The 63,054-nt window shown below is 42.8% G+C and overlaps 1 pseudogene; it reads right to left on the bottom strand.

Moving 5' to 3' along the window:
- Positions 1-12,594: 12,594 nt before the first annotated feature.
- On the bottom strand, positions 12,595-18,428 carry LOC112853403 (F-box only protein 46-like; annotated as a pseudogene).
- Between the last annotated feature and the right edge of the window lie 44,626 nt (positions 18,429-63,054).

Here is a 63,054-nt window from a genome sequence, read left to right as displayed (position 1 = left end):
AGAAGAGAGCTAAATAAAATAAATAAGTAATAATAAGAATATATAAATACATAAAGAAATAAAATAAAAATACTGTGTTTATTGAACTCTGGATTTTAGTTTTAATTATTTGAATTGTCACGTTTCAAATGTGAAAAGTGCAGAGATATAAAATGCTCTCAGGATATAGTACACAGCGACTAAAATTAAGGTAATTAGGCTTCTCAAGCCTTGTTATGACTACAATAATCAGATAATAAAGCACAAGCTTTCTTTGGCTTTGATTTTATATTACCAATTTTCCTTTCTACCAAGAATTCAGACACAATCCCAAGTAAAGCTTATGATTAAAGTGTCTGGCAGCCATGCTGTGCATCTAAAAAGAACACTCATTTTTCCAATCCCTATGAATGATACAATTATTCACAAACCAGATACAGGTATAAAAATGACACAGAACCTCATAGTTCTCAGAAATGTTTGGCATCTAGTAAGCATGCTACCTGTGTTAGCTGTGATCATCACCATCACCACCACCATCATCTTCATCATTGTCAGCATCCTATTTCCAAAATCTTGATGCCCTAAACGGGCATTGCAGCCTAGATTGAAAAATCAAGCCACCCACAGTCAGTTAAATATGGGACTCTTGATTTTGGCTCAGGTCATGATCTCACTATTATGAGATCAAGCCCCGCATTGGGGTCCTCACTGGGTGTGGAGCCTATTTAAGAGTCTCTTTCTCTCTCTCTCTCTCTCTGCCCCTCCCCTGCTTGTGCTCTCTCTCTCTCTCTCTCTCAAAAAGAAAAAAAGAGCAAAGCCACCATGTTGAGAGTAATTTTATTAATGTCTTCCGTCTCTGTTAACTGAGAAAAGAAAATGTCTCTCAGTAAGAATTAAAGTGTATTCACAGTGAAATAGTGTAATCTAGGAACTTAAATGTTTCTCTCTTTTATAAATGAAGTGTTTGGATTGATAGGAATGGAAATGCTATATACAGAGGAATCAGACTTTTGCAAATCCTTTGGAAATTTTCCTGGTATTATCCTTATAGACAGGGAAGAAAGTGTAGATCAGCTGATAAGATTCACCTGGAGAGTTTGTCTCCAGTGTCATGCTTTAGGGTTTTGTCCTATTCCATTTTTTCCCCCTTCAAGCTCTGGGTGAAGAAAGCTTTAATAAACATGGTTACAAAAGGTACAGAAAAAATGGAGTCAAGAAGAACAGTTAATATGTTGGATGAGAGAAAGCAGATATGAAAAATCTTAAGACTTGGAATATTGGCATGAAATTACCAAAATAACATTTAAGGAAAATAAATGCACATTGCATTCAGGTCCAAGAACAAAAATGCACAAGCACACCAAAACACAAAATGCTTTACGGCTTTGAATTGGGGTACACCAGCTTAACTACAGATCTGGATCAAAAAATAGGTATAAATCATTCTGGAAAACAGTTCAGAAGTTTCTTTGAATATTAAACATACAACTATCATAAAACTCAGCAATTGCGCTCTTGGGCATTTATCCTAGAAAAATGTAGACTTACGTTCACACAGGAACCTCTAGTGTTTACAGCAGTTTTCTTACTAATAGCCAAAAACTGGAAGCACCCCAGGTGTCCTTCAATAAATGAATGGCTAAACCAACTTTGGTACATCCATGGAATGTAGTATGTCATGGAATACTACTCAGCAATGGAAAGAAATAACTGTTGATGCACACAGCAACCTGGATGAATCTCCAGAGAATTATGGTGAGTAAAAATTCTAATCCCAAAGGTTACCTACCCTACAATTCCACTTACTCTTTTTTTTTAATTAAAAAAATATTTTAATTTATTTTTGTGAGAGAGAAAGAGAGTGCATGAGTGGGGGAGAAGCAGAAAGAGAGGGAGACAGAGAGTCTGAAGCAGGCTCCAGGCTGTCAGTACAGAGCCCGACATGGGACTTGAACTCACCAACTGTGAGATAATGACCTGAGCCAAAGTTGGAGGCTTAACTGACTGAGCCACCCAAGTGCCCCTCCACTTATTCTTAAAATAACAAAATTGTAGAAATGGAAAACAGATTAGTGGTTACCAGGGATTAAGAGAGAGTAGGGAAAGGAAGAAACAGATGTGACTATAAAAGGGCAAATGAGGGTTCCTTATAGTGATGGAAATGTTCTATATCTTCACTGCATATGTGTGTCAATCAATACCCTGGTTATATTACATTACAGTATTGTAAGATGTTGCTCCTAGAGGAAACTAGGTAAAGGTTGCACGGTTCTCTGTATTATTTCTTACAACTATATGGAAATCTATAATTATCTTAAAACTTAAAAATTGAATTACAATAACACACACACACACACACACACACACAACAGAGTTCTTGCTTAGCTGACTTGCTGACAGTCCTGAATCATACAGACTTGAGGTACTTAATTGGACCAATCAAGAGAAGAGTGGTTGTCTTGTTTTCTTTAATGGTCAGACCACACCTGAACATCATGTTTAGCTCTGAGAATCACATTTTCCAACAGGCATTGAGAAATGAAGTGAATCTAGAAGAGGCTTACTAGTAAACAAAAGATATGAAAATTCTCTCCAGTGAGAAAGCTGTGCTGACTTCTCAGAGCCTGGAGCCTGCTTCAGATTCTGTGTCTCCCTCTCTCTCTTCCCCTCCCCTGTTCCCACGCTGTCTCTCTCTCTCTCTGAAATAAATAAACGTTTAAAAAATTTTTTAAAAAATTAAATGAAACTATCATCTTTCATCCTCTTAATATTTTAGGAGAATTTCAGATTCTGGTTATGACTGTTGGTGAGGAATTCCATCAACTAGACCCTGTTGCTGAACTATCAGTAGATTTAGAGACTCAGAGAATTTCTGTGTAGATGCGGTGTCACTCAAAGTTGTTTGGATAAATTGAGAATCAGAACAATGGAAAGTGGGTTGTTGAGGAGGATTTGGTGGGGGTTATGGGATTTCACTCAAGCCTTGCCAAAATCAGAGGGGCTTTCCTTGACTCTTAACAAAGAAAACCACCTTTTCCAATCTGAAAGATTTGGCCTTGATGGAGGAGCACTGTCACATGCAAGGTTGTTCAGTTCTCTTTTAGATTCTGTGCAGACCATCTTGTTTGGCTAACACTGTCTTCAGATACATTAACTGAATTGATTAGGCTACAGCCTTCCTCTTCATCAGTTCCATTGCACACTAAAGCTATCCCTTGGTCCTCCAGTTAGGTATAAGTGCTTCCCAGGCCTCCTCAATACACATTTTATAATCATAGTCTAGGTTGTATCTCCTCCAGATGGGTGGCTCTCCTCCATTACATGTCAGTGTTCACTAGTTTCACTGCAAACCTGGGAGTTCTCCAATCTAATTCCCTACCTAATGACGTCAGCAGCCTCAGAGTCAATTGCTACAAAATCACTTTTGCTCGTGGGTGGAGCAGGAGAATATTTAGAGTGAGTAAAAATGAGCTTTCTAAAAATAGATATTGCTGAATTTTTAAAAATCTGGGTATTTAATGAGCCTACTGTTTATTATCTGCTCTTCTCATTTTCAGAGAACAGACTTTTCTTAAACACAGGGCTCCTAAAGTCCTGTTAGGTAACAATATTCTTCTTAGACAAAGTCTGGCACACTCTGTGTAACTCAGGCAGGAAGAACATGGCTGCCTTCCTCCTTATCACCCAGATACGGGAGCTTCTGGGAGTCCTGGGAAAGTTCTGTTTCCATTCTGTAGCTAATTAGCGTTGAATTGGGCTGAGTTTGCCTGGCTGGCTCGGTGGGTTGAGCGTCAAACTCTTGATTTTGGCTCAGGTCATGATCTCAGGGTTTCATGAGTTGAGCCCTACATTGGGCTCCGAGCTGACCATGTGGAGCCTGCTTGGGATTCTCTGCCTCCCTCTCTCTCTGCCCTTCCCCCACTTGCACTGTCTCTGTCTCTCTCAAATTAAATAAATAAATAAACTTAAAAAAATTGGGCTGAGTTCAGCACAGGTAGCCTGATGGTCTGCCTGGATGGCCCCAGTTTTTGTCTGTTGTCCTAGAATAATTATTATTCATGCTCCCTTTCACTCTCTGAAGTGTCCACTTTAGGTGATAAATTATATGATCACCCTAATTCTAATTGTGTGGTTTCTTAACTCTAAGAGGGTCCATGTTTCCAGATGAGAGAATGAAGACAGTTAATTGTGAGGAATAATATGCTAGGGAAAGAGGACCTATTAAGCCTTATCTTTGGGTGGCTTGGGCTTGATTTTCCAAAACTCATCAAAGAAGAAATCTAAGTTGTTAGAAACCATTTTGAGGGTAAATTACCTTCAACAAAAGGAAGGAAGGTACTATATTCCTAACCAGGGCTTTGAGGGGGGAGGGACAAAGAGAGAGGGAGAAAAAATCTCAAGCAGGCTCCACACCCAGCATGGAACCCATCCCAGAGCTTTATCTCACAACCATGAGATCACCACCATGAGATCATGATCTGAGCCAAAACCAAGAGTTGGACACTTAATTGACTGAGTCATCCAGGTGCCCCCTAAGTAGGACTTCTTATGAGCTGTATAAGCTAAGTCTGTCTATCTAGCCTCTTCCCATCTATCTATATGTGAGTTAAACTAGCCCAAAGCCATCCCCTTCCACATAAGACACAGTGACGTAGGTGACTCCAGGCGAACTGCAAAGCAGAAGCCTCAGGCTTCCTCTTTGGCTGCCCTTTCCATCCTACATGGCATTCTTTTCTCCCACTGACCCATGAAGTAAAGACACAGTGTCCACTCAGAATCTCCTCCTGCTGGGAAGCCTCCTTTGCGCAGGGTGAAGTGCTCCCCCTGCCCGGCAGCCCCTTCCTGTTCTCTCCCAGAGCACAGACCCCCAGTGTCACATGGCCTCTCCTTGTCTGGCCCCCAAAGTAGACTCTATGCCACATGAGGGCAAAGACTGCTTCCTTTTCTATAAAATGAAGATGAGTGGGTGTTGCATGGACCTTAAAGTATTAACTGACAATCACATATGTAAAGAATTAGGCAGTTAGTTCCCTTCCTACTTGAAACAGTTTTCTCCATTTTCATCTGTCAATCAGCCACATAGCTTCAGTGGCTGGAATTGTCTCCACACCAAAATGCCAGGGCCCATAACTCTTGTTGGTAGTTTGGGGTTCCTGCAGGACCTGTCTTGGATCTTCAGATCATTTTTTATTATTCCCTCTACTCGGCTTCTATTTTAAAAATAAAAGTTTAGGGGCGCCTGGGTGGCGCAGTCGGTTAAGCGTCCGACTTCAGCCAGGTCACGATCTCGCGGTCGGTGAGTTCCAGCCCCGCGTCAGGCTCTGGGCTGATGGCTCGGAGCCTGGAGCCTGTTTCCGATTCTGTGTCTCCCTCTCTCTCTGCCCCTCCCCCGTTCATGCTCTGTCTCTCCCTGTCCCCAAAATAAATAAAAATGTTGAAAAAAAATAAAAAAAAATAAAAGTTTATAAATACAACCTACATACAAAAAAAATTTTTTTTTAATATATGAAATTTATTGTCAAATTGGTTTCCATACAACACCCAGTGCTCATCCCAAAAGGTGCCCTCCTCAATACCCATCACCCACCCTCTCCTCCCTCCCACCCCCCATCAACCCTTAGTTTGTTCTCAGTTCTCAACAGTCTCTTATGCTTTGGCTCTCTCCCACTCTAACCTCTTTTTTTTTTTTTTTCCTTCCCCTCCCCCATGGGTTCCTGTTAAATTTCTCAGGATCCACACAACAGTGAAACCATATGGTATCTGTCTTTCTCTGTATGGCTTATTTCACTTAGCATCACACTCTCCAGTTCCATCCACGTTGCTACAAAAGGCCATATTTCATTTTTTCTCATTGCCACGTAGTATTCCATTGTGTATATAAACCACAATTTCTTTATCCATTCATCAGTTGATGGACATTTAGGCTCTTTCCATAATTTGGCTATTGTTGAGAGTGCTGCTATGAACATTGGGGTACAAGTGCCCCTATGCATCAGTACTCCTGTGTCCCTTGGATAAATTCCTAGCAGTGCTATTGCTGGGTCATAGGGTAGGTCTATTTTTAATTTTCTGAGGAACCTCCACACTGCTTTCCAGAGCGGCTGCACCAATTTGCATTCCCACCAACAGTGCAAGAGGGTTCCCATTTCTCCACATCCTCTCCAGCATCTATAGTCTCCTGATTTGTTCATTTTGGCCACTCTGACTGGCGTGAGGTGATACCTGAGTGTGGTTTTGATTTGTATTTCCCTGATAAGGAGCGACGCTGAACATCTTTTCATGTGCCTGTTGGCCATCCAGATGTCTTCTTTAGAGAAGTGTCTATTCATGTTTTCTGCCCATTTCTTCACTGGGTTATTTGTTTTTCGGGTGTGGAGTTTGGTGAGCTCTTTATAGATTTGGATACTAGCCCTTTGTCCAATACGTCATTTGCAAATATCTTTTCCCATTCCGTTGGTTGCCTTTTAGTTTTTTTGGTTGTTTCCTTTGCTGTGCAGAAGCTTTTTATCTTCATAAGGTCCCAGTAATTCACTTTTGCTTTTAATTCCCTTGCCTTTGGGGATGTGTCGAGTAAGAGATTGCTACGGCTGAGGTCAGAGAGGTCTTTTCCTGCTTTCTCCTCTAAGGTTTTGATGGTTTCCTGTCTCACATTCAGGTCCTTTATCCATTTTGAGTTTATTTTTGTGAATGGTGTGAGAAAGTGGTCTAGTTTCAACCTTCTGCATGTTGCTGTCCAGTTCTCCCGGCACCATTTGTTAAAGAGACTGTCTTTTTTCCATTGGATGTTCTTTCCTGCTTTGTCAAAGATGAGTTGGCCATACGTTTGTGGGTCTAGTTCTGGGGTTTCTATTCTATTCCATTGGTCTATGTGTCTGTTTTTGTGTCAATACCATGCTGTCTTGATGATGACAGCTTTGTAGTAGAGGCTAAAGTCTGGGATTGTGATGCCTCCGGCTTTGGTCTTCTTCTTCAAAATTACTTTGGCTATTCGGGGCCTTTTGTGGTTCCATATGAATTTTAGGATTGCTTGTTCTAGTTTTGAGAAGAATGCTGGTGCGATTTTGATTGGGATTGCATTGAATGTGTAGATAGCTTTGGGTAGTATTGACATTTTGACAATATTTATTCTTCCAATCCATGAGCAGGGAATGTCTTTCCATTTCTTTAAATCTTCTTCAATTACCTTCATAAGCTTTCTATAGTTTTCAGCATACAGATCCTTTACATCTTTGGTTAGATTTATTCCTAGGTATTTTATGCTTCTTGGTGCAATTGTGAATGGGATCAGTTTCTTTATTTGTCTTTCTGTTGCTTCATTGTTAGTGTATAAGAATGCAACTGATTTCTGTACATTGATTTTGTATCCTGCAACTTTGCTGAATTCATGTATCAGTTCTAGCAGACTTTTGGTGGAGTCTATCGGATTTTCCATGTATAATATCATGTCATCTGCAAAAAGCGAAAGCTTGACTTCATCTTTGCCAATTTTGATGCCTTTGATTTCCTTTTGTTGTCTGATTGCTGATGCTAGAACTTCCAGCACTATGTTAAACAACAGCGGTGAGAGTGGGCATCCCTGTCGTGTTCCTGATCTCAGGGAAAAAGCTCTCAGTTTTTCCCCGTTGAGGATGATGTTAGCTGTGGGCTTTTCATAAATGGCTTTTATGATCTTTAAGTATGTTCCTTCTATCCCGACTTTCTCAAGGGTTTTTATTAAGAAAGGGTGCTGGATTTTGTCAAAGGCCTTTTCTGCATCGATTGACAGGATCATATGGTTCTTCTCTTTTTTTTTGTTAATGTGATGTATCACGTTGATTGATTTGCGAATGTTGAACCAGCCCTGCATCCCAGGAATGAATCCCACTTGATCATGGTGAATAATTCTTTTTATATGCCGTTGAATTCGATTTGCTAGTATCTTATTGAGAATTTTTGCATCCATATTCATCAGGGATATTGGTCTGTAGTTCTCTCTTTTTACTGGGTCTCTGTCTGGTTTAGGAATCAAAGTAATACAGGCTTCATATTTTTTGTTTCAATTTTCAATTTTTTCATATTTTCAATTTTTTTAAATAAAGGTGAATTTCTATAGTTTAGGAAATACTTTTTTTTTCCCCTTGGTATTTTCACTTGGCAAAAGAAGCACTTTTCTATGGACTTTTACAGGCAGTCAAACTTAGCCATTATTTTCCCTGACAGTCTGGCCACTTATGAATGGTTAGACATTCAGCAGAAGATTCAGACTGAGGAGACTCACAACTCCCTTGCAGCATAAAACGCTGCTCTCTATCCCACTGAATTTCATTCAACAGTCATTTATGAAATCTCACTATGTGCAAAGGGCTGTGCTAACATCCACCCCTTTGAAACTTGCCCATTGAGAGCTACATATTTAGGTTTTAGGTGGTATTGTCCCCTGCCACCATGAAGACCTTGACACTATCTCTGTTGGCTGTTAAAATCCCCCCAAATTTAAAGCTGCCTGCAAAATGGGTCAGCCTAAAATCACTTGGCACTTGAAGAATCTTGTTTACCAGATTTTATGTTTATTATAGTGGATCTATAGCATACAACTCAGATTTCCCCTTCAGGACAATGGCAGACAGATCCCAAGATGGCCTCCACGATTCTTACCCCCTGATGTTCATGCCTTATGTAATCTCTCCTCCCCTCCCCAGCTCTCCTGGGTGGGACCTGTAGTGTGCTTCTAGTCCATAGAATATAGCAGTAGTAAAGGGATTGTGAGATATAATTAAGGTCCCAAGTCAGTTGATTCTGAGTCAATCAAAAGAGTGAGCCTGAGTTAATCAGTTGAATGCACTTGAAATAGACACTGACAGTGTCTGCAAGTGAAAGACTCTTCCTGAAGGCTTCATGAAGTAATTGGCTATGTTAGAAAAGCCCATGTGGCAAAGAATATGGATAACTTCTAGGGTGTGAAAGTGGCTGGCAGGCAATAGCCAGCAAAAAGCCAGGCCTGCAGTCATACAGCCACAAGGAAATGAGTTCTGCCAATAATTTGAATAATCTTGGAAATGGATTCTTCCTTAGTGGAGCTTCAGATGAAAACACAACCCAATCAACACGTTGACTACAGCCTGTAAGACCCTGACCAAGGACCCAGTTAAGCCATGTCCAGACTCCTACTCCATGGAAATGATGAGATAATAAATATGTGCTATTTTAAAAATCTAAGTGGTGATTTGTTTCTGTGCAACAGATAACTAACACAAAGACTGAGGCTCTCATTCTCCCAGTTCCTGTGGTGTGGGTGCTGCGTCCCTCCCTGGAAGTACCCTCAACCAAAGGTAGCCACCTCCCCCATGGCTGCTTCCCTTTCTCCTCATGGGCAGTCAGCTCCAAAGACTGGTCAATGATTGGCCAAAGGGGCAGGAAGGCAGGGAAATGTGAGTGCATAGCCTGCTTGCTTCGAGCTGGGACAGCTCTGAAGGACCATGTCAGAACTCATCATGGGACTGACTGAAGCCTCTGTTGTGACTGCAAGGCATTCAACCCCCATCCCTCTCTCTCTAACCCTGCTTTCTTTTTTTTTAATTTTTAAAAAATATTTATATATATATTTTTTTAATTTTTTTTTCAACGTTTATTTATTTTTGGGACAGAGAGAGACAGAGCATGAACGGGGGAGGGGCAGAGAGAGAGGGAGACACAGAATCGGAAACAGGCTCCAGGCTCTGAGCCATCAGCCCAGAGCCTGACGCGGGGCTCGAACTCACAGACCGCGAGATCGTGACCTGGCTGAAGTCGGACGCTTAACCGACTGCGCCACCCAGGCGCCCCAAAAAATATTTATATATTTTTGAAACAGAGAGAGAGCGAGCGAGCACAAGCAGAAGAGAGGCAGAGAGTGGAGACACAGAATCTGAAACAGTCTCCAGTCTCTGAACTATCAGCACAGAGCCCGACGTAGGGCTCAAAATCACAAACCGTGAGATCATGGCCTGAGCCGAAGTCAGATGCTTAACCAACTGAGACACCTAGGTGCCACTGTCACCCTGCTTTCTTTATCCCCTTGGGATTGACACTAAGGTCAACCCTCAAGTTGACCCTGAGACCACTCCACAAAATACTCCCTACATGCCAATCTCTACCTCATATCTGTTTCCAGAGAACCCAACCTAAAATAGTTATAACATTTTTAAAAATTTTAATTAATTGATTTATTGATTGATCAAGTAAGTATGTGGGGCTTGAATTCATTCACGACTCAGAGATCAAGAGTCACATGCTCTACCGACTAAGCCAGCCAGTTATAACTGCAGTTATAACCGTTTTTTTTAATACATCACTATTGTCATGTGATCTCCCCCAAAGTCTGAGAGCTAAAGGAAAAGGCAATTGAGAAAGGAACAGGTGCTGGTAAACTTGTTTAAATTTGCTTTTGTTTTATAAGTGCAGATTCCCTTATTATTTTTCAGTATCTTTCTTTTTTAAGATTATTGATTCTTTTAAAAATTTTATTAAGAAGGCAATGGGGTGGTCTTTAAAAATTATCGAAATGCATTCTTTTTATTTTATAGAATGGGCTATGGAGGCTCAGTGTGTGTGTGTGTGTGTGTGTGTGTGTGTGTGTGTGTGTGGCCTGTCCAGCTCATTCACTCAATCAACAGATATTTATCAGGACTGGAGCTTGTGCAGAATGTACATACAGATGCATGGAGAGTCACACTGAAGCCATGCGGCTTCCTGTTGTGACATCACTAGTGCTGGAGCTCAGTGAGATTGGCCCAATGGTCACATGCTCCCTCTCCCCCTGGTGTGGTCTTACCTGTATGAGGAACTCAGCTTACTTAGCTTCTTTTATTTCTCTTGGACTGGGAAACCACACAAATCTGGTGGTTGGATCCACCACCAAATCATGACTTAAATTCTGTATGTGATTGCATAGATTGAAAGGGTCACATTCTATTTTTGATTCATTATTCTAAATAAGGTGGTTTACTTTGATTTAACAATAATGGTCAGCAACACCTCCACATTTCTTACCATGTTCCTGGCACTGTTTAAACAGTTAAAAAATATGAATTCAGTTAATCCTTCCAGCAAACCCAGGTGGTAGCTAACATTCACGTTATTAACAGATAAGTGCCCAGAAGTGTGTTTGAGTTGTCTATAGCTTTCATTTCAGAAAAACGGCCTGGGTTTATGAACTAATGCTTGGAAAGACCAGTGAAACTTTTTCATGTTTTCATGAAACCCTGGGTTTGCTAATAATTCTTTCTCCCTTTGGAAAATAATCTCTTTTAGGTCTGGGTATTATATAAAATGCATGCCTACTCTTAACCATTCTGGCACCAATTACTAAAGTTTAAAATAGTCCAGGCTCATCACCTCTTTTCCCTCTCCCTTCCCTGCCCGCCTTCTGATATTCCTCTGTTCCTAGACATGTCCCTTGCAAATGGGAGAGAGGATGAGCAGAAACTCACATCTGTCAGACACAGTTACCTATTATCATCTCTGCTAAAGACCAGGTTGTTGAAGAGCTGGATATTAATGGGATGCCCTGTCAAGGGCATTTTCCACCCAAGCCCTGTCCTTCCTGCCATGGAGATCTGCCTGTTTCTTCCAAGATCTAGTGTCTTCAAACCTCCCGACAATAGGAGAGCATCCGTATGTTATAATTTTATTTCGAGTTGTGAGCTTTCCCTTTATCACCAAAAAGTTCCTGGAAAAACACCAAATTAGTTCCACTTTACTGAATAACAGAATGTGTTTGCCATCCACTGTATATTTTTAACCAATAGTTGTTTCTGGCCACCTTCTATTGGTGTTGTATTGCCCTGTGTTGAATAATGAAAGAGCATATGTCTTAGTCTCTGCCAGTGGTGAATGTTTGGAGAGAAAAAATAAGCTCAAATGGACAAAATGAGAAAAATAAATGCTTTTGTTGTATCTTTTTTTGCTAAGTTGTAAAATGCATCTGTACCCCTTCTCCTCTGTTTTGTTTAGAACCTCAGTATATTAGTCTCCTATTGCTGCTATAACAAAGTACCACAAACTCAGTGGCTTATTTTATTGTGCTTTGTTTTCCAGTGCTTCACAGATACAGCATTTTATTTTTTTACAAACTGAAGGTTTGTGGCAACCCTCCATCAAGTAGGCCTATCAGTGCCATTTTTCCAACAGCATTTGCTCAATTTCTATCTCTTTGTCACATTTTGGTAATTCTCACAAAATTTCAAACTTTTTCATATTATTATATTTGTTATGGTGATCTGTGATGAGCAGTTAGGACTCACTGAAAGCTCAAATGATGGTTAGCAATTTGTTAGCAATGAAGTATTTTTAAATTCAGGTATGTATATTTCTTTTTAGACAATGCTATTGCACACTTAATGTACTACAGTATAGGGTAAACATAACTTTTATATACACTGGGAAGCCAAAAAATTCATTTTACTTGCTTTATTGCAATATTTGCTTTTTTGCAGTGGTGTGGAACTGAACCAATATCTCGAAGGTATGCCTGTACTGTCTCATAGTTCTGGAGATCAGAGTTCCAAAATGGGTCCCAGTGCACTAAAATCCATTCCTTCTGAAGACTCTAGGAGGGAATCTATTTTCTTTCCTTTACTGACTTATAGAAACTGCTCACATTCCACAGTCCCCTCTGTCTTCAAAGCCAGCAATGGCAGTCAATTCTTTCCCACCCTGCATCACTAGGGCAATAACTTTTATGCTTCCTTCTTCTACATTTAAAGGACCCTTGTGATTACATTGGGCTGCCTGAATAATAAAGGATAATCTCCTATATTTTACGGTCAGCTGATTAACATCCTTAATTCCATCAGCAACCTGCATTCTTCCTTATCATGGAACATAACAAATTCACAGGTTCTGGAGATTAAGACATAGACATTTTTGGGGGAGAGGAGCAATATTTTATCACACCCAGCATTGTATATTCTTCAAAGAATGCCATGTAGGTCAATGGATATTTCTATTAAAAAAATAAAACATGAGAAATAAAATGAAAAGTTTATCATATCTCAATGTTTTTTAATGCAAGAACACAATGATCTATTTTATGGTTTGGGTTGGAGGTTGTCATGGACACTGTCATTTGTGATTATTATTCCCCCCCAGATAAGTTAGCAATGTTGTCAAAGTGCATAAAGCAAATGCTGCTGGTTCTGTGTACTGTCAAAATGAGCATTAAATGCACTTACTTGCTAAATGATGTCGTGTAGATAATGTGTGTTTGGAGAAGAATGAGTGACTCTTCCTTTCCACTCTTCCTGGTAATTCAGTTACTTGAGATGGGCAGAGGACCTAAAATTCATCCATTTATTCCAAGTCGTCAATGCATTCAGCATATATTTTAAAAACATGTGGCAAATGGCAGTCAGAGCAGTATATGCTGGGGAAATTATGAACAAAACCAAACGTGTTCTTTGTGCTCTTCAAAAGTTTAACCTAGGGGCGCCTGGGTGGCTCAGTGGTTAAGCGGCCGACTTCGGCTCAGGTCATGATCTCGCGGTCCGTGAGTTCAAGCCCCGCGTCGGGCTCTGTGCGGACAGCTCAGAGCCTGGAGCCTGTTTCGGATTCTGTGTCTCCCTCTCTCTGACCCTCCCCGTTCATGCTCTGTCTCTCTCTGTCTCAAAAATAAATAAACGTTAAAAAAAAAATTGAAAATGTTTAAAAAAAAAAAAAAGTTTACCCTAGTGAGGGTCCATGTGGGAAGTCTGATAAACCTTACACTGAGCCAGACCTTGAAGCATTAGCAGGATTTAGAGAGACAGGGAGAAGAATGAAGAAGTTTTCAAGACTGGAGGAAAGCTGAGTCAAGCCACTGTGGCAGGAACTCACCAGATACAGGTCTCTGTACTTTCATCTTTTCTGATTTCTAACTGCTTTGATGGTTCCCATGATACTACCTTCAGGCCCACAACTCAAAATCAAGGTAAGAGCAGTGAGGAAAATCCATTTTCAGGATTCAGAGAAGAGAATCAGAAATCCCACTTTGGGGAAAAGACAACAATTGTGTTACAGTGAACAAAGGCAAAACCTCTTGGTGCCAAGTTTGGGAAATGCTGAATGTCAAAGGCCAGCTCATGACATTTCATCAGAAAAGGACACATGAGGCACACATTCCGAAGAGCTGGTACAGAGTGTTGGACAGATCAAGAGCCAAAAACAGGCTCAGAACAGAAAACAAGGCATGCTTCCCCCCCCAAAATGTTAGCTGGATTTTTGGAACAAATATTCATAATTTTATTTGAATAGCACATCAGGCCTTGAACTCCAATGCTTCATTTTGAATGATTAATTACCAAGTTGCTACATTGGTTTGAGGTCTTTTTATTGAGTTTCCATTAAAAATTGTTTCAAAAAATGCTTTGTCCCTGAACAAATGCAGTAAGAACTAAAAAGCAAAGGACAAAAACACAACCCTGATTTTTGCAAAGCCGTTAAAGACTTCAGGAGGTAAGGAAGAAGGAGGCTTACTGCAAAGATCCATAATCCTGGGCTGTGCAGCTGTATCCGTTAATGGTGACTGCTGTAACAGACGATCCTCAAAATCTCAGTGATTTGGTATAATAAAAGTTTATTGCTTGTTTTTGTCATAGTTTGATGTGGTCAGTGAGCTCTGCTCCACATAGCCATTCAGGGAACCAATTTTCTTCTGTGCTGAGGCACAGCCATCTTTAACATGTGGCCTTGAGTTTCCTCATATCCACTCACCAGTCGACAAAGGCCAATGCAGAGAAAGATTGAGAAGGCACATCACCTCTTCACTGCCTGCCAGGGCACATCCCTTCTGCTCAGTTTCCATTGGCAAGAGTATGTCACATGGCTCCCTCCAACTCTAAGGTCTCTGGGAAATGTGGTATAATTGTGAACCCAGGAAGAAAAAACCAGCTTAGTAACCATTTAGTGCTGTACTTTAGTACTCTCATCAGATTTTCAAGTTATTTGGCAAAAAGGAAGTCCAGTTGACACTGTTTGGCTGTCGTTCTAGTGGGTCACCAGCTTCTCCTGTTCATCTACTTTCTTGATGTTCACATCTGGATTTGTTGGAGAGACAGGGGTGAGGAAGGGAAAGGAGAGGAATCACCTGAAGTGTGTCTTCCTCAGGCAGACATAGGATACTTTTCAGGTGATTCCTGCTTCTGTTTTATTCTATACCCTCACGCTCACCTAAGAAGTTTCCCATCCAAAAGAGCCTCTATTGAACATGGACACAAGAATCTCTATAGTTTCGGCCTCCTTAATTATGTGGTGCTGGGGTACCACAAACAAATGTGCATTTCTGATACTGACAGCAACCTTGCCCACCATGATTGTACAGAACTAAGCTTCTTTGTCACAGATGCTGTCTTTGAGAATCAAGATGAAACTGCCAGTAATGATTATCTGTATGTCCAAGAAACAGGGTGAAGCAACCACCACCTTGCTACTTCCCTCTGCCCTGCACATGTGACCAAAGCAGCTACCTGCCCTGCTGTGGAAACAGCCTCATGGATCACAACCACTATCTGCTCTCACACTTTGCCATGTTGTCTGGGCTAGAGAGACCAGGGTTGGTCCCCTTAGGTTAAATTTTTTTTTTTTTTTTGCCTTATAAATATTGACTTTATAGAAAGGACCAATTCAAAACTGGTCAGATGACACACACCAGAAGCTTCCAGAACCACAAGGATAAAAAACCAAAACCAAAACCAAAAACCAAAAACAAAACAAAAAAAAACCCTGAACAAAAATACCCCAGAGCAAAATGCCTGAAAAATCAAGGTTTCAGGTGTCCAAAGGATTCTAAAGAAACTCATGTGGCTGGGGCTGGAGAGACCCCAATGCCTGAACAAATACCCAGAATGTAAGGAAAAACAATCCAGAAATCCAAACCCACAGTCCCTGCCCACCGGCCCCCACACTGTCAAGAGCTAGGCAAAGGGCTTCACAGCTTTTTTGGGGGGGTGGGGTGGGGCGTAGAGAAGCAATGGAAATAGTTTAAATAATGGGAGATAGGGAATTTTTATATTTCAGCTTTATTTTCTGAAGAGACTGGTAGCTTTAGGTTAAGGAGAAAACAGGAATTTTTCTTTTTTTATTGTTTTAATGGGGAAAAGGTCTAGAAATGGTAGGTTGCCGTGAAAAGTGCCACATCTGATCTGTGATCTGATGGCCCCCAATTCCTAAAGAGGAGGTAAGCCCTGGTGTGGCAAGTCAGGAGAGATACTGACTTTGCATGCTACATCCTCTTGGGAGAACATAGCTCCAGAGACAAAGAACTGGCTGGCATGGGTTGTGTGTGTGTGTGGGAAGGGGGGCAGCAGAAGGGGGCCAGAATGGGGGAACCTTTAAGTAGTACCAAAATTAGCTCCCGTCTGCTCCCTGCTGGTGGGTCCCTGGGGTGTAGAGTGGCAAGGAGGGTGTTAGGACTGAATGGAGAAGAAATTGAAATGCTGATAAAAACCACCCTACTTGAGGGGTCCACAGGCCCAGTGTCTGAAGACTAGAAAACCAATAGGGGTTGGTCGATCAGAGTGCCTTCTCAATCATCCCCCTGAACCCCATCTCAGTTCTGGAAGGGGATCAATACCGCCTGGAGGGTGACCCAGTCTTGGCCCTGGGCTCCCAGGGGCGGCGGGGGGGAGGGGTGGACACAGTGGGCTCCCCCCCACAAACCTCCCCCAGCTTCACCTCCCTTCCTCCCTGCCCGTTGCAGGGCAGCACCCAGTTGTTATCCTGCAGACCTAGGCGGCAGCCAAGCGTCTCGCGGTCCGCTCCGTGGCAGCACATCCAGTAGGAACGTCCGTAAGGCAGGTCGTGGTGGTAGGGCTTCAGGTGCTAGCTGCACAGCAACAGGTCACCCTTCTCGTATCTCTTGCGGCACTGCTTCCAAGGGTCATAGCGATACAGGGGGTCGCGGCTCCAGCGCGAGTCTGTGGCCCGCACACCAAACGCCTCAATGATGCCCTTGAGGTGGTGGCAGGTGCACTTGAGGGCCGCCAGGGCCCGCGTGGGCAGGAAGCTGAAGACCTTCACCAGCACCTGCTCGGGCAGCAGCAGCATGTACTGCGGCGGCTCCAGCAGCCGCTGGATCTTGAAGCGGATCTCCAGGAACTCGTGTGACACGTGCCGATACAGGCGGCACAAGGAGGTGTCCGCTGTCCCCTCAGCGTCGTCCAGCGGTGGCGGGGGAGTCGGCTGGGGGCGGCTCGGGAGGCCCATCCCGACGCCGGGACTGGAGGAAGAAGAGCTGGAGGAAGAAGAGTCGGGTGGGGGCGGCTCCTCGGGGCTGACTGTCAGGCACACCGTCTCCTCTTTCACATTCTTGGTGCCATCCTTGCCAAAGAAGATGCACTCGTCCACACCCGTCACTACCACGTCCACGTGGAAGCCTGACGCGCCGCAGTCCTGGGCAGGGGCTGGAGGGGGCGCCGGGGGAATGTCCTCAGGACTGGCAGGGACCGTGGTCTCCCCCTCGCTGGCTTCATCCGCCCGAGCCAAGAAGGAACTCCACATTGCTGGGCAGGACATCCCGAGAGGGGCTGATGAGCTGGTACAGGTCACTAGTGATCTTGTCCTTGGCTCGGGCCCCGGAGCCTGGGCTGCCAGGGTAGGCACAACTGGCCAGCTGCTGCTCCCGTTGGGCAAGCTGTCATCGGGAGCCTGAGGCTCTCGGCCGTTGGAGATAGGAAAGGCGATGCACACCTTCCCTGGGCCAGGCCCAGGCTGCTCCTCTTTGCGGAGGCCTTTGGCTGGAGGGCTGTCCCGCTGGGCCTCAAAGTGGGCCACTGCCTCAGCTATGCGGCTGCAGTCCCCGCCACCAGACCTCCGTTTGGACCCCAGACCTTTGGCAGGCCCACCCTGCTCAACCGATACGGAGACCATAGGTGCTGGGGTGCCAGGGCATGGGTAGTTCTGTAGGGCCAGGGCGGCCCGCTGTTCCACCAGGGCCACCATCTCGGCCACAGAGAGCAGGTCTACATCCTCACCAGCTGAGTCTGGGCCCCTTCAGTGGCAGGGGGCCCTCTAGGCCCCCTGGGTCTGGTGGAGCCTTAGTAGGCTGAAGACAGCGCCTCCTCCGCTTGGCCTTGGAGCTGTCACTGCCCCAGTGCCCCTTGACCTTCATGGAGCTGGCCCGGCTGTCCCCACCACACTGGTGGGCCACAAAGAAGGCCACCTTCTCCTTTGTATTCCCGGGCTTGATAATGTACCACGTGTCCAGCAGGACTCGCCCCTCATCGCCAGCAGCTGCTGCGGAGAGGAGCGGGGCAGGCTGGGAGGCAGGGGCGTCAGTGGCCAAGGTGGGTGGGGTGTTCTCTGAGTGGGCAAGCCTGTGGTCTGGCTCAACCCCCCGGCTCTGGGCAGGCTGATGGCTTGAGGGCTGCGGCAGGTGGGAGTGGCTGGTTCTGGGAGTAGGTGCCAAAGGGCCAGGGGCACCAGAGCTGGAAGGGCAGGAGGCCGCTGGGGTCCATCCTGGTAGCAGACAAGCCGGGGTTCACCACATTTCAGGACCTGCTGGATAGTCAGGGGAGGCTCCACAGGCCACCATGTCTCTGCACTGCAGCTCTTCTTGGCTACCTGGGTTTCCCCCACTCCCCCTTAGGTTAATTTTAGGAACATTAGTTATTTGTTAATTTCTTTAAAATTTTTTAAATGTTTATTTATTTTTGAGAGAGAGAGAAAGAGAGAGAATGAGGGGGGATGGGCAGAGAGAGAGGGCGACATAGAATCTGAAGCAGGCTTCAGGCTCTGAGCTGTCACCACAGAGCCTGCTGCGGGGCTTGAACCCACAAACTGGGGGATCATCACCTGAGCTGGAGTCGGACAGTCAACAGACTGAGCCACCCAGGCGCCCCTATTTGTTAATTTCTTGAGTATTTAGCACAGAGCAGCGCCTCCTCCAGGCAAAACAGATGGTTACAGCTCATAGGTGCTCTCATACATGCCTTCTTCCTTACTCAGATTCTACCCAGAGACACCTTAATGAGAATTACGAAGACCCTGGCTATTCTGAAGGGAATCTGGGCCACATTAGATTGTAGTTTCCTACTGTGCTGAAAGGAGCTAACAAGTGAAGCAGAGAAATAAATAGGTTTGTCACCGCTAACTCCTTCAAATGGTGTTCCCATTAAAATAGACCCCATGAAGGAGACTTCTCACTGGTAATTGCCACCAATATATCCATCACAGTACAGATATCTCTACTAAACTCTAACCCACCAATATCACTAAAAAAAGAAAAAAGAACAAAATTATTCATAGAGGTCATTCATCAGGGTTACGTTTAGACTTCTGTTGTCAACTATTACCACTTCTTTTTCACACTGGAATCTTCCCCTTTACTATGGTGGTTTTGCCTCAGAGTTGATGTGCTTGCATTTCACAAACACACATGAGCTTCCTACAAAAGACTGCCCCTCAAAAAATATTTTTCGAGAAGATAGATGTAAGTTGGAGATTTGGCTCTATATACACAGTATATTACCTGTGTGACTTAACTCAAATTATTTAACCTCTCTGAGCCTTTAAGTTGCTGATAGTGATACTCATTTGCACCATTTTGCTGGTATTAGACAAGCATAATGACAGTACGGAGTTGGTGCTCAATAAACATTGGCTTTCTTCTTCTCCTTTGCTTCTTCCCTTTGCCCTCTCTCTCCTTTCTCTCTTCTCAGAAGCACTCAACAACTTCATCGACAGGACTCTGATGAGCTTGCTGGAGAGTTGGGCTTAAGTTGGGCAAGTTGGGTGCACTTGAGGGCCGCCAGGAGAGGTTATAATGAATAGGTGTATATTTTATGTGAAGGCAAATTAAGTCGAGCTTGTTCAAAGTAAAATACTTTATAAAGGAGGCAAATGTTGAAGACAGAGGCAATATGGAAGAAGCCATACTCTGCAGGAAGCTATGCAGATGCCCAAGTTCTAAAGAACCACTGGAGGCGACATCCCAGACAGTGCTCATCTCTTGGCCACTGTGATACACTGTCCTGGTTTCTCTTCTTCCTCCTTGGGCTCCTTTGACAGCTTACCCTCCACCACCCAAGTCCAAAGTTTGAAGTTCCTCAAGACTCAGCTCTTGGCCATTTCCAAGTCTCACTTTGCACCCTCTCCCTAATCACATGCATGCACATCACTGCAGCTGCCAGGCATGTTCTGATGATTTTCAAATTCACCTCTCCTGCCTAAATGCCCAGCCTATGAGCTCTAGATCCATATATCCTACTGTCTATGGACTGTCTCTCGTTGGCTGTCTTGGAGCTTCTGCAGATGCAACTTGGCCAAAACCAATTAGTTATTTCCATCCCCAGACTTGGCCCGGATGCAGTGTTTGTTGACTCACAAGAGGTATCTGGGAGTCATCTTGGATTTCTCCCTCCCTCCCCTTCACCACCTCCTATCCAATCAGGATCCAGCCACAAATTCCAATTACAAAGCCACCATGCTCTCTCATGGGGCTACTCCTAGGGCTTATGCTTGACCTTTCACATATAGTTTCCAGACTTCAGATGGAAATATCTTGTACAGATTCTCTCTAATGCATCTGCCTTTCACCTTTCTGTGCCCACTTCTTGCCCCAAACATTTCAAAGGCTTCCTATTGCTCTTAGGATGAAAGTCCATGTCCCTGGCATGGCTTGCAAGGACTTGCACAGGTAAGGACAAGCCCTACCTATCACTTAACTTTATTCCTTGTCATCTCCTCCCTACTCTGTGGGTCAGTCACATGCACCACACTTTTCTCATCTCCAAGCCTTTACATGTGGTCTCCCTCCCTTCAGAATACTCTCTTGTCCATCCCTTTTTTGCATAGCTAGTTCTTGCTCATCCATAAGATCTCATCTTAGAAACTACCATGTTTCATTGGTTTGAAAGCACATATTCCTTCACATTTTAATGTCTCCAAAATTGGGGTGCATTGGCTATGCGTGGAATCAAGTGGCTATGTCATGGGAGGGAGGAAATGGTGGATTGGACATGCTTAGCAACATTTCCCAAGCAGGACTCAAAATATATCAGCTCTACATTGTTGCAAATTTGACTTAAAAGCACAGAAACAATAGCTGTTAGTTCTTTTATAGATTCTTTTAAGAAATATCACATCACAGGGGGTGCCTGGGTGGCTCAGTAAGTTAAGCATCCGACTTTGGCTCAAGTCATGATCTCACCATTTGTGAGTTGGAGCCCCGTTTCCAGCTCTGTGCTGACAGCTCAGAGCCTGGAGCCTGCTTCAGATTCTGGGTCTCCCTCTCTCTCTGCCCCTCTCCCACTCATGTTCTCTCTCTCTCTCTCTCTCTCTCTCTCTGTCTCTCTCTGTCTCTCTCTCTCAAATAAATAAACATTTAAAAAACTTTAAAAGAAGAAATATCGCATCACCAGTGCTCTTAATGGCATAGAGGATGAGAATGTGCGGAAACCAGGAGACATCAACTCTGAGTTGAAGGTGATTAGGAAGAAATGGACTCAGTATAAAGACATTTTAAGAATTCATTAAGGACCTATTTTGCCTACATTTCCTCTCTTAGCTATGCACAAAATGATAGGTAACAAAGTTTTATGTCAAATTAAAAATAAAATAAATATTATAAGTTATAAGAAAGTCTTCTGTCATATTTAATTGGAAACATCTTTTTCTTTCTTAGTGTACACAGAATAATGGAGTGTGTTACAACTGGTGACACTTTCGATTCAATGAAATACTGTAGCTCCGAAGAGCTGCCTTCACTGACAACCCCAAAATTAGGTCATCTTTTTATATGCTCTCTCATATTCTGGTACCTCTTTATACCACTAATCATGACTGCTGTAAATAGTAAATTGTCTAATTAGTCATTTAAGGCCTGCAGGAGTATAAGCTCAATATGGGAAAGAACTGCCTCCCTCATGTTAACTGCTTTTCCCCGGAAGCTAGCAGGTAAAGGTTGCTCAAGGGGTATGTTGTTTGAATGAATGAGTCTGATTATGACTCCTCTGGCTTCCTTTAGGTGGCCTAGAAATAGACAGTTGTCCTAAAATGCTCTATGACATGGCCTAGCCCACAGAGCGTGGATATAGCCCTGAGTGGGAGAGGAACAGGGCCATGCCATGTGAGGCCTTCAACCCCAGTGAGAGGCACTGATAAGTCCTGTGGGAGCAAATGCCTCAGCAGCAGCAGAGCCTGACACACCCCATCCTCATGTCCCCTGGGGCACATTCACATTTTATCTGGAAATGACACAAGTCTTGCCCCTGGGAACTAGGCCTTGAGAGTGGCAGGAGATAGTGTGAAAATAGGGCACACGCACTCCATAACGGGTCTCTTCCCTTCGAACGGTCTTTCCAAAAAGAAATGCTCACAAAGGACTGACAGACAGGGCTTCTGTGGGTTCTGAAAAGGCAGGGAAAGATGTGGATAAGACTCCCGCATGATGGCCGGTGGACAAATGCCCTGCAGTGTGCCCCTCGGCAGCTGTGTGCAGGCTCCCAGGCAGGACCTGCGGACGCTTCCAGCCTCATGTCAGCTCAGAGACACACCTGGGAAGGAAGGTTTCCAGGGAGCCCACAGCTCTGGCCTCTGGGAGTCTTTCCTTCGAGATACCCCCAAGCAAAGGAAGCAGTGAGTCTGACTCTTTTCCATTTCTGCATGTGAGAAGAGAAGTGACTTTGAGGTGTGCCCTGCCAGCCCTTTGTCGGAAATGGGAGTCCATGGAAGGACACATGCAGAATGCCATGCATATACGTGGTATCCCAGATTGCAGGGAAGGAACCCTATCCCTGCGATTCAAATGAGTAGGCCCCAGTCCCACTCCACACGGCTGTAGAGGGAGCCCCGTGTCCTCCCAAGCCCTCCTGGGCAGAGGAGAAGGTGGGGTAGAGGTGGGGCTCCCATTTTCCTTGCCACCTTGCCCATCGTACCTGCTCCCCTGAATCCGTTCCGATTATGGATTGCCACTGCCCTCCACCTGTGACAGCCCCTACTACACTGCACTATGAGGACCCAGGGAGCCAGAGGATCTCAGCTCCTTTCTTGATTTCCCACAAAACGCCCCACTCACATAAAGCCTTTCCTGAATGTGGGAGCTGAAGGGAAGTTACTCCGAACACACTAAACAGCTGAGAAGTGAGTATTGGGCACATGCTGTTCTAGACCTCAGCCATTTCTGCAAACTCAGTTTCTCCCAGCTTCTTTTTGAGAAAAACTTGGCTCTCTCTGGCCTGCACCCCTGAGCTGGGTTCCAGGCATCCCCTCTACAAACCCAGTGGGCCAAACCCTTTCTTGCTCCCCTCCCCCCGACCCCAGTCTCTGCAAGGAGGGGTACAGGGTCACCGACATTCACTACCCTCTGGTACACCCTTCCCTCACCTTCAAAGGTAAATTCAACCTCAGTCAGTTTGGGTTCTAAATAATTCCCCCCTTCCTGGTTGTTTACAGGTATGCAGATCATAACTGTCGGAGCTGGGAAGGACCTGGGTTTTTCTGTAGGACCTCCCCATTGCGTAGATGACAAAATAGAGGCTCAGGTTTGTTGAGGTGATTAGGCCACCATTACAGGGGACTAGGTGACTCAGCCAGGATTAGATTCAGGGTGACGTCTGGTGTTTTTTTTTTGTTTTTTTGTTTTTTTTTTTTTTTCCAGATTTCACTGTTAGAAAGCAGAGTCTCAACCCACATGCTTGCCTGGAGCAGGTAGGCCATGAGGATGACTGAAGGGAGCCAGGCAGGGTCACTGTGTGCATGGGGGCTGAGTGAGTCAGAGAGCATACTCTCTACAAGGGCTTAGCCTTCACTTAGTACAGTGGCTTTTTGTCCTGCCGGAATGCCTACCTGCAACATCTTGCCTGGGACTATTTTTTTCCACAAAAAAACCTAAAAGTCTGTATTTTAAAATTTACACAATATATTTTTTCAATGAATAGTGGTTTTATTTTTTCAAGTTTATTTATTTTGAGAGAGAGGGAGAGGGGGGAGGGAGAGAGGAAGAGACAGAGATAGAATCCCAAGCAGCTTCCATGCTATCAACGCAGAGCCCAACATAGGGCTCTAACTCACAAAACATGAGATCATGACTTGAGTCAAATCCAAGAGTTGGATGCTTAACTGACTGAGCCACCAAAGTACCCCTACACAATAATCTTGATAGCTCAAGTGTAAAACAAACACTGTGCAGGCCATCTAAAGCACATGTGTAGGCCAAGTTTAGTTCGGGGATAACCAGTGTGCAACTTTTGCTATAAAGAAATATTGCTGCAAAAAGACTCCCCCAAAGTTCCCTCCCCTGACTGCTTCTCTCTGCTTTTCTCCTTGAGGTCTCCCACTGCTTCTTGCTCCCTCCCTCACCTTCCCATGGGAAAGGGTATCCCATGGCTTTGGCCTAAAAGTCTTGATGGTCTTGACTGGCTTTGGCTCCCCACCTCCGACCCCCACCAATTCTCATTCATTGCCAGTGAGTTTGAAAATGAGTCATTAAGGGCGCCTGGGTGGCGCAGTCGGTTAAGCGTCCGACTTCAGCCAGGTCACGATCTCGCGGTCCGTGAGTTCGAGCCCCGCGTCGGGCTCTGGGCTGATGGCTCAGAGCCTGGAGCCTGTTTCCGATTCTGTGTCTCCCTCTCTCTCTGCCCCTCCCCCGTTCATGCTCTGTCTCTCTCTGTCCCAAAAATAAATAAACGTTGAAAAAAAAATTAAAAAAAAAAAAAGAAAATGAGTCATTAAATCATGTTCCTAAATTCACTGGGGACCACACTAGAGCCAACCACATGTCAGTCAGCCAAATGCCTTGGCACATAAGTACAGTCTCAAATACAATTACACACAAAAGATGCTTGCCTTGCCTAGACATTACCTGGGTGGTAATCAGAAGTACACACAATTTGTAGCTAAGAAATAGCTTTCTTTGGATTAGGAAGGCCATGAGTGTGTCTGACATGCTTTGCTGAAATTCTAGGAGAGCAGTTCCCAGAAATTAGCCGGCTCCTCACAGAATTTCTTTATGAGGTGGATTTCAGGAACATAGCCCACATCTCCCATCAGATGACAATGCCCAGAGTAGGCCCTTGTGTGAACCAAGGCTCACATCTGCTGATGCTTACAGCCACAAGGCAGGCAAGTTGCATGGGTTCAGTGGGATGGGAGAGGCTGTGGAAGACTGAAGACCAGATGGCTACCAGGAACAGCCATTCATAGAGCCAGCTGACAACAGACTGCAGGACCTGAGTAGCCATAGCTTCTGATTTTTCAGGAGAAGTTGGAAATCTGGAGTTTCATTTTTTTTAAGTTTATTTATTTATTTTGAGAGAGAGAGAGTAACAGAGCACACAAACAGGGGAGAGGCAGAGAGAGAGGAGAGAGAGACAGACAGAGAGAGAGAGACAGAGAGAGAGAGAGAATCCCAAGCAGGCTCAATGCTGTCAGAGCAGAGCCTGACACAGGGCTCAAACTCACAAACTGTGAGATCATGACCTGAGCCTAAACCAAGAGTCAGATGCTTAACCAACTAAGCCACCCAGGAGCCCCAGTTAGAAATCTGGAGTTTTGTGTGAATGCTTCAGGTAACTAATGTTTGACAACTAATTTATTTATTTATTTATTTTTAAAAATTTTAAAAATATTTTATTTATTTTTGAGAGAGAGAGAGAGACAGAGACAGAGCACAAGTTGGGGAGGGGCAGAGAGAAAGGGAGACACAGAATCCAAAGCAGGCTCCAGGCTCTGAGCTGTCAGCACAGAGAACTAATTTAAATAAAAACAAAACACCTTTCCCACCACTGAAGAATTCTTTGAAGGTTTGATTCAGCTGTCAGATGCTGGACAGCAACATCTAAGCTGAAATGTGGGGTCAGGAAACACTCAGAAGAAGCCAGATAACTTAGGATATTGTTCCTAACTGTTTGTATGGAGTTGCTCATCTAAGATTTTAGATTCACACATGGCCACAGAAGGATCACTGATTGATGCCTGAGTTTCTTAAACCTCATTCTAAACAGAGATACCACATGCCACCTGCATCCTTCCGTAGGGTATGCCAAACTTGATTGGACATGGCCATGGAGAAGGAAACTATCCCTGGACCTCATCACACTTTGTCCAACATACACCCTAGAGAATGTTAGCAGCACACAAATCACCCCTCCCTCCCCTCTATCTCCTCACCCTGTACTTACGGACAGATTCTCTTCAAGGTTGAAGCCATTCCCTGTAGTAGGCAGACATGGCAGGCAGTAGAACTACCCTCTGCCTACACGTGATCATTCTACCTGAAAGCAGAGGCGCTTTGTATTTTGCAATCTGTGCTGTGTTTTGTGTCCTAATGGGGTTATCATGCTGTTGGCCACATGAAGACAAAGCTGGTCTTTTGTCCAGGAAACCAGACAAGAAGACAAACCTCTGCTTTTCTCTAAACACAATGTGGTTTAATTCAACAGTATTTATCAAACACCTTCTATGTGTCAGGGACTGTTGGACATAGAATTGTCTTTCAGATTGCTCCTGAGTGAGGGAGTTAGTGATGGCCTTCATAAGAGAAGGACAGAGCGAAAACTGAGTAGGTCCTAAATGGAAGGTGAGGAAGCAATAGTTTGTAGGCCCGATTACCAGTTTCTTATGACTACCTATATTTCTTTCATTTTGTTAAGCCAAAGCCTTTAGTAACATTCCAGCTTGATCTCAGTCATACTGTTGGGTGTTAGTGGGGAATATCATGTTTCCTAATTTGGGTGAGGGCTTTATTTACAGGGGGAGCAAGGTCCTTCCCAAGGTCATGATGGTGGTGGTTGTAATAATATGGAGAGATCCAAGGGAAGGAAATTTTAGGAAACTAATACCAAGTCTCTGGAATCCAGCTTTCCACTTAGTGGATAGATTTTTGCTCTAGTTAATGGCCTTAGAGGATGTAAGGTTTATTTTTTATTAAATCAGTTGGAAATTTCCAATGCAGAGATGAATCACTCTTACAGGAAATATCAAAGAACCATTCTTCTTTTCAGCATATGTGTTTTCATTCCCCAAAGTGAATTTCTCATTTTTTCCCTCCAAGTCAGCTACCTCTCTCATGTTCCTATCTCAGTTTTGACCTCAACATCCGGTTAATTACTCAGGCTAAACCTCAGAGTTGTGGTCAACATCTTCCTCCCTCTCCTTTACCCCTGTCCCTAACTCCTTAATACTGAATTCAAATGTTTATGGTTTTGTTGAGATGTACTTCCAGAACTGATGTTCCATGAAGCACTGAAGATATTGGAAGCATTATGAGAACGGCATACTTTGGTCAGCATATTTGGGAAACACTACATACCATACCCTCACCCCTCCCAAGAGATGGTCTGAGTGCATTCCCATATTAAAGTCTCTGAGAATGTCTGCAATTTAGAAACCTGTTTAACTTCATCTGACACAGAATTTTCCACATTTTTCAACCACAGAACATTTGTTAGAACTCCTGTTAGTGTTCTACATAACAACGGTTCATTACTAATTTGGAAAATTCTGTTATGGATACATCCTTGGAATGTTCCTCCCAGAAGTTCCCATTGCTTACTTCCTCCATGATTTTCCTTTTGTCTTTCTTTTTTAAAAAATGTTTATTTATTTTTGACAGAGAGACACAGAGTGAAAACGAGGGCGGGGGAAGAAAGAGAGGGTGAAACACGGAATCTGAAGCAGACTCGAGGCTCTGAGCTGTCAGCACAGAGCCTGACATGGGGCTTGAACCCACAAAACATGAGATCATGACCTGAGCCAAGGTCAGATGCTTAACCTACTGAGCCACCGAGGCACCCCAGATTTTCCTCTTAAGAAGATCTTTGCATCAGCCTTTTACTTATTATCCCCACTATCAGTCTCCACCACTTATAGCTTATTATTTTTTCTGCACTCAGAGTTATAGCCTCCCAAACTACTGTTGTGATCAAGTTTCTCTCCTACTCAAAAATTATACATGGCTCCCATACTGCCAGCAAAGTAAAGTCCTAGCTGCTTAGCATGTGTCTGCTTCCGTTTTGAGGTGTCTGGTCAATACAGACTGAAAATTGGCCATATCTGCCAGGTGCTAAAAAGTGGGTTAGGTAACAAATTAGCTAAGGCCATTGGAGCCAGAGATAGTCCAATAGAATAGACAAGGAGAAGCACCAAGGCTATCTTTGAGGTCCAACATGAAACATGTCTGGACTCATGACCAAGATTTTTCCAATATGAATGACAGCCCCCATTTCAGAAACCCATGAAGCTCAGAAACCACCCACACATCCAGGAATATCACATTCAAGCTATTGGAAACAAAATCATAAAGGAGAAATCTTGAGATCAGACAAAGAATAAAAGACACAGTACCAAAAGAGAAACAAAAGTAAGTATTCCAGCACATTTCTCGATAGAAACCAAGAAGCCAGAGGCAATGGGATTACACCATAATTCTATATCTTGTGAAAATACCTTTCAAAGATGCAGGAAAAATAAAGACCTCCTCGACCAAACCAAAACTGAGAGACATCATTGTCAGAAGACCGTCACTACAAGAAATGTTAAAAGAAGTCTTATGGCATAAAAAAATGTGATGCCTGACAGAGATTTGGATCTATAGAAACAAAGTGCTGCAAACGGAATAAGTTAAGGTAAAATAAATCCATTTGTCCATTGTTCTTAAACATAACTGCCTTAAGTGTTGGGGAGAAAGCAGGGAAAGAGCATATGGCTCTTAACTCTCCAATAAGGCAGGAGAGGAAGTGGCAGGGCAGTGGGGGATCTTCAGTCATGAGAACATGTCATGAGGATCAGGTGGCTGGTTTATAGCCAGAGGGCCCTGTCTCTGAACACAGCTCTCCATTTTTCTACTCCAGCCCTTCTTTCCTACCTTGTTTCTCACTAATCCCTTCCTTTCACATCCCAGGAACTCAAACACAAGGATCCCTTGCTGAAGTCTACATGACTTTCCCATATTCAGCCCTACATGTTACATTATTCTCTCCACTTCTATATCTACCTATTCTCTTCAGCTTTTAACATTCAATGAAAATGACATCTTGTCAAGCAGCTTTCTGTAGTCCTCTGAATTGGGGTGGATTTCACCTACCCCTGTGACCCATGACAATTTTATTATAATATCTATATTAATGGGATTTATATTGTACTCAGCTATTGATACGATTTTCTCAAGCTCATTTTAAGTTCATGAACACAGCCACCATTATGTAGTCATTCTCGAATCCCCCTTTGTCCCATCCATTCCCTGTCCAACCTATGTCTAATGCTGAATGATGGATGGATTCTGACAGATACAGGCTCAGCAAGTTTGTTGAATAAAATTAAGACAAAGGATCTTAGGCTTCTTTGATGCCCATGTTCTTTGAAATAAGGTAAAGAATGAAGCCAACATGAATGCAGACACAAGGGCTTTTGGATTTGACTTAAGCAGGGTCTGTTTTCCAAGATCCTTTCAGGACTGTTCAACAATCACAGCCATTCTATCAAGGGGACAAGAGAACGCTAGGAACCAAGGTGGACTCCTGTAAAGAGGCCCAAGCCTGTTCCACAAGGTGAGGGATAGAGAAAGGCTATGATAGGCCATTCCTTCCAGCTCCCCAGATCTGGGCTTATAGCCATGGTGGACGTGGTGCTCCCCATGTACCCCTGCTCTGGACTGTATGAGCTCAGACACCTGGCAAGACCAAGCTTAACTGGGGGGCTCAGATTCAGCAAATATTCATTCCACAACTGATGAACAGGGAAAGCTAAAGCAACAGTTAGCAGAAGAGGAGGACCTCAGGGAGGACCAGAGTCAGGGCCGGGAGGTCTTGAGGACAGAGAACTGGCTCAGCCCTCAAGAATGAATCTGACTCAGTATTGGCAGAAAGCTGAAGTATTCCAGGAGAGTGAGCAAAGCTTACATGTCAGTGGGCCTGGTTTGTGGAACAATAAGAATACCAGGATGACAGAAACAGCTGTTCTGTGGTGGAAGGGTCAGAAAAACTAGCACCATTGGTCAATGCCCCTGGGAGTGGATGCATGAGTGCTTGATGCGAATCAGGAAGCAAGAGATACCCTTGTAAAGAGGTCTGAACCTTTCCCACATAGAGAGGTATAGCAAAAGGCTAGACCATTCTTTCCAACTCCCAAGCTCCCAGGCTGATAACCATGGTGGACATGGGGCTCCTCAGTGACTCTTCCCCTCATGTTGAACTTAGTCACTTGGCAAGACTAAAACCTTGGTCACTGAATGAGCTTCACCCTGTGGCTTGAACACCGGCTGACAGCTGGAAAAATTATAAGCATACATACCCTTATTAACAGGGCCCAGCAACACCAGTATCCTCCAAAGGGCATGATATGTCTTACTTAATGCAGGCTACTACAACAAAGTATCACAGACTGGGTGGATACAAACAACAGAAATCAATTTCTCAAGGTTTTGGAGGTTGAAAGTCCAAGATCAGGGTTCCAACAGGGTTGGGTTCAGGTGAGGGCCTCTTTTGGGGTTGCAGACTTCTCTTTGTATCCTCGCATGGAAGAAGGGGCTAGGGATCTCTGCAGGGGTCTCTTTCAAAAGGCAGTCATTTCATTCACGAGAGCTCCAGTCTTATGACTTAAACACTTCCCAAAATGCTCTACCTCCTAATACCATTACCTTCAGGGGTTAGGATTTCAACATGTGCTTTTTGTGAAGATAAAAACATTCTTACCATAGCAGGGCTGCCCATCATTGCTGTAGAATCTTCGGCAACTTGATACTGAAAGAAATACACATTTACTTGGAGAAAAGAATCACATATTGTTGTCTCCCCTGAATTATTCTAGATAGGCTTTTAAAGTAAGCAGAGTCTGCATGCTTTCATCTGTATCACTCCCCCTTTCTCACAAGAATATGACTCAAATGATCCCTGTTTTATTTATTTATTTATTTTTAAAAAAAATTTTTTAACGTTTTTATTTATTTTTGAGACAGAGAGAGACGGAGCATGAACAGGGGAGGGGCAGAGAGAGAGGGAGACACAGAATCTGAAACAGGCTCCAGGCTCTGAGCTGTCAGCACAGAACCCGACGCGGGGCTCCAACTCACGGACCATGAGATCATTACCTGAGCTGAAGTCGGACGCTTAACTGACTGAGCCACCCAGGGGCTCCTAAATGATCCCTGTTTTAAAGATGACTTTTACTGCAATTATGGGAGGATATGCCAATTAACCCCTTTCCTTGCTCTTTTGGCAAGATGCTCAGTTACTATTGTTCAAATTCAGTTAAGCTGTGGAATCTTTGAACCGAAGTTTGGACCCTGAAGGGGCAGAGCCGCCATAGGAGCTGATCTGTCCTCATCCTGAACCTTGGAATTGCAAACATCCAGTGGGTCAACTTTTACACAGCGCTTGGGATCCAAAGGGTCTATTTGAGCTATAAATGTGCCAGGAGAAACGTTTGGTTGTTCATAACTAGTGTGGTGGCTCAAAGTACAGCCCATTTCTACCTTGATACTTTATTAAAAAGTTGGAAAATCTCTATCAGGGTGAGAAAGACAACTTTTACTTGTTCAGCGGGTGGTTTTTAAGAGCCTTAGAGATTCATTCCTAACACAGGTCTGTTCAAAAGTGTCAAAGGCACTTACCGTTCACCCACACATGCAGGGAAGGTAGGAGACAGAATATAGAAGAAATTCGAGCCTCCGGGGTGGAAGGAGGAAATTTTCTCTTTTGGCGGTAAGGAGCCTTCACACTCTGCTGGGGGTGATGTCAAGAGAGAGCGGCGGTAACCCATCTCTCCACACCCACTCACTGGGGACAGGTGAGATACAGCCCTCGATATTTCAAACACTCAGGCTCTCAACAAAAACCTTTCTTAATTCAAAGCACTTAACAGTGCTTTATATGGGACCATTATGGTTACTAATAGTTTGCCATCCCAAACCAAAAAATATAAAACAGTTAAATAACTAGGCATTTATGCAGAAGGCTACCTGTCTCCATCCATGCTGTTTTGACTCATAGGACAGACAAGATGTTCAGGTCATGTCAATGACACTGATGTCTGGGCATTTGTATTTCCCAGCTGATGAGGAGGGATCGTGGACACTGGTCCCATTTTTGTCACTGTCACACTGCTGGCGTTTCTTTTGGGAAGCATCCTCAAGCTCTAAATCTCTGGGCCAGCTGAGGCGACCGCCAAAGAGCCCCTCCGGCCTAACCAGCATCTTACCAATCTTGGTTTTGTTGTAGTTCTGTTCCCAATAAACTCAACTCTTGACTCTAGACTCCTGACCTTGATCCTTTCTCTGCCCTGTTGACATGGGTATGTGAACTTTGGCTTTTCCTCCTGCATGCTTTTGCTTAGTGAGAGCTTCAACACTCAGCATACCTTGGTGCTGCTTTAACACTGACCCTAAAGAAAACAACCCTTGACCTTAGCTTCTGGGCCTTAGCCCTCCTGAATGGAGATATATGTATATACTGGGGTAACAGAGGTATCCCTCTCTTTCTCCCTTCTCTCTCTTTGACAGCCTCCCTCCTCTTAACTCACTGCTAGACTGATCATAAAATCCACAATGAGTCTGCAAATACTAAGAATGGCCAAACAGGGGCACCTGGGTGCCTCAGTTGGTTAAGCATCTGACTTCACCTTAGGTCATGATCTCGCGGTCCATGAGTTTGAACCCCCCATCGGGCTCTGTGCTGACAGCTCAGAGCCTGGAGCCTGCTTCCAATTCTGTGTCTCCCTTTCTGTCTGCCCCTCCCCCACTCACAATCTGTCTCTCTCTCTCTCTCTCAAAGATAAATAGACATTAAAAATAATAATAATTAAAAAAAAAGAATGGTCAAATAGGTGATCCTACCTGGACTTTAGCAATGAATGCCTCCCAGATCCTAATGGAAGGCATTGTTCGTTATTTCCCTTATACTGGTGTTGCATCCCACCAAAAGGAGAAGAAAACGTGGACTTTGTTAAGTTTTCCGTACTAATTTACCTTCACATCGAGAAGAAATTTCATCCCAAAGGGTAATTTATTCAAAAAGCTGCAAATGTCTGGGAAGAGGGACTTCTAATGAAAGTGCCTTTTTAACCATAACTATATGGTGTCCTGACATTTATAATGAAACCCAGAGCCAGAAATAGATTCTTTGGGAGCATGGGATGTGTCTAAACAGCTAGATTAAGTCTATTCTGCTTAAACAGTGCCTCTGCCTGGGAGGAATCTGGGAGTTTCCATGTCCGTGTGGTTCAGTGGGCTTCTGGAATTGCCTTTGGTTTGCTCCCGGGGCTCCCGTGAGTTGCGTAGCAATGGGCAAGCTGAGGCCACATACACATTATTTTATAAGCAACACACACACACACACACACACACACACACACACACACAAACAAAACAAAAACAAAAAACAAAAAAAACACACCTGCCTCCATTTCCAAGCAAGATGGAATGCTAACCTTTCACTATATGTTTTGTTCTCCCTTAAAATTATATTGATTTGGTTTTTTACTTAATGATTAAGAAAGAGTTTAGTTAGCAGCTGAGAGTGCTGTGCTTCCGTTTATCATCGTTCTTGAATCCACCTTGAAATCCTTGGGTAGAGAGTTGGAACATTTTGGAAAATTAATTAAAAGAAGACTTAAAAGTTGTTCTAGCTTGAAGAAACCACAAAGGGTCACCGAGGGGGACCGTAGGCCCTTCCTTATTCAGTAGGGAACTCTTTAGACATTTTCAGAGGGGAAAAAAAACTTGTGAAGTAGGTGTGAAAAAATCATTATATAATTTTGCTTAAAAATTGTGGCTTTCCAAATGTCTTCTAAAGAAAACATGACACTTTGAAATCATTTGATGTAAATTGGAGGCACTAGGGCAGAGGATAATCTTCAGAGATTTGGGTGTTCTATGCAAAATAATTCAAAACACACTGAGATTTAGAGACCACAAAGCAAGGTGGGGTAAGACAGTTGGATGACGGCCAGGGAGATATTTTTTTTTTCTGGTGGAAAAGCATCCGCCACAGGCTTTTATGCTGATGCAGGAGAGCAACCTTCTCACCTAGGAAGGATATATGGGATGAGTTGCAGAAAAGATGGAGGAGAACGACAAATCAATTTCACTTCTCTTGGAAAAGAAGGAGGCTGCGCACAGAGAAAAATCACATGGATTAGAGAGAGGCCATCATTCATGCAAAGATGGTACAAGGATGGAAAGTGGGGGGGACAACCCCCCTCCAGGAGCCAAGCTAGCAGCAGAAACAGAGGCAGAGGGCCCCACCTGCAGGGTGAGAGCCCAGCCTGCAGGGGGCAGCGGCTGCCCAGCCCCAGCTAGTCCTCACACCCTACAATGGCAGGACTCCATTAGCCAGATCTTCTAATATTTTGAGAAAAACCAGAAAAGCTAAGATTTTGATTTGAAATCTCACCTATTTTAAAAGGTTGGCAACAGGCTTAAAACCTTTATAAAACATTGTTCCAAGGGCTTCTGTGAGATTTGACACTTTGCAGTGACATATAAGAAACTTTCATTAAGGCAATGGAAGAAGGGAACAGTATTAGTAACACAGAAGACACAGGAAATTGAAAATTGCGAGTCACTGGCTAGGGTTTTTATGAGAAAACATCTCGAAAGCCTCGGTATTGGAGTCACGCACTGACAAGAATGCACATACCTCAGAAGGTTTCTGAACTCAAGTCTGGAAGTTAAAACCAGAGTTATATTAAATAGTGATTAATAACGGTTGAATCTGAATATGAAATCACTTCTACACAGAAAAAGGTTAAAATATTTATGCTGTTACTTGAATCAGAAGCTATATCCTGGCATAAATTCATGAATGGCTGAATTATGTGTTTTCTGTTTGGTCTTTCTGTGATCTGCTTGCTTAATCATTGGGTCCACATGACCACAGATCAGGTACCACTGCTAACCTGGCAGCAACTCAATAGAATATGGAACTAACCTCTAGAAAGGAACAACAAGTCCTCTTAGGGAAAGACTTGCAACCTCTAACTTATAAAATGATGGGAATTTTTAGTGGGATTGGAATTTCTCTCCATGCCCTACTGAGTCTAGATATTATTTCACTGCAGAGTAACCTTGCTTGAGGTAGTAAGTTTATTCCCCTTACCTAGCTTTACAGCCTATAATAATGTGTCATGTAGAATTAAATAAAATAAAACACTTCTATTATATCCATATGGTGAATTATATTGTTGTCTAGTGATAGTCATTCCTGCCCCACTTTTACCTTTATGCACCAAGCATACTATCCTGACCTTTGGCTTTAGCCTTGGCCTTGGGATTTGCTTTAGTCAATATCAATACAGTGTTAGGAGACATGATGTAACCAAAGGCTTGAAAACACCTGCATGATTGGGCTTGCTCTCTTGGTCCTTCCATCTTCCATCTTCCATGAGATGTGCTTTCTCTAGGGTAACTACTGCCTCTTCAGCCCAGAATGAACACATGGAGTAGAGCCACCGCAGCCAGACTCAGATCAATAGTTGAAGCCCAAATACACCCACTGTAGTCCAGCCTAGGTGAACTGCCCCAGCCAACACGCAGTCTCAGGAGAACAAATGAGTATTCTTCTAAGAAATTGAGTTTGGGGATGGTTTTGTTATTCAGCATTATTCTAGCACTAGCTAACTGAGACAATTCTTGTACTGAATTAGGCTTTTTGCTTTTTAGTTGACCCTGACAATTGGTTTGCCTAGCTGGGGTGTCAGCATTCCACTCAGGATGTGAGCAGTAGACATTTTTGGGCCTGGGAGGACTGGACAGTATCCAGAGGGTCTAAGTTAAGAAATGGGTCTATTTTCAGGAAGTATACTGAAGTTCCACCTGCCACCATCAATTCAAGATCGGGTAAAGTAGAACCTGGGTATCATCATCTTCTTCTTTTTTTTTTTTTTATTAATGTTTGTTTATTTATTTTGAGAGACAGAGAGAGGGAAAGAGAGATTTCCAAGCAGGAAATTTCCAAGTCCTGATGCAGGACTTGATCCCAGGAACTGTGAGATCATTACCTGGGCTGAGATCAAGAGTCTGACATTCAACCAACCGAGTCACACAGGCTCCCCTCATCTTCTTCACTCTATATTCCATCTACCCTACTATCCATCATCCAACCATTCCCTACATATTCTGTTTATTCTGCTTCTTACATATATCTCAAATTTTTATGATGCTCTTAATTCTCATTGCCAACAATCCCAGACCAGTTCATTATCATCTCTTGCTTAGATTAGCACAACAGCTTCAACTTTGCCTTCTTCCAACCCCTGTTCCATCTTGCTTCCCCCCTCCCCACCAGTTTTAAAACACTTCCACAACTTTCTCCCCTTTTTTAATTTTTTTTTTCCCAAACGTTTTTTATTTATTTTTGGGACAGAGAGAGACAGAGCATGAACGGGGGAGGGGCAGAGAGAGAGGGAGACACAGAATCGGAAACAGGCTCCAGGCTCCGAGCCATCAGCCCAGAGCCCGACGCGGGGCTCGAACTCACGGACCGCGAAATCGTGACCTGGCTGAAGTCGGACGCTTAACCGACTGCGCCACCCAGGCGCCCCATTTCTCCCCTTTTTTAAGGATAACACCAGCTTCCTGATTATGGCTTCCAGGGCCCTTTATGATCTGGTTCCTTCTTACCTTGCTAACATCTCTCCCTACATGCTCCCACACATACCACAGCCCTCACATCCTGGCCTCTGAACCTTAGCCCTTTGGAGTTTCTTTCTACCCCTTAAAGGTGCTACAATCTCTCTGGGCCTTCATGCATATGCTCTCATGACCCTCTCTCCTCTCTTTCTGTCATTGCAATTCTCACACTCACAATGGGTTTGTGAAATTGTCTGAACTCAGAAAAGTGAATACACAAATGGATTTCCACTCCCTGTACTTCTCCATTTAAGCTATACCAAATTTCTCCTCTATGCTCCATATTGAAAAATTGGGCATATTCCATAACTAGTTAGCAAAATTCTGTTATCAAAAGCATTATCCAGTTTAAAACTCCAATCTCAAATATAATTCCAGTTTTCTTCCCTTGGGCAACAGTGGAGTTTCAGCATAAAGACCTTGGAGTATGGGAAATCCTGTGGTCTGACTTTGGAATGCAGGGGGTGAGGGAGGTTGTCTGACCCCGTGCCTTTCCTACCCTCTCCTCTGGGTCTCTGGGTTTTCCCAGAAGAAAGGGACATAAGGCAAGGGACAAGTGTCTCTTACTTAAGTGACATTACAGCCAATGCACTCAGTATAGCAGACATCCAAATGCTAATTATTTTGGAAGTCCATGGTGTGAATTTATTGGAAGCTCCTTTAGGGGAAATACCCACCATATAGTTACTGGATGAGGTCCACCTTTAGACCCCTCTTCTGAGCCCCTTAATTCACACCTCCCCCAGAAGTATACCCCATTGCTTGTAGGGTAGATGATGGGGTCTTTGCAGCAGTGGGCTGCTCTCCTGGATGGACACCTACAATTTTAAACAAATATTTAAGCCAGTCTACTGAAGTTGTGCATAAATGAAAAAACTAGACAGTATTTTTTTTTTTAAATTGAGGGATAAATTCTGCTGGGAAAAAAAAGGTTTGCTGGTGTATCTTGTTTCTTGTCTAAACAGGCTTGTAATAGCAATAATCAACCGATTAGTAAGATATTTGCCCTGATAATGTTTTAAAAAAGGAGCAATTTTAGAATAAATTGGTTATTTCTTCTCTGCCCACAGATTTAAGCTTTCCTGATTTCAGTTGAGAGGAATAAATATTTTTGTATTGTTTACTCTGTTTGCAAACATTCTATAAAAGGCCTGGAGTAGGGGGTTCCTAGTACTGGCAGTCTTTGTAATCTCCAAAGCTCTGTGAGTTTAGGAAAGTGTGTCCAAACAGCCCTATGATGAGTAACCACCTAAGTAATGAGATCCCAAGCTGGGAAAATCATGTCTGATTCTCCTGGCTCTTCATCTTTCAGAAGATACAGCAACTTTCTGGTGTTTGGTGCCACACACAACTGGAATGACAGCACTGCAAATTGCCAGACCATGAGGCCAGGTCCCTCACTTGCAGGTTGAAGGTCAGGTTTATGTAAACTTCCAAGGAAGAGTGTATCTGCATTTATCTGTCAACCAACCCACCTTCTCTTTTTCTCATCCTGCCAGAGACACCCACCTCCTAGTTGCCTACCTTCTGAGATAGGCCCCTGTGCAAGCTGATAGTACATCAGATGTCTTCCAGACCTCGGATATTTTGTCTTTATCCTTTGGTCTCTTTGAGACCCTAGAGTCAGACCTCTCAGCTTCAAACCCTAGTTCTGTGGCTTACTACTTGAGTAATCTTGTTGAGCCTCAGTTTCCTCATCTGTAAAAGGAAAACAATGATAATACCTATCTCTTAGTGTTGTTATAAGGATTAAGGGAATTCACACATGAAAAGTCCTCGGATCAGTGTCTGTCCTATAGAAAGTGTCACACATATGTTAGCTGTTATTACTCTTGGTGCCTCCCTGGACTTAGTCACTTTCCATGCTTGGCCCTGGTCTGTTTTCTCCTGGCTCCTGACTTCCAGTCTAGGCCTGACACCTGAGTGTCAGATAATACTTCTACTGGATGAACCACACTGGAGACCAGAAGGCACAGTTACCCACTGGTGTGTCCATTCCCAGATGAAACTGAGACTTGCCCAAAGTTGCACTGCAGTTGCTGGCAGAGCTGAGGTTGGCTGATACTGATTTCTGTTAAACACTAAGGAGAGTTGCCTCAGTTGGGTTGACAGTGTCCAAAGTGGTCATGGCATCTGCTTCCCTTTCATTTTTAGAAAATTAACTAATTAAATTATTTAAATATATCTTGCCTTTAAAATTAAACCATGTATAAGAGACTGTTGAGAACTGAGAACAAACTAAGGGTTGATGGGGGGTGGGAGGGAGGAGAGGGTGGGTGATGGGTATTGAGGAGGGCACCTTTTGGGATGAGCACTGGGTGTTGTATGGAAACCAATTTGACAATAAATTTCATATATAAATAAAAAAAATAAAAATAAAATAAAATAAAATAAAATAAAATTAAACCATGTATAGCTGGCTGGTGTCAAAATTTGTACAATCTCTAAATTAGAGATTTAGCAATATTTATTAAAAGCAATTAATATTTATTTAATAGCAATTTAGCAATATTTATTAAAAGTCAAATGCATGAACTCTTTGACCCAGAAATTCCCAGTTGTAGGAATTTATCCTACATATATATGTGGAAATGTAAGAAATGATCAGCGTACAGAGTTATTCATTATTAGAGCATTGTTTTTGATGACAACAGATTGGGAACAACCTCAATGTCCCACAAGGGGAAAGAATTTAAATAAGTTATAGTACATTTATACAATTGAATTGCAGACACTAAGGAGAATGAGGCATCTCTTTTTGTAATGATATAGACTGAGCTTCAAGATGTATTGTTAAATCAAACAAATATATAATGTATATTTGCTTACACGTCATAACATACCTCTGCCAGAGACCAAGTAATGGTAAGTCATCTATGGGAAGAACAGGGCTATAGGGTCAGAAGGAAAGTTTTTATAGCATGCTTTTTTACTTTTCAATGTTGGAACTTAATGTAAAATGTGTTCCTTAATCACAAATAAATAAAAACACTTTTTAATGTTTATTTATTTTAGAGAGAGAGAGAGCACAAATGGGGGAGGGGCAGAGAGAAAGAGAGGAAGCCATAGAATCTGAAGCAGGGTCCAGGCTCCGAGCCTTCAGCACAGAGCTTGAAGCAGGTCTCAAACTCACGAGCCGCGAGATCATGACCGGAGCTAAGATTGGATGCTTAACTGACTGAGCCACCCAGGCACCCCAACCAATAAATAAATAAATACATTTTTAATAGAACCATTTGAGAGCCTAAGACCACACCAAGTGATCTATGTGGTGGTGAATAAAGATCAGAGAAGTCTGCTCATGACTCTTGCACCTGGTTTGTTGCTCAGCTAAAACATCCAGCAGCCTTGAAATGTTTGGTTACTGTACAATTTCACTTGTTTGTAATCTTAGTCAAATATTGTTCAATTATTCACACAACAGACCACTGGTTAGACAGAAAGCATTTGAAACTAATGAAGAAATTCAACAAATTAATGAGGAGCATGAAGATGATATTCTGAAAATTTGCCTCTAGAGAATCTATATTAGGTGTGAAGTTTGTATTCATCTGATCAAAATTCTTCACAGCATATCAAGATATCTCTAAGATCCTGAAATACCAATATTAAACAAAAGACATCTAAACAATGAGCTTATCCAACATGACTATTCTTTTATTGAGGTCTGGGGCTGGGCTTCCTCATACTGTAAAGAGGAATGGATCCAAGAATTATATTCTACAAGAATGTGTAGAAGCATTATTTGTGAAATAAATATATCTCTGCTACTGATCACCCAAGAGAAGCACTGGGTTCCCCAGGAGAGAAGTATATCTGTTGCAAATTAACTTTGGCAATAAGGTGCATCTGTTCCACTGATTTTTAATTTGGGACTCATAAATGAAATCACTGCTTTTCTAGGTTTCCAGTTCAGTTCATCCTAATATACAGATGTCAGTTCTGACTGGTGGTCGTGAGGTCATCTCATTTGACCTGTTTCTGCTACTTAGGAGAATGTCTGCCTCTCTCTGTCAGTGAATCTTAGATGTCCAAATGGAATTCTGTCTATGTCATACAGCATATCTTTTAAGTCATGTTATCCCAAACATATCCTCTACACCTAGCAAAAACCTATCCAGTTGTTTTTATATAATGTAATAGCAGACGAACAAAAAACCACCCTCCTCATTTATATAGATGTCGACTATCTATCCTGGAATGCAGTATTTGTGGTGAAGAGCTTAGAACTAGTAATCTATAATCCTTTCCCTTTTCTTATCATTCAGAAATAAAGCTATAAAATTACATAAATAAACCTATTTTGTCTATTATTATTATTATTTTAGAGACAGAGAGAGCACAAGTGGGGGAGAGGGGCAGAGAGAGAGAGAGAGAGAAAATATTAAGCAGACTCCAAGCTCAGCATGGAGCCCAACACAGGCTTGAATCCCACGACCCTGGGATCATGACCAGAGTGCAAATCAAGAGTCAGATGCCTAACCTACTAAGTCACACAGGCACCCCCTATTTTGTCTGTTTTAACGCTATAACCCATGGCTAAATTTCAATGTATGTTAATATACATGCAGTTCAAACAACAAAAAACACAGATGATTTTGTAGTTCATTTGTTAAAAAATAATTGTATAGTTCATTTAAAGAATGAAGCACAGAATATCATTTATTAAATGAGGAAAAACAATATTTTGAAGGTTGTAGTTAAAATCATGTGATTTATTCTTAGTTATTAAGAGAAATATTTTTTAGCTTAAAATCACTTCTACTTTTTTCTTATCCGTGGGGAAAAAAGATAAATGATGTCTTAAAGGAAGCTTTCTTGGGGTTAAATATTTCTCTGAAAAGAATTTATAAATCAGAAATAAAAGTGTGCAGGGGAAAATGTTTCCTTCCCAAAGTGAGAGAAGAAGATGTACCCAGATTGTATGTGTCCAGACACATCCATGCAGAGTGAATGCCCTCCTCCTCTACCCCTTCTCTTCATTTTCTTCCTTGCCTTGCCCACAGCTAAAAGACACAAGCTGCCCACAGCCCTGCCCACAGCCAACAGGACACAAACTGTTCCCCAAAGTAGCTCTTTACAATTTGGTGATCTTTTAAGTTGTCATTGATCCTTCTTGATTAAATAGCATTATTACTAAGCATGCACTCTATGTCAAAACACTGAATACTTCAGCAATAACATGAATGACAATTGTCACTGCCGTCACCCTCAAAATCCTTCTCTCTGTTAAGTAGATAAATAAGCCAGTATGTTGGTTAATGAAGGAAAAAGCAGAATTTGTGGCAAAAATGAGTTATCTGAAACACCATCTTTTTGGGATTAATAGATTTCATCAGAAACCGATGTAACTATTTCCACCCCAGTCTGCTCCAAAGAAGGGCCTAGTAGGCACTCCAGACTCCTTGGTACACCAGTGTGGGGGTCCCAAGTAAGCCCATCTCTGAACTTACATCTGGATCGTCACCTCTGGCCACCTCCATTTCAGAACGTCTTCATGAAAAGTTGCTACACAAATCCTAACAACACTGTCTAGAAATGCAGACCACCTCGTAGCTGGGAATCTGGCTTATCTTTTTTTTTTTTTTTTTTTAATTTTTTTTTCAACGTTTATTTATTTTTGGGACAGAGAGAGACAGAGCATGAACGGGCGAGGGGCAGAGAGAGAGGGAGACACAGAATCGGAAACAGGCTCCAGGCTCTGAGCCATCAGCCCAGAGCCCGACGCGGGGCTCGAACTCACGGACCGCGAGATCGTGACCTGGCTGAAGTCGGACGCTTAACCGACTGCGCCACCCAGGCGCCCCAATCTGGCTTATCTTTAACCCCACAACCTGGGTGTGAGTTTCTAGGAGTCTGTATTTCTTACATTTTAGTTAGAGAACAGAAACTTCACCATGCCCTTCAGGGAAAATGAAGCCAACCTTCTCTTCCTCGAAACTCCTGGAACCCCAAGATAACAGGAATTCCAGCCCTGAAGGAAATCTCTGTTGTCCACTATGAAGAGTTAGTTGCTGCTATTTCTGGGCAAAGGAGAGCCAGAAGTAGAAAATGCATTTTGCAATTACCACAATAACAAAAATCTTAAAACTTTCTTTTAAAAACGACTGTTTGCTTAGTTAATTATTTAGGCTGTGAGTGTAGATACAAGACGGGAGAAATGTGAGCTAATCCTTTGGAATTATTAGTCTATTAATTCTAAATACTTAGCAACAACATCCTTTAATTTTGGTAATCTTCTCTATGAACACATGGGCTGAAAAACAAAATTCTGCTAAATGCAGTGTGGTATCCTGGAGAAGATTCTGGAACAAAACAAAAGGCCTGGATAGTAGGAAAATTAGGGAATAAAGTCTAGAAGTAATGGTGATGTAAGATGATAACATCAGGGAAACTGAACGAAAGGTATATGGAAACTATGGGTACTATTTTTGAAACTTTCTGAAAATCTTAAATTATTCCAAAAATAAAAGGTTTACTTATAAAATGCCATAATTCTGAAAAAAATATATAAAATAGAAAAACCCCATAATTCTGGAGGTTGCTTCTCCATTTGAAGTGTGCAGTGAGGTGATCTACTCTTGATAGGGATGGAAGTGAAGCATCTCGGGATACCCATAGCCAAAGGGAAGTGACAAGACCGGTCTTTGAGTAGAGAGGTTGACTGAGGTGGACAGTCAGTCATATTTGCTCAGGTTTGGCATTTTGGAAAGTTTGGCTTTTTAGATCCTCTTTCCCCTCAATTACAGAATTTCAGTTTGAGTGAGTCAGATCAGGGGCAGCAATTCTAGCTCAATTAGGCATGCAAGTGGGCACAGTGTTGGCATGTAGTAGGTTATCAATACACGTTTGTAGAATATGTGGGTTGATAGATTTTTCTGAGAGTGATATTTGATGTGTGCTATTTATTACTCCTTTGTATACATGTCTCTCAATTCTCTTTGCCTTGCTCTTCTCAAGCTTTCTTCCCTGTCATTATTTTCTCTTTGAGAGCTTGGCCAGCGTTGGTTCCTAGTAATCCCACTGTGGACTGCAAAGGAGCTTTTTGTGGAAGGTGTGTGAGTGAAATGCCTCCGTAGTGCTGGTGATCAGGCTACGTTGCCCCATTGTGTCACTTATACACACTGTGAAAGCAAATGTTCCCCCTCGGTTACTAAGGCCACATTTCTAAGGAGCTGAGAGAGCAAAGCAGAGAGCCAAACCCACACAGGAACAAGATTAAATAGAGATATAAATTCAATTGCAGTGGAAAAAAGAAATCTGGGTCACATCAAGCAGGTGACAATGTCTGCCCATGCCTGGCTCTGAAGATTCAAGCCTCAGTCCTCCAACAAACCATTCACACATCCCAGGTGGATCTTGGGATCCAGAAGGTGACTCTGTGAGTTTGTCTGACTCCTTAGGAGGGGTGGTCAGCTTGCAAAGAGTCTGTAACCCTGGGCTAGCAGAGAATGTGGCACAAAGGTGCTCCATAGATAGGGAACCACCATCTATAATGGGCAGAAGGCTGAAAAAGTCCTATAGGGTCATAATTCTCCAGCTGAGGTCTCCAATAAATAAACACCTCCCAGGGAGGGGTCCTCTCTGAGCTTCTGTAGAATGGCATTGCCCTTTGCAAACAAAGATGGTGCCACCAACCGCTTTCAAGGAGCACGTGAGCTGCTTCTCCTGCTGTGATAAAGAGTAATGAACTTTGTGTCCTAGCCAGATGACACTGACTGGCTTGGGGGTTGGGGTTCTCAATGGCAGTTTTGCCTGTGTGGCAACTTTAAGGCCATGTGCCCCCATTTCACCTCTTGAAGGACCTCAATTTCATCAGCTATAAAATGGGACTCCCTAAGGTGGCTTATCTCCTATTACTAACATTTTTTTCAAATACATTTGTTGGATTGAACTGGAAATTTGATATCTTATGTTCAGATCTTAACTTAAGCAAGACATTTCACTCTTCTGACTTCATTCACTTTTTCTTCTCTTAAAAAGAAGCATTTGAGTTTTTAATCTAAAAAAGATCATTTCTAGGTTGATTTACCTTTGACCTTTATCTACAACAACAACAAAAAAGGGGGGATGGGGAGGGCAACTGAGTGGCTTTGTCAGGTTAAGCGTCCAACTCTTGATTTTGGTTTAGGTCATGATCTCACAGTGTGTGGGATTGAGACCCACATCTGGCTCTGTGCTGGCAGTGCAGAGCCTGCTTGGGATTCTCTCTCTCCCCCCTCCACCCCTCTCAAAAGAAATAAATAAAGTTAAAAAAAAAGATTAATCTTGAAGAAAGGAGTATTTCCCTTAATTTTAAAATAAAATTTATTTTAGCATGAGATAAAAGTAAAACATAACACTCTGTGGAATACACCAATTATTGGGCAATTTATTTCACATTTGTTAATGTGAATCTTCGTCTGAGGCATGAATAACATTATGGAACAAAAGGAATAACAGCATAAATATCCATCATTCCCTTTATTTTTCTCCGGTTCTTTTTTCTCTCTGATGCCATATGAACTTGGGGCAACTCACTGGTTTTACGGGTGTGGCCTGAGGGTACTCTACAGAGGAAGAATCCACAGAAGTCCCCTAAACGTATATTTTCTTCACTGTTTTGGCCCTACCGACCTTTCAAATATCATTCCTTCTTCACACCCCACATTCCAGACTCTGCAGAGAATGTGCTCCAGTCTGCCATTCCCAGACTCTCACACCACTGACCTTCTCATGCCTTTTTTTTCAGATTGAAATATCTTTTCTCCTGGGGCTCCTGGGTGGCTCAGTCGGTTAAGCGGCCGACTTCGGCTCAGGTCATGATCTCACGGTCCGTGAGTTCAGGCCCCGCGTCAGGCTCTGTGCTGACAGCTCAGAGCCTGGAGCCTGTTTCGGATTCTGTGTCTCCCTCTCTCTGACCCTCCCCCGTTCATGCTCTGTCTCTCTCTGTCTCAAAAATAAAACGTTAAAAAAATAAATAAATAAAAATAAAAAAAAAAGAAATATCTTTTCTCCTATCAAAAACCTGCTCATTTTTTCTCTTCCTGGGGAATTCTTTCTAGAACCTTCTGATTTATCAGTTTCTGGGTAGTCTTTTCTTGACCACCTCCCCTCTCCACACCCACTTGCGTGAGGTACATTAGGAAGAATCAGGCACTTCTTTGTCTGTCCTTCTGTCCAACTCCACTGTTGTATCATGATGTGTACCATCCACATGCGATGTTACAGCCAGTCTTTTCCTGGTGGCTCCTGCAATAGGTTGTCAGGCCCTCCAGGGCAGGGCTTTGCACCCCAGCATTTTGCACAATACCTAGCCGACCCACTTTGAAATAAGGCGCAGGCGAGCACAACTTACAATTTAGTTTGAGTAAGTGAAGATAAGAGCCAGGGAAGGTAGAGGACCATCTTCCCAGGTGTAGCAAAGCTCGTGTGGTGAGATCCCCTGCACTGAGCTTGAAGAGATTTGTCCACTCACCACATGACCTGGTATTCTTTCAGTGCTTCCTAGAAGGAGCTGAGAAGCCTCTAAACAGTGTTTTTTGGAGCAGAGTGGAAAAGCAGGTGTGTCTTTTCCAAACTACAATGTCAGGAGCTAAGAAAGGGGCTGAACAGGGAAAAAAATGAAAGGCAGGTTGTGCACGTGCTTTTCTATGTGGTGCCTTCCATAGTAAGTGTCACTGTGTGGCTCAGGAATGACATGGCCCTGCCTGTCACACAGTCGCCCCAAACGGCATGTACCCAGTGACAGACGAGTTTGTCAAACCACAACAGAGAGCAGCCTGGGGGGCCTGGGGCAGCTACAACGGATCTGAAATAAGACATCAAAACCAGCCCCAGCAGTCTGGGGATGTCATCCTCCCTCACCGTTATCTTCCTCAGGAATCAGGTGTGGCTGGTACCACTGTAGGCGGCCCCCTCCATCCATCACGGAGGTGTTGAGAGAGAGCCTTTGTGTCCTAATGAGGGTGGAAAGCATCCACTGGAACCTGGTGAGGGGGTCAAGATGCCAGATGGCACATCCTTAAATACTGGGCCATTCTTATCTGGAGCCTCTGGGGGCTGATACAAGGGTGAGGTTGCAGACAGGGAACTGTCTCTTTGCTGTCATTGTGCCTAAAGTCCCCCATACCTGGGAGGGGCCCTATTTTATGGCAGAAGATGCCTTCATGAGAACAACTGTTATTTCTCTTATAGCAGCTAACATTGGTTGAGAATGCACTGTATACCAGGTACTGGCCAGGCCTTTTACAGGATTATGTGGTTTAATTCTCACAGTAGGCTTATAGGGTGGGTGCTGTCATTGCCTCCATTTTACAGATGAAATGACTGAGGCCCAAGTTCATTTAGTAACCTGCCCATGTTCACTCAACTAATAAAATGATGAAGTAGGGACTCAGACCCAGGTGGTCCTGGGATTTTAGCCATACTTTGTCCACCCAAGACCTGGAGAGAAAACAGCCAAGTAACGAGGAGTAGTAACTAAGGATGCCACTCCACAGATATCTCTTGTTTGTCTTTGACCCAGACAGAAATGGACTGGGAAACTTTTGAACCCAGCTTCTCCCCCAGATGGACTGTATAGAGTATGGGGGGGAGCTGCTCATGTAAACCGGGTTCTCTTGGCTATCGGGTGGCACTATCCAAACTCAAGGCAGGAGTCTGAGTAACCATAGCAACCGTGATATGCCCTAATCTCTACCCAATAGAAAGAAGATGGTTTTATCTTAAAAGAATAACTGTCAGGATAATTTACCACATTCAACTCAGGTAGCAAAAGCAGGTGAAGAAATTTGGTGACTGAAATATTGCCCCTTGACCACCCAGAGTCTGGAGTTATAAGCAAAAGGGGACTCAGGGGGTCAGACAGTTCAGGTCTCCTTCTGGGAGCCATCAGTGCTGGGGTCAGTAGGGTTGGTATCCATCAGCATCACTGTTCACTAAAACTCTCGAAGTCTCACTTTGTCATATTCCATTGAAAGCTATAATTTCCTTTCTCTTGCACTGGCTCACTTACAATGTTAGTAAGCAATTTAAGAAGCAAATTATACTAATTTTGCTTATCCCCAAAGTGTGAAATTTTAGAAGATAGTGCCAAATGAATGATCATGTATATTTCTCAGTTTGTTCGTGCCTTTTTTTTTTAGTTTGTTCATTCTCAAAGACACTTCTCTGCTGTGTAAATTTCACTAAGCAAAATGGAAAAAAATAATTATGAAATTATCTGAAAGCACCATTTTTAAATGCTGACAAGAAGAAGAGGCCTCTGTGGACCTGTGAATGCAGATTTTGTTTTGATCCACATCAATTCTAGGCCTATTCTTCATTACCTAGATGATACACAAGCCAGCTAGGATATCAACTATAACAAACTGAAACAATTTTTACTCATCAAACTAAATAAAACAAAGTGGTCACTGAAGGTGATACAGAATCTCCTCGGCATGAATTAGAGTCTAAAGTCAGTACATTGATTGTGAAAATTGAATGTGCTCAAAACTATCCTCTGGGGCATCTGGGTGACTCAGTTGGTTAAGCATCTGACTTTGGCTCAGGTCATGATCTCACGGTTCTTGGGTTTGAGCCCCATGTTGGGCTCTGTGCTGACAGCTCAGAGCCTGGAGCCTGCTTCAGATTCTATCTCCCTCTCTCTCTGCCCCTCCCCTGCTTGTGCTCTGTCTCTCTCAAAAATAAACATTAAAAAATTTCTTAAAAAAAACTATCCATGAAAAGTCATTAATTATTCCATAAAGAGCAGTATCTATGATGTGCTATATGTAACTGTGTCAGGTAGTTATTGCTACAAGTTTACTGGGTAACAAACAACCCTAAATTCTCCATGGAAAATAACTATGTATCACTCATATGCCTCTGGGTCCTTTGCAGACTCTACCTCATATGACTCATTCTGGGGTTCAGGCTGGAGAGACATTGACTATATATGGTACATTCTTCCCATGGGATGGTACATGCATGAGAGAATGAACCTGACCGCATAAGTGCATTTTAAGCTTCCTCTTGCATCAACATGTGTTAACATCCCATTGGCCAAAGCAAGTCACATGCCCAAGCCCCAAATCAAGGGGCAGAAAAGTATATTTCTCACACCATGAGGCCATGGCCAAATGTGGCCATCTAGTGCTACTGCTGAGGATTGAAGAAATAGGATAAATAATTCAGTTTACCATAAGTCCTTAAGGTATAGTATTTTTAATTTTATGTAAAAGACATGGTTTCAGTTCAGTCAAAGCAGGTTAAACTGTGCATGATATTATTCCCCTATAAAGACAATGTACTTACTCAGTTTTTGGGTCTTTCCTCATACATGCCCTCTCATGGCTAGAGAAATATGTCTGTGAAAACTGACCCAGCAGCTCCACAGCCAACCTCCCCACCCAGACTCTCTGAAAAGCCCCTTCTCCCTACTAACCATTATTTCTGATGAACTTCCAGGGTTCTGCCTACACACAACACCCTTCCTGCTCTCCCCTCACTCCTTGGGACCTCATGCTTTGGGCTTGCCCAGGTAGGACTTGCATTTACCCCTAACAGCTGGATAGCTCCTCCCTCTTCTATTCCAAGACTTCTAGAACTCTGGGACTCAGGGTCACCCAGAAGTGAGATTGGACCACACAGACTTTTCCCTAAAATGTCCAATAAGGCAAAAATGGTCCAACAGTCAGGATTCATTCAGGAGAAAAGGAGACACCAAGTATTTCAAGTTGAAAGAGATCTAATCCAAAGAAAAACATGACTGTTGAGTAGGGCTAGGGAAGTCTGCTTTCAGGAAATCTGGAAGAGCAGGAATCACAGGGAAGCTGCTACCCAGCCTCCAGCTGCCTACAGCCTCAAAGCAGGTGGTTCTCAAGAGGGTGTCTCAAAGCCAAGGACAGCTGCTATCAAGGATTTCAGTGTGTGGCTCTTGGGAAAGAGGGTGCTCCCCTCCTGCAAAAGCCATAGCAAACCATCTCCGCTGCCTGACAGAGTTCTTTTCTTCCACTTTTTTATTGGAAAACCTTAACTCAAACCATACAAGGAAAAGAAATTGCAGACTTTTCCTCAGCAATGTAGAATACACCACATAAGGGGGCAGAGATAATGCTGGATTAACACAGATAGTGCAGAAAATCTGTCACACTTCTTCCCATATTTAAAAATCCATGGGGCGCCTGGGTGGCTCAGTCGGTTAAGCATCTGACTTTGGCCCAGGTCATGATCTCACTGTTCAGAGGTTTGAGCCCTGGGTCAGGCTTTGTGCTGACAGCTCAGAGCCTGGAGCCTGCTTTGGATTCTGTGTCTTCCTCCCTGTCTGCTCATGATGTGTTTGTCTCTCAAAAATAAATAAACATTAAAAAAATTTTTTAAAAAAAAGAATAAAAATCCAAACAGCAACCACCACCATATCACGCTTCTGCCCAACATGACCAAAGTGAAATTATACTCATTCTGTCCACACAGTAAGGAAGACACAAAGTTCTAGAAGTCACGTTATGCTGACCAAGACAAAGGGTGACCTTTTTTTCACTTTGTAATTTTTGTGTGTGTGCTAAAATACACATAACATAAAATTTACCTTCTAAGCCATTCCTAAGTATACAGTTCGATGGTATTAAATGCATTCACACTGTTGTGCAATCATCACTACCATTCATCCCCATGACTCTTCTCAAATCTGAAACTCTTCTCCTGTTAAACACTAACTCTGCCTTCCCCAGCCCCTGGCAACCACCATTCTATTTTCTTGTCTTTATGATTTTGACTACTCTAAGGACCTCATGTATAAGTGCGCTCATACAGTATTTGTCCTTTCTGCGACTGGCTCTTTTCACTGAGCATGGTGTCCTCGAGTTTCATCCACATTGTAGCATGTGTCAGAATTTCCTTTAGAGGGTGACTTTTATTTGTTTTTTCATAAAGGTTTTTATTTTTAGGTGACCTCTATACGCAATGTGAGGCTTGAACCCACATGCCCAAGATCAAGAGTAGCACATTCCACCGACTGAGCCAGCTAGGTGTGACCTTTTAAAAAATCATCCAGATAATGTTAGTTCTCAAACTTGATACATTAGTTGACTCATTTTTATATTCATTTATCCAAGCTGAAGAATCATATTTATAGTTAAGGTGTTGTTTTACTTGAATAGCATAGTTTTAAAAAACTTACTGGGGTTATTGTGTTATTTCACCTAGAGCCAGTAGAATACCAAACTGAAGTTTTTACAAGACTCTTCTCTATGGTAAAACCTGAGCAAATTCTTCATTCAGTTCTACCTAAATGAGGAAGGAAAATTCTTCTGGCATTTATTTTCCTCTTATGTGGTTTCTTGTCTCTGTTCACATATTATTTTATACTAAGGAAAGCCATATGCTCTAATCATAAAGCCTACTGGAAAATCTTAACAACCATAAACCATTATTCTTATCCAATCCTCTTCCGTATTAGAAGAATCTATAAAACACATAGAATATGTTTATAACATAAAGGAGATAATTATATATAGTCCCCAAGGAAACTCAGTGATTCCTATAAAGTAAAAGTCAAGAATTTTGAATTTAAAGCCCTCTTGGATGCTGGAATATAACCATTCATTCATGTACTCATTTATTCAACAAGCACTCACCGAGTTCTTACTCTGTGCCAGGTAAGATTGTGTATCAGTCCTGACCTCAGGGAGCCCAGTCTGGTAGTGTTACAGTTGTGGTACCCAAATCTCAGATTTGCCAGATTTAAATAACACCTAGCACACAAAAATTCCACCCCACCACCCCGCCAAATTGAGTTAGAGGAAATTATCCATATCACCAAATAATTCTTAGCTTTCCCAAAATAATCACCAAAGAGCTCTTTCAAACTAATGAGACTGTAATTTCCAAAACACTCAACTACACAGAGAAAGCAAGACTGCCAGCAGGTGGCTCTGGCAAGGCCATCTGATGAATGGAATTACTGAATGTACTTGGTTGTTACCAAATGAACTGGGTACCCCCCCCCCCCACCCACCCACACACAAATTGCCTGGCTTTTCAGACTGGATTTCCTACTCTTCAGAGGATGCAAATGCCTGAGTTTTGACTATTTTACTTTTTTTCAGAAACATCTTATTGAATCAACTGTTTAATCAGAGGTTGATGTTAATGAATACCATAGACTGCGAGATACAGGGTCTGCAAAGTATAGACAGGTTCTTGTTTTTAAGGACAATCAATGCTATATCCAACAATGAAACTGTAAAATCATAGAGCCAAAGGACTCTTTGGGGAGTCACTAATGTACTACCAGCTGCTTTCCAGAGAGAATCACAGAAGGTGGGAGCTGCAAGACACCTTATATTTTAGAAACTGAGACTCCAAGAAGGAGAGCCCTTCCCTGGTGTCCCACACCGAGTTGAAGGCTAAATCACAGGTTGCCCAGATGACTGACACCCCTACAGTATCACACAGCAAGCAGAGACATAGCTGCTGGGCAAAGATCTTGATAAGAAATGATTCCCCAATCATTACCCTTTTGAATATTAACCATCACTGACTGTAAATGTATTTGAAACACACCAGTGATATCATTTTACACACAACAAAGTTAAATGGAACTATTACAATACTCTTTATAGGGAAAACCATTCCAATATATAAGTTTTTAAAACAAAGCTCAGAGAAAATGTTGCTAATAGGTGTGGTGTGCAAAGTGGCAGGTATTAATGTATACATGAGGCTATAATTGTTCTTATCGGGAGTCCTAACGATACAGTTAATGGTTATAAGCATGGTGTCCAGGTTACACAGATCTGGCTTCAAATGTAGTTTCTGTTACACACCATCTTGGAAACTTGTACAAGTTAGCTTTTCTGAGCCTCAGTTTCCTCATCTGTGAAATAAGGAGGTCATGGGGAGCCTGGGTGGCTCAGTCATTTAAGCATCTGACTCTTGATTGTAGCTCAGGTCACAATCTCATGGTTCGTTAGTCCAAGACCCGCATCAGTCTCTGTGCTGAAAGGGTGGAGCCTGCTTGGGATTCTCTCTCTCCCTCTCTCTCTGCTCCTCCCCTACTCTCTCTCTCCCTCTCAAAAATAAATAAATAAATAAATAAATAAATAAATAAATAAATAAATAAATAAACTTTAAAAAATATATGAAAAATAGGGACATCATAATGAGAGTACTTTATGTAAATGCATAGTCCAGCATTGCCATATCCCATGTACTCACTAAATGTCAATCACAACCACATAACATGTAAAGAAGATGAAGTAAATGATCACTTGGAAACTGACAGAGCCTTAAGAAGTTAGTTCCAATTATTGTGGCCATAATTTTAGGTGGCATTTCCAACAGTGTTCATGTAGAAGTTCTCAAAGGATAAATTTCCTGCCTTCCAGATTTCTCCAGGAATGCTGGGAGCCTGTACTCAGTCTTATGTAGGACCTTTCTGACTTTTCACAAAGGTTAAATTCATTACCAATACTATTTTTAATTTTCTTCTCCTGAAAAGAAAATTATGAGGCTTCAATGCTTTAGCATGTGGAAAACGTAAGGGATTAGGGGATATTTTTAGTTATGAGGTAGTAAAAGTTGAAATCATATCAATTAGAACTATTTTAACAGGGTGGCCAATTTACCTGATGCAAATACAGGTTGGAACCTCCTGCTGGTGTGGACATTAAGACTCCAAGGCTGGGCTGGCCAGGATGGATAACCAGATGAAGCCTGTGGGTTCAGTCAGTTCTCAGACTGAATTTAAAAGGAGATGGCCTCAGCCAGGGGAAGGGGCACTTGAGTGCCACAGGTAGGAAGGGGGAGTCACAGAGAGTGTAGGGGTCAAGTCAGAAACCCGCGTGCATCCAGCTCTACGTCTCCCTGGCTGTGTGACCTTGGGCATGTCACTTAACCTTGCTAAGCCTCAGTTTTCTTAACGGTAAAGCGAGAAGTTCTTAGACAAATGCCTGGCCCGAAACAAAAGCATAATTAATGTGGTTCATTATGCTGATTAAGAGATACCCCAGTGGAGACATAGAGGCCTGCACACAAAAGTCCCAATAAGCCAAGGGGCAATGGGTAGGGTGGGCTTGGCACAGGGAAGGCAGGCATCTGGGCCAGAGCCCATAGGAGATAGTGAAGCCCCCTCTTTCTTGCTTTCCATGCTCTTGCCATCTGCCATGGCTCTTGCCTTGTTTCAGGCTCTTGTTATCTCACAAGGGGCCTTCAATGGACTGTTGGTCTTCTGCACGCATGCCCACTGCTGCACATTCTCCCCACACTGCCAGACAATATTTCCTACAATGCAAACTTGACCAAGCTTAAAATGTGCTGAAAATGTTTCAACATGGGGTTCAAGCCTTCCATGACCTGGCAGGTGCTTCCTTCTCTCCCCTCACCTGGAGTCACAATACACACAAGAGTTCTAGAAGCCAGAGAAAAGCAAGTTTTCCTATGTAGCTCCCCAGCTGATGATTCTCCTGTGTGGCGCAGAGAAACTGCGTTCACCTTATGTCTGTTCTCACCTTTTGCTGTACAGGAGAGTCACATGGGGAGTGTATAAAATAGTCTAATGCCCAGGCCACACCTCAGGCCAATGATCCAGAGTCTTTGAGGGTGGGACCCAGGTGTCAGTATTTTTAAGCTCCTCTGTCCTTCCAATATGTAGTCACAGTTGTAGACCACAGCTATACACTCATTCTCATCTTTTTAAGTTATTTATTTATTTATTTAGAGAAGAGGGGAGAGGCAGAGAGAGGGAGAGAGAGAATCCCAGGCAGCTCCATGCTACCAGCACAGAGCCCAGTGTGGGGCTCGATCTCACCAACTGTGAGATTATGACCTGAACCAAAACCAAGAGTTGGACACCCCCACTGACTCTCATATATTATATCATATTATATTATATTATATTATATTATATTATATTATATTAATTAGTGTTTATTTATTTTTGAGAGAGAGAGAGTGAACGCATGTGTGAGCAGGGGAGGGACAGAGAGAGGGAGACAGAGGAGCCTGGCCTGGGGCTCAGGGCTTGAACTCATGAACCATGAGATCATGACTTGAGCTGAAATTGGACAGTTAACCAACTGAGCCACCCAGGTGCTCGTTATTTATTTTTTGATTTATTTATCTTTAAAGTTTATTTATTTATTTTTTGAGAGAGACAGAGACAGCGTGAGTAGTGGAGGGGCAGACAGTGAGGGAGAGAGAGAGAATCTCAAGCAGGCTCCACAGAAACAGTGGGGTTCAAACTCATGAAACCAAGAAGTCATGACTTGAGCCAAAACCAAGAGTCAGATGCTTAACCGAATGAGCCACCCAGGTGCCCTCCTTTTTTATTTTTTAATGTTTATTCATTTTTGAGACAGAGAGAGAGAGAGACAGGAGCAGAGAAAGAGGGAGAGAGAGAATCCTGCGCTGGCTACACGGAGTCCCTGTGGAGTCTTACTCGGGGCTCGGGGCTCAAACTCATGAGCCATGAGATCATGACTTGAGCTGAAACCAAGAGTCAGAAGCTTAACCAACCAAGCGGCCCAGGTGCCCCTCTCATCTTTTATTTTTTTATTTTTTATTTAAAAAAAAATTTTAATGTTTATTTATTTTTGAGACACAGAGAGACAGAGCATGAACGGGGGAGGGTCAGAGAGAGGGAGACACAGAATCTGAAACAGGCTCCAGGCTCTGAGCTGTCAGCACAGAGCCCAACACAGGGCTCCAACTCACGGACCGCGAAATCATGACCTGAGCTGAAGTCGGCCGCTTAATCGACTGAGCCACCCAGGCGCCCCCTCCCCTCATCTTTTAAAGGAAGGAGTCTTATCACTTGCTTCGAGTCCAAATAAGTCAGCCTCAAATTTGAATTATCAACTCCTTGCTAATCATTGCTAACTTCGGGAAGAGCAGTGGTCAATTTCAGAAAGAGGATGACTGAGAGGTAAAGAAGCATGAGCAATTCAGGAAGTGGGAAGTCAGCCCAGTCTCCCGCAAGGACGGTGATTTTTTGAAAACCCTCTTGAATGTCAACAAGGAGGAATCCTTGGGGCCTGGGCAGCTCTCCGTGAACAGCCTGGTCCCATCTAGGGCGGCTCAGCAGGCCCAGCCGTGGGGGAGGAAGTGACTCAGGGTTGCCCTCTCCCCAACAACAGGGCACACCTGTGACCTTTTGTGAAGGGACAGGTAAAAATAGCCTCAGTGCTTTCAGAGGGACTCAGTATTTTTAAATTCTGAGCCATCTGATTGTATAACAGAGTGTACAGTGATCTGGAGAAGGACAAGCAATGGTTATTTACTGTCTGTTAATATCCTGAGCCAGGTGCTCAATGTGGGTCTTCTCACTTCATCCTCACAAAGGCCCTGTGAGTTTGGTGTAATCTCCTTTTTGTGAATGAGCAGCCGGTGGTGAGGGATGACATGCCAGAATCACTCAGCTCGCAAATGCAGAGACAGGCCAGCACCTGTGCCTGGAAGACCGTAGGAGGCATGCGGCACCCATCTGAGAGCAGGCTCCTCACATTGCCCCCACCCCCGCGATGTCTCTGGCTGGGACTCTGGCCCAACCCACCTCTGACGTGGACATGGGATGGGAGCGAACTTCTCCAGGAGCCAGCACGCTTCTTGTCTCTGTTCCAATGTTTGTGGAAAGATGAGCACAGGGAAGCTGATGCAGGAGACCTTGAGTTCCAGACTCACCTGAATGGCCCGTGTCCTGGGGGCAGTAAATGTTCATTGTAGGATATTCAAACCCAGGGGAGACATGCACCAACTGGGTTTCAGGAAGCTCTATCTGGCAAAACTGCCTACTGCGGATCAAGGGACAAGCAGGCCTAGAAAATAAATTGCAAGACTACAGTGCTCGGAGTGTGGTCTCTAGATACTCTCCATCACCAAAACAAACCAGGCTCCTTAGAATGGTGGCCATTTCCAGGGCTACGGCAGGAAATTAAGGCAGAAAGAAAGGAAAGAAAGACTAGACTACTAAGGTCATGTCAAAAGGACACAGGTATCAATTTGCAAGGCTCCCAGTGCCTAAAGGTGGGACAATAATGAATAACGAGGAGTAACAGCTGGTCCTCATTGAAACACATCACGTATGTAAAAACCCATGAGTTTATAATAATACCTCCGAGGGGCTCCTGGGTGACTCATTCGGTTGAGCATCTGACTTCAGGTCAAGATCTCATGGTTGGTTGGTTTGAGCCCAGGATCTCTGCTGTCAGCCTGTCAGCGCAGAGCCTGCTTTGGATCCTCTGTCCCTCTCTCTCTGCCCCTCTCCCACTTGCACTCTCTCAATATATATATATATATATATATATATATATATATATATATATATATATGTATGTATATTGACACATATACACAGAAACAAACAAAACCAGAAACAGCACCTCCTACTGGGGATGGAATGTACAACATGATGACTGTAAGTAACACTGGGCTGTATGGTATATTTGCAAGTTAAGAGAGTAGATCCTAAGAGTTCTCATCACAACTAAAAGAGCTTTTTTCCTTTTTTTTTTTCTTTTGTATCAATATGAGATATGGTGACCATTTCATAGCATATGTAAATTAAGTCATTATGCCGTACACCTTAAACTTACACAGGGCTGTATGTCAATTAATCTCAGTAAACCTGGAAAAAATAAATATCAATAATATTGATAACATCATAAATATATAAAAATATATTTTATATATCTTAAATAAAACTTTACCTGTGAAAAAGAAAATACTCCTCATTGGTTAACTACTTTTGGGAGATTTCCCAGCTGGGGAAATAATAAAGCCAATTCATGCCTTCTCTGTTTCTTCTCTGTTCCTCCCCAGAGTGTAGCTATAGAGACAACAGGGGCCAAGAAGTAACAGTCTTCCTGCAGCAATAACTGCCCCCACACTTACCCACCTGCCTTCACCGACTAGCTCTGCCTTCCCATTTGTGACCTTGGACTACCTATCCATGTTCTTATTAAAGCTAATCCCACGACTTCATATCTTATGATGTACCCTCTGGCTAACCCAAGAACATTAGTCCAGAAATTCTTTTGCTACATCATTATTTTCCTTTCTCTATGGGATCATTAACACTAACATAAAATGTGTTTGCTACTTCTCTCATTAAAAATACCAATTCCTTTTATTCCACCAGCGGAGGAGGGTATGGGAGGCACCATTGGCCATGCAGGTCAGTCGCTCTTCGAGGTTCCACAGAGCTTATGAGGGGAAGATGAATGAAGGTCATCCTGGTGTTTCCAAAAACGTCTCACAGAGTCTCACAGAGTCTCACAGAGTACAGCTGTGATAAAACCACTAGGGGCACAACTCATGTCATGAGCATATAGGGAGATACAGAGAAATGTCCAAGTCCATATCCACCCTTGCCCTTGGCTTCTACATCACCACCCTCTCCTCGTTGTCATCCTATCTCCAGACTGCTTCTCCTCAGCCTCCTTTGTCAGAGTGCATCCTCCTCTATCTGGCCTTTATTTATTTATTTTTTTTTAATTTTTTTTTCAACGTTTATTTATTTTTGGGACAGAGAGAGACAGAGCATGAACGGGCGAGGGGCAGAGAGAGAGGGAGACACAGAATCGGAAACAGGCTCCAGGCTCTGAGCCATCAGCCCAGAGCCTGACGCGGGGCTCGAACTCACAGACCGCAAGATCGTGACCTGACTGAAGTCAGACGCTTAACCGACTGCGCCACCCAGGCGCCCCTATCTGGCCTTTAAATTATGGTTTTCCTCAGGGGCACCTGGATGACTCAGTCGGCTGAGCATTCGACTTGGGCTCAGATCATGATCTTGTGGTTTGTGAGTTCAAGCCCCACATTGGGCTGGCTGCTGTCAGCACAGAACCCACTTCCAATCCTCTGTTCCCTTCTCTCTCTGCCCCTCCCCTGCCCGTGCTCTCTCCCTTAGAAGTAAATAAACATTTAAAAAATTATGCTTTTCCTCAAAGATGACTTGAAGTGATTTATGCTTTTCAGTTGATTTTTTCTGCACCCATTACTTCAAATGATATTCTCTTTGCTTATGATACTCAAACATAGCTTCTCCAAGTTTGGGACTCACAGCCAAGTGACCTGTCAACATTTCCACTGGGAGTCTCAAAGTCACTGGGTCCAACTTGGCCTCACCTCTTCTCTTCCACATCTGGTCCTCCAGGGTGAAAGACCCACCAGCCATCCAATACCCAGACCAGACCCAAGAGTGGTCTTGACACTTGCTCTTCCTTCATGCTCTACTTCACCCTACGGTAACAGACCACCATTCTTCCCCAAATCCATTCTTGCCTCCCCCATCCCTCCCTAATCTATCTTCTGCAGTCACAAATATCTTTTGAAGAGTCAAAAATATGACTATTTTTTCTCCATTTAAAATCTTCAATGCCTTCCTTTGGCTTTTTAAGTAAGGACTGAGATCTTTGAAGGGCCAGCAAAGTACGTAGACTTGGGCCCTGCCCACTCACCTCCTTGCCTTTACTCCAGCAATTCTTTTCCTCTCTCCCTGCTACCCTGGATTCTCTTAGTCCTCAGTGCCCCCACGCTCCCCCCCTCAGGACCCACACAAGCTAATCTCTCCTATCTGGCCCCACCCATCCTTCACAGTGCAGCTTAAGCATGACTTCCTCAGAGTGCTTTCTCTGACATCCAGAGCAGTTCTAGGTCCCCAGCTGGGCCAGTTCAGGCTGCTGTGACAAAGCACCACAGACAAAGCACCATGAACTTTCTCTTAGTTCTGGAGGCTGGAGTCCAGGATCATGGTGCTGACAGATCTGGTGTCTAGTGACAGTCCTCTTCCTGGTTTTCTGTTCTTCTCTTTGCATCCTCACATGACTGAGAGGAAGAAATCATATTCCATGTTTTCTTTTAATAAGGGCACTAATCCCATTCATAAGGGCTCTACTCTCATGACCTAATTCCCTCCCAAAGGCCCTGCCTCCTAATACCATCCTGGTGAGGATTAGGGTTTTAGCAAATGAATGTTGAGGGGACACAAACATTCATAATAGCTTCCTACTATACACTCTCCTTAAACACTTTTATTTCAGTGTCTTTCTGTCTATTGACATTGTTATTTCACGTATGGATGACCTTTCAACTCTAAGTCCTATTAGAACAACAACATACATGTTTTGCTAATCATTTAATTTCTAGCACTAACGTAATCCATAATAGTGTTGACTCAATATATGTTTGATGAATAAAGGAAAGAAAAAAAGAATAAGGAAGAAGCTAATAATCTCAATTAAGCCCAGTTACTCTGGTGAGCTTTGTGGGACATGTGAATACTTTGTTATACCAAACTTTTCTTTGTGTCTTTAACTGATTCTAAATCTGAGTTACCACAATGCATAATTGACTAGTGTCTGTGGAATGTAATTTTCACATATATCATGGGTATAATTTAGGCATAAATTTGTGTGTGTATTTTGTAAATTGAAACATTAAATTTAAAGGTTGGGTTTGTCCAGACAATGTCTAAAGATTTGCTAATCAAAATATTTACAAATATAGCCATCAACCACTAAACCTCGATAATTTAATATCTCCCAGTTTGGGCTAGGCTAAACACTCAAGGGCAAAAGAAAAAATAACAGTTGAAGAAAAACAAATAAAACGATGTTTTCTAGAATCTGTGTTCTTCCTTTCATCCAACAAAGCATGAAGTGGTTACACATTTTAGCCCAGGAGAATGTTGGGTAGCACTGTGGGCAGAAGTCATGATGCAGAGACATCTGAAGCAGGAACATTTGGACACAAGATTGCTCAGGGCCGCACGAACAGAGAGAAAAGTCCTTGTTCGTGACCCCATCAGAGGCAAACACGGGGCCACCATCACCTCAAATCCTACCTTTGAGTCTTGACTCTCAGAAAGGTACCATAGAGTCTGATGGCCCACACTGAAATTTCTCCAGTTTTAAATGAGCCTCTTCCTTCAAGACATCCATATCCTTTTGTGGAAACTCCAAGGTCCAAATATGTGATTTTATCTGGGCCTCCTTGGTAGAGATAATCTGATAAAAGTTGTGTTCATTTTCTATTGCTGCCATAACAAATTACCACAAACTTAGTGACATCAACACATTTATCATATCAAATGATCATAAATTTATTATCTCACAGCTCTGTAGGTCAGAAGGGCAGCACAGCCTCCCTGGGCTCAGACCAAGGTGGCAGCAGACTCTATTCCTTTCTAGAGGCTCTAAGGGAAATCCACTTCTTATTCACTCAAGTTGTTGGCAGAATTCAACTCCTTGTGGTTTTAAAATTAGGGTCCTTGTTTCCTTGTCATCAGCGGAGGGCTGTTCCCAGCTTTTAGAAGCTCCTGCAGGCCTTGGCTTGTGGCCTTCTTCTTCCAGCTTCAAAACTTGCAATGATATGGAGTCCGTCTTATGTTTTGAATCTCTCCTCCTTCCCTCTCGTGTCCTTTCCAGCTGCTGAGAAATGTCCTTCATTTTCAAGGATGGGTGGGATCTGATTAGGCCCACCTGAATAATCCAGGTATCATATTCTGGGGATTAGGAGGTAGACATCTTTGGATGTGGGAGGGACATTATTTTGCTTGCCTCCAAAGTGTTCATTTGATGTAAGTGTGGTGGGTGCTGAAGACATTTTCTTTGGAACTTTGAGTAAATTCCTCTGTGAACCAAAAAGATACCTTGCAAAGCATCTAGCCTCATACTTCTAGCTTCAACTATTGCTGTTTCTTGGTGAACTCCTTTATATTTTAGTAAACTCTCATAAAACACTATTACCCTCCCCACTGAGCTTTACACAGAGACTCAATATCACTATTTTATTCCTCATACTCTTTTATTCTTAACATCATCAACTATAACATGAGTTGCATCCTTGTTGCATACGTTTATTTTCTTTCTGTTCGGTCTTTTGGAGAGGGTCCACGTCATAAATTTTCCCTATGTTTTTCGGAGGGAAAAAGAAGTCTTTTTTCCTCTCCCCAGGAGAGGGGAAAGAGTTTTCTTATCTACCTATGTTCTTTCCCTTGACTTTCAAATATTTATACAATCCTTCCATCCTGATTTTTCCATGAGGACATTTTTTAAAAATAACTCTTGTGCAATTTCCTTGCATCTTTACTTCATGTTATGAGTATAACATAGATTAAAAAATACATATATCCAACAAGAATACAGGTTTCCCTTTACAGTCACTGAATCCTTGCATTGTTGATACAATTTTATCATGAAGAAACTGAAATGACTGGACTACAAAACAGCTAAATTGACAAATACATCGATATACTGACCAATTTTTGGTTGTGTGATATCCAGGTGTTTTAAGATCTGACATTAAAGAAGAAAAATAATATACCCTACATTTGTCAATTTTGTTAATTAATAGACCCTGAATTTTATTTATTTTTTCCAAGTTTTTATTGAAATTCCAGTTAATTAACATACAACACAATATTAGTTTCATATGTAGAACTTAGTGATCCATCACTTACATATAACACCTGGTGCTCATCTCAACAAGTGCCCTCTTCAATGCCCATCACCCTTTTAACCCATCCCCCCCCCACCTCCCCTTCAGAAAACGTCAGTTTGTTCTGAATACATAACAGTCTGTTTTCTGGTTTGCTTCTCTCTCTTTTTTCCCCTATGTTCATCTGTTTCGTTTCTTAAATTCCACATATGAGTGAAATCATATGGTAGTTGTCTTTCTCTGACTGACGTATTTTACTTTGCATAATATACTCTAGCTCCCTACATCATTGTAAATGGTAAGGTTTCATTCTTTTTGATGGCTGAATGATATTCCATTGTGTATATACACCACATCTTCCTTATCCATTCATCTGTCAATGGACATTTGGGCTCTTTTCATAATTTGGCTATTGTTGATAATGATGATAATGTTGATAATGATGATAAACATCGGGGTGCAATTATCCCTTCGAATTAGTATTTTTGTATCCTTTGGGTAAATACCTAGTGGTGCAATTGCTGGGTGTAGGGTAGTTCTATTTTTCACCTTGTGAGGAAACTCCATATTATTTTCCAGAGTAGCTATACCAGTTTGCATTCCCACCAACAGTACAAGAGGTTTCCCCTTTCTCCACATTCTTGTCAACACCTGTTGTTTCTTATGTTGTTAATTGTAGGCATGTTCTGATAGATGCGGGGTAGTATTTCATTGTAGTTTTGATTTGCATTTCCCTGAAGATGAGTGATGTTGAACATCTTTTCATGTGTCTGTTAGCCATCTGGATGTCTTCTTTGGGAAAATGTCTATTCATATCTTCTGCCCATTTTTTAACTGGATTATTTGTTTTTTTGGGTGTTGAGTTTTGTAAGTTCTTTATATGTTTTGGATACTAACCCTTTATCAGATATGTCATATACAAATATCTTCTCCCATTTTATATGTTGTCTTTTAGTTTTGTTGGTTGTTCCTTTTGCTGTGCAGATTTTATCTTGATAAGATCCCTACGGTTCATGTTTGCTTTTGTTTCCCTTGCCTCTGGAGATGTGGCTAGTAAGAAGTTGCTATGACCAAGGTCAAAGAGGTTACTGCCTGTGTTCTCCTCTAGGATTTTGATGGTT

Source organism: Puma concolor, chromosome B2 (assembly GCF_028749965.1).
Source record: "Puma concolor isolate L17-30 chromosome B2, mPumCon1.1.hap2, whole genome shotgun sequence".
Lineage (NCBI taxonomy): Eukaryota > Metazoa > Chordata > Mammalia > Carnivora > Felidae > Puma > Puma concolor.
Note: the sequence above shows the minus strand (reverse complement) of the source record. Positions and strands in the feature narration are given on the sequence as shown.